This window comes from Ammodytes marinus, assembly GCF_949987685.1.
Source record: "Ammodytes marinus genome assembly, chromosome: 23".
NCBI classification, from domain to species: Eukaryota; Metazoa; Chordata; class Actinopteri; order Uranoscopiformes; family Ammodytidae; genus Ammodytes; species Ammodytes marinus.
Genome location: NC_137227.1, coordinates 4,124,015 through 4,196,103, shown reverse-complemented (window position 1 = coordinate 4,196,103; position 72,089 = coordinate 4,124,015). Strand labels below are relative to the sequence as shown.

General features: G+C 42.9%; 2 protein-coding genes across 4 annotated transcripts in view; both read left to right on the top strand.

Annotated features, from left to right (window-relative positions):
- The window catches only part of ccdc149a (coiled-coil domain containing 149a), a 14,942-nt gene extending 28 nt beyond the window's left edge, over positions 1-14,914 (top strand). Inside the window, exons 1-13 of one of the 2 annotated variants that reach the window (XM_080051657.1) lie at positions 1-104; positions 1,200-1,361; positions 1,867-1,905; positions 2,487-2,594; positions 3,035-3,151; positions 4,176-4,348; positions 5,107-5,179; positions 5,371-5,455; positions 6,614-6,758; positions 7,329-7,405; positions 12,222-12,314; positions 13,620-13,993; positions 14,624-14,914. The exon at positions 1-104 is cut by the window's left edge and continues 28 nt beyond it. In XM_080051657.1, coding sequence (XP_079907783.1) covers positions 54-104; positions 1,200-1,361; positions 1,867-1,905; positions 2,487-2,594; positions 3,035-3,151; positions 4,176-4,348; positions 5,107-5,179; positions 5,371-5,455; positions 6,614-6,758; positions 7,329-7,405; positions 12,222-12,314; positions 13,620-13,993; positions 14,624-14,725 — 1,599 coding nt within the window. In that variant the 5' untranslated portion in view covers positions 1-53 and the 3' untranslated portion in view covers positions 14,726-14,914. Of the gene's footprint in view, positions 105-1,199; positions 1,362-1,866; positions 1,906-2,486; positions 2,595-3,034; positions 3,152-4,175; positions 4,349-5,106; positions 5,180-5,370; positions 5,456-6,613; positions 6,759-7,328; positions 7,406-12,221; positions 12,315-13,619 lie in introns of both variants that reach the window. The other variant, XM_080051656.1, reaches the window with a different exon arrangement.
- Positions 14,915-20,536: 5,622 nt separating this feature from the next.
- On the top strand, positions 20,537-49,385 carry dhx15 (DEAH (Asp-Glu-Ala-His) box helicase 15). 2 transcript variants are annotated; one of them, XM_080051690.1, is made up of 14 exons: positions 20,537-20,667; positions 22,759-23,080; positions 24,719-24,918; positions 25,417-25,576; positions 27,012-27,230; positions 31,568-31,735; positions 37,247-37,333; positions 38,064-38,213; positions 38,588-38,696; positions 41,733-41,924; positions 44,753-44,875; positions 45,303-45,493; positions 46,647-46,816; positions 48,725-49,385. In XM_080051690.1, the coding sequence occupies exons 1-14, from the start codon at positions 20,663-20,665 to the stop codon at positions 48,840-48,842; spliced, it is 2,214 nt and encodes a 737-aa protein (XP_079907816.1). In that variant the 5' UTR covers positions 20,537-20,662; the 3' UTR covers positions 48,843-49,385. The 2 variants fall into 2 exon arrangements, with proteins under 2 accessions (XP_079907816.1, XP_079907815.1); XM_080051689.1 differs by lacking the exon at positions 20,537-20,667 and adding an exon at positions 20,689-20,831.
- Positions 49,386-72,089: the final 22,704 nt, after the last annotated feature.

The following is a 72,089-nucleotide window of genomic DNA, read 5'->3' as shown; positions in this document are numbered from 1 at the left end:
TGTAGAAAAAAATAATAATAAATTGAAAATTAATTCAGTTAAAAATTCGTATAATGCAGTCTTCTAAGAGAAGCGAGAGTGACTGGCAGGGGCTAGTCAGCGAGGTGAGTGAACGGCGGAGACCGGGAGCAGCTGTTGCAGAGGGAGATACGGACAGATTTTTTTTTTTTTTAGCAGAGGCTTCCTCGTCCATATGGCACGAGCTTCGGACTGCGTAGCTTTATAACACCACATACAAACACTCTACTTTTTTCTTCTTTAGCTAGATAGGCTAATGATAAGCTAGCAGGCTTTTCTCTCGGGCTGACAGCATCCGACACCGAACCTCTGGAGGCTTTTATCACTGTCACAATGGCAGGCGCTGGCTGAAACATGTATTCCGCTATCGACCACACAACACACCTGTGGGGCCAGAATTTAAATTGTTAACATTGCTAGCATGCTAGAGTGCATCTTAACATTCAGTGTAAGATTCTACCCCATGCGTTAATGTAGTCCAGTATCACTGTTGACGTTTATTCACTGAAATGTCACAAAAACAAATAGCCTATAGAAAGTGAACAGTGACACCCTCAAGTCAATGACTAGCTCTCCAATGCAGAGTGAGTGACCCAACACACCGGGTCAAAAATAGGGATAATTCAGCTGAAGGCATATTGAAATGTTCATTGGCTGTAGCAGCTTTTATAGTTAGGCTATAGGCCTAACCCAAGGTGGAACTTCTTACCTGTAGGTGGAGAACATGGCTGTTTGTTTTATGACAACCCTAGTGCAGGGCTATGAAGAATCCAATCTTCTCTTAGGTGAGACAATAATTGTCAGTCAGAGTGTATTATAAGTAGGCTATAGGTTGAGACATTAGCCTACTAGGCTACATATGGGAATAAAGCGTAGGGGTGCTACAAACCAACCTGTAAGTTGGCAGCTGCTATTTAATTTGGTTATGAGCCAGTCAGACAGCTATCAGGGTTTACTCTGCTCCTTCCACTGCCACTGTGTCTTATCTACACATTAAACATTTGGCTCCAGTGTGTGTGCTTTTCCACACCTCCACTTGGACTGTCGGGTGGCAACTATCGCCTTTACAGCTAAGTTGTAGTTTGACCATTTCAATAACAGGATTCATTAAAATTGCCTGTATCCACAACAATTTGTCTCATTACATGCTGCATTATATATATATATTTTTTTTTTTGTAGTTCCTGGTTTGTAAACGCAAGCTGGACAGCAAGAAAGAGGCCCTGCTCATTCTGTCCAAGGAGCTGGACACCATTCAACAGGAGAGGGACCAGTACAAACTGATGGCCAACCAGCTAAGAGAACACCACCAGGGACTCAAGAAGAAGTACAGGGAACTCATAGTGAGTGGTTCAGACCTTCAAGGTGATGATTATTTGTCCATGTGCGCAGTAGTTGTCTGTACAAGCTGTTTGTATTAAAGTAGTCTCTGTTGGTCAGTTAAAGGTGCAGTCAAAATCACTTTTTGTCCAAATCAGTGAATATCTCCTCATCTGTACTAATGTGTGTAAACTAAAAAAGGAAATTCCGGAATAAATACACAGCATAGGCTCTGTAAATGGGCATTTTACTAGCTACAGTGGGCACTTTTGTTTACATACCCATTGTTTACATGCCAGTTTACAGGGCCTAGGCTGTGTAAAAACACCAGATTTTATTTTCAGCTCACAGCAGAGGAGATATTTACAGATTTCGAAAAAAGTGTTTGGACAACAAGCGTTCTCCAGAATCAGTGACACCACCTGTAAATGGGAAGTTTTCACAGTATGCATAATGTAGTATCACAAACTGCTAATTGTAATGGATGACAACGACCGTTTGAATTATCTTCCTCTTTTCATATTTTAGGATGGTGATCCCTCGTTGCCACCGGAAAAACGCAATCAAGTAAGTTGTTGTTGATTTGGAGTGCCAAGGACGCTTCGACAACGATAGTTGAAGAGTTGCCTTCTAAATTGCTTTCATAAAAAGCAGCCTTTGCTTTTTAGTGGACAAAGACCAAGCAGACACCAGTGTACACTACGCTGCTTTTTATAAACAGTTACTAATGGAGTTCTCAAAAAATTGGCTGCAGAAAAAAGTAAATGACCAATTAAAATCGATGTTTAAAAACATATTCCAACTATGGTTTTGACCAGGAATAGACTGAAAGGATGTTTTTTGGTTAGTTTGTTAACTCGATGAAATTCCATTAGAATTATATGGTCAAAGAATCCTATCTATCTGCAAATATATATATTGTAAAATACACTATTTTCATATTTTCAGTGTTGTACATTGACTTTACTATTCGGCTATGATTTTGCTGATACCAATAGTGATACAGACTTATACAGACTGCTGCTACAAGTGTAATTTGGTGAGAAATCTGACTTTTTCTTTAATGGATTGAGTGGCCTATTGCCAGCTGTTGAGCATCGTTTGACAGTGTTTCTCTTTTCTCTCCTTCTCCTGCACTCGATTCCCAGGTGAACCTGGCTCAGTTGTTGAGAGACTCCAGGGACAAGGCCAAAAAGCTGAGTGAGGAGGTGAAGGAGCTGACCCAGAGACTTGCAGAGGCCCAGGGGGATAACAAGGTGAGGTCACCGGTAGCAGCATGCGCACGGATATATACACAGTGCAGGCTTGTCTCCCCACAGTATGGCTGGTGAGACAAGCCTGATCTAGCAAGCTTCACATTCACGTTCAGACCTAACATTTTGTCCTTTAGTGGAAGGCAGCTTCTGATTGGTTCGTGTAGTCATCAATCTGGCCTCAGCAGATTGAAAGTGGGGAGGGCACAGTATGACTGGAGCCTTGATTGACGGCTTACATGAACCAATCAGAAGCTGCCTTACACTGAGGGATGAGCGTTAGGTCAGGCTCATCCCCAGGGAGATTGGAGGAAGTCCAAACTGATTTATGGAAGAGAGACAAATGTAAAAGCTTGTGAGATCAGGCTGGTCTCGTCAGGCTACATGAGTAGATGTGTTTTAAAAAGAGGCGTGAATTTTATGTTTTTACATTTTTCCTACAGCTCCTGAGAATGACCATAACACGACAGAGGCTGGGGGACGAGGAGGTGGGGGCGCGCCATTTCCCTGCCCATGAACGCGAAGATCTTGTTCAGAAGCTAGAGACAGCCGGCCTACAGGTTGATATACATTTCCTTCTACTACTCACCATCGTAAACCCTTTTAAAATGGAGTCATATTCGCACATTCAAATCATTGAAAGTTCATTTTTGGTCTGGGCCCGTCATAGTTTTCAGTGAAAACTCAAACGACACTTTTAGTTCATGAGTTTTTCGTTCTTGCTGCTCCACAGTTTTTGAGGATCACAGTATCCACTCTTTCCCTTCTGCGGTGTTAGTGGTATATTGGATTTTGTTATTTTGATGAAACGGTACTTTGCACTCCTTTAAACCTGCTATTGAGTTCTTGAACAAGGCACTTAACTTGTATCTGCTCTAGTGGTGCCAGTCCGTCATGGCATGAAAACAGTAAACGAGTGCTTTAATGTGCAGGCCAAGACAACAGTGTACACTATGCACCCTCAGCAAACCCTGCGTTAGTAAACAAAGCTTTTATATAATATTTGTGTCAATTAAAGGTTGAGTCATTCTGGATTTTGCTTGTTGTTAAAATCACCTTTAGTCAAAATTGATGGGCCTTGGCCAGCAGCGGACCCGGGTTCGATTCCAGCCCGCGGTCGTTCTCTGGATGTCACTACCCTCTCTGCCCAATTTCAACTCTGTCTCTACACTATCAATAAAGCATAAAAATGCAAAAAAAATATCTTTGAAAAAATAAAAAAATAAAAACATCTCACAATCCGCTAGCTGTCAATACTGTGTGCGCTGATGAAATAATCCAGTGTTAATACACAGCATAGGCTCTGTAAACGGGCATGTTTCTAGCTACGGTGGGCCTCCTTTGTTCGCATACACTTTGTTTGCATACCAGTTAACAGGACCTAGGCTGTGTATTAACACTGGATTTATTTTTTCCAGCTGACACACAGTACACCGATTGTTGAGGAGATATTCACTGATTTTGACAACAGGCATTTTCTCAGAATAGCACCTTTTAGAACCTCATGGTGGCTTCTGTTACAAACTCTTGTTTTTTGGCCTGGTTGTCAATATAATAAATAATAATATATTTGTCCTCCTGTAGATGGAGGAGCTGGAGCACAGTGTGAAGGCTGTGTCAGATGAGCTGCAGGATGTGAAGGCAGAGCGCAGTGTGTTCAAGGAGAAGGCCTACAGACTCAACGTGGAGCTCAACCACGTCCTGGGCAACAGAGAGGCTCGCATCATCGACGTGGACGCTCTCTGCATGGAGAACAGGTGAGAGAGAGGGGGGGAAGACCCAGACATCTAGCCCACAGAAAGGACTACCTCCGAAGGTCGCATTGTTTCAAGTCTAGCCCACCACACCATTTATTTTAATCATGTTCTGATTCTAAAACATTGTGTAAATGTTACACATGCCTTAAACCTCCTACGAGTAGCTTTTACCCTCTTTTGTGAAGCAGTCTTATTTTTCCTTTGATGATCATTAATGACTTGTAACAGCAAACCACACCATCAAAATAATGCTATTTTAATATAGATATTAGTAATGCCTTTGCTCGGGTCCCATTTTTCCCAGGAACTTACACAACAATTTACAGCAGGCAGATGGGAAAGGCATGCGTTAATGAACGGTACTTAATCACATTTTACTTTGCTACACCATCGTGATCTTACCATTATTAATCTGATATAGTCACACATAAATTACCTCAAGGCCTATGCATCCTGCCGTCTCTGATTCACTCGCTCCCTAAACAGTATCACGCGCCACCAGCCCGCGTTAGCAAAGATCTTTAGGACAGCAGGCGCTTTCCTCTTTTGTCCAAATGGGGCCGCTACTATCAACAGAAACTCAATGTTTCTCGTAACCACTTTAACTTATTTCAAGTGTCGTATTCAGAATAATCATGTTTCTCCCATCAGTGCCTGCAATGTTTTTGCATGTAACCTGCTCCTTATCGATCTTGCTGTCTGTGCTTTGACTGTTCTGATAGTTTTATATTTTTCCACTATTGTCACTGACACTGTAGGTATTTGCATGAGCGTTTGAGCCAGCTGCAAGAAGAGGTGAACCTGCTGAAATCTAACATCATGAAATACAAGGTACAGATGGACTGCCTCTGTTAAAATGCAAATGTAAAGCTGATTTTGAGGGCTCCTGAATCCTGTTAAAAATCCATTTGAATACATTAAATTTGTATTCTCGTGCATATGCATTCAAAGCAATAGTGATTATATTTGAAATGTTAATCAAACATGGCAGAGTGAGCTCAATACTCTTGTTATCCCCACAGACGGCTCTGGAGAGGAGGAAAAACTCCAGCATGTATGGGAAATCCACCTTCACTCCCCTCACTGGAGTCCTCTCAGCCAAGCAAGGTGAAGACACAACACTCTTCAGCTCACTATGAATTATCCACATAAACGGCTACCACAGCAACTGACAATGGAAAGCTGTCCGTCACCTCTGTTTTATAGCATGGAGAGCAGCTTAATCAGATAAACTCTACAACAGACTCGTCCTTCGGTATAAAACGTTCTTTCTTTGTTTCTTTGGAAAAGCTGGGATTAATTCTAAACACGTTTTAAAATCTATAAATGGCCACGGACTGCTGTGCAGATCAGTGTCTAATCTTCCATGTATTTTATTTTAGTCAAAACTCATCCTCAAACTTTCTTCTTTCTTGTCCCAGCCAAAGCCGTTTACAGCCGATTGTGCAGGTGGCAATGATATTCTGAACACGTGGGTATGATGGTTTAGTGGGAAGCTTTAAGGCCAGAGCGGGGGTGTCGGCGTGAAGCAGACCACCTGCTGCCAGTGCTGTCCGCGTTCATGCACAAAGCCGGGCAAAAAAGTGTGTTTTTTTTTCTAGTATTTTAGTTAAGTCATTGAATTGAGATAGTTTACATTGAGTTATGACCTTCTATTACCTTGTACCTTTCAAAAGAGACCAACCCTATGCATGTACTCCAAATGGTTCAAGAACAGTTTGCTTTGGGTGTGCCTCGGATTGCCCTGTCAGGCAAATATCGCAGGACTTTTAAGGCGTTAATAAGTCCGTTTTAGTCCAATCCTCCCAAGCCGTCGCCGGGACACCAGCTGGGTTTCTAATTGTATTCTGAGTGGTAGAGAGCGCCACTGGCAGGGAAAAGAGCCTGCCACCATGACTGACAGTGCCTGGCAGAAGCAGCACAGTGGGCTCCAGAGTTAAAGTTAGGAGAGTGTCACCTAGTAGACAGCTGTTTCTAACTTTCCATCTCTGTCTTGCTCTTGTCATGCTGTTTTCCCCCTTGTCTCTTGTTATATCACCCCATTCCTCTTTTAATGTGGTTTCTTTTTCAGTTTTGTGAAAGTTTTATTGGTGTATGACTGGCAGGTTGTAGTTTAGTACCCAACATATCCTCAGTATATGAGGCCGTTTTTATTCTCTCCTTCCATTCCCTCCCTGCCTCCCCACCCGACCTCTCTTTCTTTTATCTGCTTTTATCACTCTATCTATTCCTCCCTCTCTCTCTTTCTCCCTCTCTCTTTTTTAGTCCAGGAGATGCTTCTGGAAGAGCAGGGCTGCAGTCTGCCAGCAACGCCTCAGTCCATCTGCGACCTCAAGTCCCTGGCCACGGCTCTGCTGGAGACCATTCACGAGAAGAACCTGGTCATCCAGCACCAGAGGCACACCAACAGGTGATGACCTCATCCACTGCTCACTGCTTAAAGGGATAGTTCTGTTTTTTTGAAGTGGGGTTGTATGAGGTACTTATGCATAGTTAGTCTGTTACCTTTATGGAGATGCCGATCAGTAAAGTCATTTTAATCCATTGATGCCTGCTTTTTTTTTCGCCATACTGTATGTATAAATGCTTACCTATAAAAAATATATATCTGTCAACACTTTAAAAAAGTGCAAAAATAAAAGCACCTCTGCCGGTGCAGTGCAGCACAACAGTCCGCAAATCAGCAGTGAAAAGAATCCTGAATTTAGCGGAGGTTAGGTAACAAACTAACTATGCATACGAACCTTACACAACCCCTCTTCAAAAAATACTCAACTATCCCTTTAAAGTCTCATAAGGGTCCTCGGAGCTTGCAATCCTCCCCGAAACACTAAGAATATTTGCCTACCTGTTCAGATGAATCCTCCTCCACCTCTTAGGCAAACAGTGAACTATGACACATGAATACACGTGTACACACACCAACACTAACACTGTTCGTCAGTCCCCAGTCATCTGACTCATGTTACTTTCCCTGCAGGATCCTGGGGAACAGGGTTGCAGATTTGGAGAGGAAGCTGAAGACCTTGGAGGTGTCAGGACTGTGGAGTCTTCCAGGTGAGACCAACGCCCAAGTGTTAACAAAAACACACAAACAAACAAAACAAAACATTTAAGGTGGTCAACATTATTGCAGTCTCATCACTTAAGTCGCCATTAATATAATCCGACATGAAAAGCTATCCAGTTGTTCAACAAGTAAAGAATAACAGTCTTTTGACTTTTCTTTTCTATTCCCTTCCGTATTTCAACGGCCCAGTGTTATTGTCAGATATCATTTCATTTGGTTTGTGTGTAAAATAATAATTTGATAAGTTTTAAGAAGAACTTTAATACGCTTTAGTACGATGTAAGGTAAAACACACACACACACACACACACACACACTCACACACACACATATAAATAAATACATATTCCTGCATATGCTTTGACCTGGTTGGTGTACTGTACATTAGAACACCTTTAACAAACATGACCGTGGGACTATGGGTGTGTGTGTGTTAACATGAAGGAATTGTGAAAAAAAGAAGAAGAAGGCTGTTACCCCATTCTGAACTGGTCCATTTATGTTACTTAACATTTTTTATTTTAGGATTTCAAGGAAAACATTTTTTTCCTAACATAATTATATCTTTAATAAGTAAAAAAACAAAAAACAACCCAGTAATCTTTTCTCCTGTGACTCGAGCTGACAACTCCTTTTAATTGGATTTCCCTTCTTCTCCCTTTTCTTTATTTAAATAATGGTTTTATGTTCATAACAGTGTGTCTTTCTCTCTCTCTCTCTGGCTGCGTCTCAGGCTTGACCTACCGCGTATCCGTGGGAATTGGGAGTATGTATTCCTTCTGCCCCACTTAGCCCATCCATGCCCTCCACTGTGTCATGCCAGGACAAATCTGGGCAGATGCCCAGAAAAGCATGTCACTTCACGCCCACCGTTTACAATGTGTCATCTCCATTGACCACCCGCTCATGTGTCTGTTCATGATATCATTGACTGAAGCAGGCTGTCTGAATGTCACGCACTGATCCTAAAGCTCTTGTGGATCTGTCTTAAGTTCTACTGGGTTCATTTGGAATGTCTGGGATTAGGGATGCTTTAAGGGCAGGGGAGACCTTTTTAAGGCAGCACACCACTGTTTTCGAGGTTCCTTTTTTGTTTAAACGGGTCAAGAAATTCAAATCATGTGAGAAAAATATATATGTAGAAAACTCTGTAGTCAGAGAAAAGATCGTTAGAACTGATTAGCTGGTGGTGACTTAATTAGAGAGTGAAAAGGACAATAGGAAATAGGAGAAGAAAAGGAATAGGCCCATTTATTTTTACATTTATTTTCATATTGAATATGATCGACCAATACAAAACATTTAAACTGTATCTAAGATAGTAGATGGTGAGAATTTCTAAATTCAACCAAGAGACACGTCTGTTGGCCTAGAAAAAAAGAAAGTAGTTCCCCGCCTTTCCCACTGGAGGGGGATGTTGTGCCGCGTATGAACCCAAACCTAGAGGTGGAGGGGGCTGCAGCTAAATGGAGGTGCCCTGTCATGAGACCGTCATTCTCACCGCTATAAAAGTGACAAGCATCCATTACTGAAAATGATTGCCCACATTACAAACACATTTAGGGGAATGTGCCGTTATTAGGGAATTTGTAGGCGAGGGCCCAGAGTTGCCTGACGAGCACGCTGTCCACCGCGGTTAGGGAGACAGGAATATATGGGGAGATGTGAGCGTCTGTGGCCTCGATGTGCTGTGAAGTTGGGCTGATGGATATTTAAGGCAAACAGGATCGGATGGAGGGGCCTTGGCTGCATAGCAGAGAACAGTAGAGGTGATCCCGGATGAGAGAAAGCCCAAAACAATCATAGTAACAGTTGTGGTTGCTAGATTCCTCACCGTACCCCTCTCCATGTTGAAATGAATGTAAGATCAAATGTAACACAGCAAGTGGAAGCCTGACAGTGTGCACCAGCTATTGAAGAGACAGAGGTGGAGACAGACATACAGCGCTGTTCTTGTCCAGTGACTTGACTTTTTACACTAAAGAGGAAGGCATTGCCATGTCAATCTGGAGCTAGACAGCACTGTATTCCAGTGTAGGGTTTAACTGTGTGACTGTTTGACAGACTATTTCTTTTTTTTGTTGACCTTAAATGTTGTAGTATCCTATAATGCAGAGGGACCTGCTATCAATGCAGGATTGCTGCTTTTGCATATACAGTATGTTTCATGTGTTCTAGTGAGGGAAGGCAAGATGAAGTGAGATGGCAAGAGGGAGCTTTCCAAACCCTTTAAAGGTCTATTCTCTCAAAACCGGAAGATGCAGTAGCAAAGGCTTAAAGCTACAGGCCGCCTTAGATCTAATCCTAACAATGAAGGTATTTGCTACTGAAGAACTGTTTACTCTACATGTGCTTCAGCAACATTACACATAATCTTTTTCACAAAATAACTCAGCTTTGAGCAAAGTTGGGTAGGGGGATTTATGATAAAACTATATATGTCAATCACTGACTTGTCAACAAGGTCACAATCATTTATTTATAAAGAGATTCTTCTTTTACAACTGATGTTATTGATGAATATCTGATGCTGAACTGTGTGGTTGTGGGCATTTTTGCAGGTCAATGAGCACGCCTGCTTTATGACAACACCTTCTCAGATGTTTAAAACTTGGATTAGCCAAAAACAACAATTCTACCTGTCAATTTATTTATAAATAGTTTCTACGTCAGTAATTTCACCACATTGTAGCTTCATCACCGCATATCAGCCACCCCTGGTTACAATATATCCTTGAACCTGCTATGGACTAATACGGATTTGAAATAAGTTACTATTTTCTAGGAGGTTATTGGAAATAAAATAATAAAGGATATGTTTCTGAGAAACAAGTGTGTACATTCATGCTATCAACTCCCCAGGTCTTTATGAAGGTACAGCAGCACTTTAAACTAATGTTAGTTTGAGCATGCTGACATGCTAATGTTTGGCGTTATGCTTACCAGATTCACCATCTTTTGATTAGAGCATGCTAGCATTTGTTCATTTTCAATAAACACAGAGCTGAGGCTTTGTTTTTAGTCATAAACCAAAGTCCTGGACACATTTTGACCACCAATGTTATTAGAATTCATCCATGCATTCGTACCAAATACCATTGCAGTCCATCCAGTAGATTGAGACATTTCACTCAAAGCCACAAATGTCAGCCTCATGTTGGTTCTAGAGGAAAGGTCAGGGAATCGCCAAAGTAAAGATTGTTGAGATATATTTTAGTCTGGACTAAAGTGGTGGACGGTCAGTGGCATTGCCATCCCTAGAGCAAAGATGCTTAAAACCATAACGAGGTTTGATACTCAAACTATCCAACATAATGTTATAAACCACCATCTCTGTAAAAGAAAAAGTACCAGAACATTTTAGAAAGTTTTTTTTTCTCTCGATGCGCCAAGTTTGGATGCAAAAGCCTCATGATTTAAACGGCCACCACCCTCTCACTCACTGCTCCCACTTCACTGTCCACACTGAGCATCCACAGAACAATATGGACTGCATTCATAACAATATGCTCTCCGTTCACCATTCATGATTCTCACGCATCGTGTCATCCAGTCATCCATTTTCCCATTCTTCTGTTGGTTTTGTGTGTCTTACACTTGAACGGTCAGAGAAAGAGGACTATTCACAGTGTTTCTGTGAAGAGCAGAATGTGAATTGCACACTCAAGAGGCTTGAGGGGTGTGTCTATGTGAATACAGTTATGTGTGTGTTTGTTGTGATGTCTGCTTTAAAATGCACAGACTTCTATGAGAAGCATATGGTGTCGGGCTAAAAGGCGTGCAGCCATCACTAATGAAGACAGATGACTGTGAGCTGAGGCTTGAGCAATGCATACGTGTGTGTAGGCATGGGCCGGTATGATATCCTGACGGTATGATACAACCTTAAGCTGAAATACCACAGTATTGCGATTTTTTTTTGGCTGAACACAATCTCTGCATTCCGAATCGCACATTTTCTACTATATAGTATGTAGAAAAAAGATATAGGATGTCCCAATTCTTGTGGCCAGATTTAGGATGGTTAGGATGGTTTAGGATGTCCTACTTCATCCGGCCAAGATTGTTAGTGTTGAAAAGAGCATCCTATTTGGGCGATTCTGTCCCACAATCCGGTGCTCACGTGAAGTGACGTCACATTGACGAAGCCTACATATGAAAACAAACAGGGATGCGACGGATATAAAGGCAAGATCAAGGAGCAATGTTATGATGAAATAGAAGAGTAAAAGTATGTCCCAATAATATGCCTACTGCATCCTAACTAGATTATTTTTATCGTCGGATGTAGTATGTAGAATAGAAAAAAGAAAGAGTATGCGATTCGGAACGCAGGGAATCTTTTTTTTTTCTTTAACAAAATTGAAATAAAAGCTGTCCTTTTTAAATGAGCAGCTGAAGAAGGTGTTTATAGACATGCTCACCTTCTACACATTTCTCTTTTATTAAAAGTTATGATGCAGGAATATTCTGAACATTAATAAACGTACTGTATGTATGTTACCATCTTGTGTGGGGGCGCTAATACCTTAGAACGGTATCACGGAAAATAATGGTTTTAAAACCTTGACCTTTTCAAACCTTGGTATACCTTGAAACCGAATACCAACCCATTCCTACGTGTCCGCTGTTTGTGTGCTGTGTGAAAGTACATGCGACAGAGCACCATACATAATGGATGGATGAGCTCCATCCCATCCTAACAACTAACCAAAAACCTGTGTAAATTCTGAAACATCCATTACTTTGTATTTCTCATTCGGATGGAAAAGTAACAGTTCCTTTTTGATGGTGGTCTTACAGGGACGCGGGACAATATGGCACATAATGAAAACTTACAACCGGAGCTTCATCCAACACGTGTCACACAGCAGCCAAACGTACAGCCACCCAAAGGTGAGTGTGTAATTGTGTGCAACCGGCTCCTCCAGCCATCGTGAAGAGCACCCACAGCTAACGGCGTAAACACTAGTAATTAGCAGCTGCATGCTAAATCCACCACGCCATCATCCATGTTTAACCCAGCTCCTTTCCCTTCCCGCCTCCTCTCCTCTCGGCTTCTCATTGGTGCAAGCTGCCCAAATGCCATGGCATTTTGGAAATGTGAAGCAAATTCTCGCCCGCTGACATTCAGAAAACTTCTGCCGTGTTCTCTTTGAATGGGGGTGGGGGGTGCGATGAATATGGATGCCAGCTCAAGTAATGTTTCTTTCTTCGTGTGTGTGTGTGTGTGTGTGTGTGTGTGTGTGTGTGTGTGTGTGTGTGTGTGTGTGTGTGGGTTTGGGAAAAGGTGGCCGGGCCTCGATGTGCAGTCTTTAACCTTTTTGCCTGCACATGCACAAATATGGGTCAGTAATCCCCAAAGTGAAGAGCATATTTTGGCGTAGATGCAGAACTAAGCTGTTGCTCTTGCCGAGATGCGCGGCGTCACACGAGTCGTCTTGCGTCCCCTTGTCTGGGGCACTGCTGCTATATTTAGCCTGTTGCCATGGAAGCGCTTCAGTCACATAAGTAATTGAAATAACTTCCTACATTGATGCAGAGTACTCCAACCCCAAAAGAGGAACGCTTTTACTAAGGTTTTCTTTTGAAAGTTTTCTTTTCCGCTGTTTTAATATCTTGCATACAAATTTAGGAAACACTAGTTCAATGTTTTCTCACATTGTATAGACCGTTATTAATAAAAAAAATATATCATACTGTTGTTTCATCTAAAATCTATCAATGTAATATAAATCTGTACTTTCATATATACTAGATTCATAACACATGAGTGAAATGAAGGTAGAATATACATTACATACAGTACTTTTCAGAAGGTTGACATTTCTGTATTATAAATCCTTTTTTGATTGGTTTTATGTAATATTCCAATACTTTGAGGGACTGGATTTTGTCTTCCATGAGCTTCTAAATTAAAACAAAAGAAGGCCCTGACATATTTTACTTTGTGTAATGAATCTGAAATAAATGAAAGTTTCCCTTGTTGAATGGATTTGGCTATAATATTCTAATTCATTTTAGATGCACCTGCATATGCCAGTGACACATTGTTGTCTCTGTCCAAAGTATTTTTTGGGTCTTCAACAGAAGAACAGAATAGATCAAAAGTGCTTGTTGTCTGATGCTGCAGCTTTGGCTTTTAAGATCAAGCCAGTCAATTTAAATAAATGACCAGTCGTCTCGTCTTCCCTTCCCCAGTTGTGTCAGACGACAGAAGCTCACATGAATCATTGTGGGAACGCCACAGCGCTGGCGGCGACCTTGGCACAGATGGCTTCGGTAGGAGAGACGCGCCTGCACTGGAGCCTGTAATCGGGGTGCAGACCAATGGAATGGACAGGCCAGGTGAAGGAGCGGTGAGCCTGTTGGATGAACCAGAGGAGGATGAACCAGAGGAGGGGCGCAGTCCAGTGGAAGAGGCGGGCCGTGAGGTAGAGCCAGTGGGAGACGGTGAGCTGGCTTCAACGGTGGAGGAGGGAGAAGACGCAGCTCTGGCTCTGGGTGCTGTCCCAACCACTCAATCAGACCCTCCATGGCTCCCAGTCAAACCTCCCTCTGTGGATCAGTCAGAGGTGGGTCGTCAGCATCAGCACCGCCAATCCCGCACAGATCGCTCCAATGTAACGGAACACGTAGAAACCTCAATATCACAGCCAGAGAACCAGGCCACAGAGGCACTGAGTACAGGGGAGTGGGACACCTGTCTTAGTGACAACATGGCATGAGCTGAGATCCACCAATGACTTAAAGGTGGAGTCAGCGATTGTGGAAGATGCTTCTGGTCAAAAACACTTTTGTCAAAATCTTCGAAAAGAAATCCAGTGCTGCTAATACACAGCTTAGGCTCTGTAAAAGTGCATGTTGCTAGATATGGTAGGCCTCTTTTGCCTACCTACCAGTTTACAGAGCCTAGGATGTGTATTAGCATTCGATTTCTTTATTCAGCACACACACACACACACACACACAGTACGGATAGGTTGCGGATGGGTTTCACTGATTTTGACAAAAAAGTGTTTTTCTCCATTACACTGTCTCCACCTTCAAAAAGCTGTATTTAAACTCTTGTCGTTTTTTATTGATAATTTCATTAATCATCCCTGGTTGCATTTTTCGCAACACAGCCACTGATCACTAGCTCCCGAGCAGCTCTGTTTGAGTCAATTAAACAGAAAATACTTTTTCTCTGCCTCCGCCGACAGAGCCAGAGGTGCACTTTGTATCTCGACAGGCTGCGTGGGAACAGACAATCTTTAAATCAATGGAGTTGCAAACTTGATGCCCCGAAGGAAACATTTAGCTAGGAAAATAACAAATATGGCCGCCTCCACTCCGGTGCCCCACATTCCCTTCTTCGTATCCCCCTGCGATGCCATAATCCCAATTGTTTGCCTTCCTCTTCTTCCTTGGGGGATGCCAACAAACTGACTGCTGCTTTTGAGTTGTTACTCTCATCGGGGGTCCAGTTCGGCTTACCAAGACTCATAATGAATGTGCTGTACATATGTGTAAAGTATTCATAGTAATATAAGAGAATCTATTAATTGTCTATTCATCTGTACGGGTGAATCTAATTTATCAGTCAGTTTTTATTTTTACCCATTTACAAGATGATATTCGAAATGATGTGCCTTATACTGTATGTGGAAGTATTTACTGATATTTATAAATATAAATGTGCAAACCTGCAATATGACCTGTCTCGAAGTTGGTCTTTTCTCTGGGAATCATTGGTTTTGGGAGATATTTGTAGAGCTAGTAAACGACACATATCAGGATCTGGTAAAAACTTCAACTCTGAAGCAGAGGCTTACTTTGTGAACTTCTTTGTTGGAGCTATTTCTTTTTTAATAGCAATGTTCTGAACCAGCAAACGAGCCCATACCGGCAGAAAATCACTCAGACTAATTGAAGTGTTCACAACATTGGTATCTTGTTCATTCTAGATGCAGCAGCCTCTGTCTTTTGATTGTTTTACAGATTACAGCAGCTTAGCTTGATTCTCTTCTTTCCCCAGCCTTGGGAGGGAATTGTTCCAGCATCACAAATCTACATTGAGTTGTCTAAAATCATACACATTCTACAATTCTATTTATTAAGTTGGATTTCCAATAGCAATTTCCTGAAAGTTTTGTTTTGGGGGCTTTTGTTTCATATTATTGTGCACTATTTTGGGTTTTGTTCATATCTAAAGATGAATTATGTTTGCATAGATATGCTTAAACGCGCACTGTAAACATTTCGGTGTGATTATATGACTTCAAAAACAAAGTTACGGCCGCCAAAAGTTTTCCCAGTGCTGTTAAGTGGACACACCCGTTTTGTCTGGCAGCCAAAGTCCAGAGCCCACTCACTGCACTGTGCATTGAGAATCAGTGGTGAGGCTGACGCTCTCCTGCATGCAGGTGACAGCTGGCCTCTCCAGGAAAACACAGCATCAAAGCCAGAATCCATGAAGTGCTTATTCTGCAGAAGGCCACTTGCTATTTTTAATCTCTGACACAAAACAGAGGCGAGCAGGGAGAAAGACTCCGAGCTATAGGGAGCCATGGTGTGTGTGTACACCCAGCCACGGGGCCCTGTGCCAGCCAGCTGATTTGGCACGCTGTAGCTTTTTTCCAAGGAGTTTGTTAAGTTTAGAAACCAGATGGAATCGGTGCTAATGAAATTGCAAGATGATACCAGCTTGGCATTGGGTTCCTCATCAAATAGTTGACCAGTTTTTGATGTTTGCATGCATATGAATGCGTTTAAGAGATTAGTAAACTTTATTTTCTTGGCTTTAATTTCTTTTTATTGGCAAATGGCCATAACAAAAGAAAAGAAAATGCTCAAAAGGTTTATTTTTAACCGCAAAAAATGCCCCACTCAACATGTTGTGGTCACTATTCTTAAAAAAAGTGATTCTTTCTCGTTATAAAATACGACTTCCAATAAGATTACTGGATTTCCTCCATTCTGTAAAATCCAGTGTCAGTCAGGCTTTGCCTAACTCGCCCCAAACTGTAGGTTAGGTTGGTGAATGTATTAATACATGAATATTAGCCTGCCGTCTTTGCACACATGGTGATTTTAAACTCCACCTGATGCCATGCCAGCTAGATTAGGCAGTAAAAGATCAGAAAGAGAGAAAGGCAAGCGCCAGGTGCCGGTTGTAAAGGGGGAAATGCTATGTGGTTTACTTTAACAGTAATTAATTTCATTAACCTCATAAAACCATAGAAACATCCAGCGTAAACACTCTTTATGAGACTTTTTCTTTTAGCTGCAAAAGCATAATACCACAATGAGCGTTACCTGTCGGGATGTCATTGGCCCAGACCAGTATTTGGTTATTGTCACACAGCTGAGAGATTCAGGCTGCTTCCCCCACACCCCAGATTTCTGAAAGCATATTGTTGCCAATCATCACCATAACAGATAACTTGTGGATGTGGTACCAGCAACAAGCCCATGCCTCAACTAATCTCAGTGACGGTGACATCCCTCAATATAGAGGGCAAGTGAAACATGTGCATTGTGTGCAAGTGCTGCTTGGATTTGGCCATGTGCTGTTTCACTCAGGTGTGTGTGTGTGTGTGCGTGTGCGCGCGTGTGCTTGAGAGAGGTGAAGTGTCATGTTGTGTGTGTGCATGCCTGTCGCTTACTTAGCCGCTATTCTTTCACCATTTTAGATGTCGAGATGGCTGGTACCGTATCGAATATACCGCTAATATTATCACAGTATCAACTATAACTTGCTTTGTTCTGGTCCCAAGACACACACACACACGCACACACACACACACACACACACACGTATCCTACCCTACCCTGGAGCTCTGGATGGTGGGTGAGAGCAGCCGGGTCACAGCAGTGCACACTGGCTCTAACAAGTGTGACCGGGGAGAGTTTGACACTCCATCATCTCCGGGTTCCTCCCAAAGGTTTGAGGGATGGGGGTGGACAGGGGCATGTGGAGCCAGCAGTTTTCCAGGCCAACTACTCAGCAGGGTTAATTACTCTACCAGCCAGATGCCCCCTACCAGTGATGGTCCGTGCCCTTACTGTCCACGCTTCATTCGCTCACCTTGCTTTCTGCTTCTGTTTTTTTTTAATATTTTTTACGCCTACCTGAGCTTCATCATGTGGTGCCTGTGAGACACTCGCAGAGCGCTGCAGGTTTAGCTCCCCGGCGGGTGCTTATTGTGAGGAGTGTAACTTTCTGCTCCATTGCTGACAAGGCATGTTATTATCAGAGATAATAGGGGCAAGGGTAAAAAAAAGAAAAAGAAAAAACGAGCAAAATATGTCAGTCAATCTTTTCTCTGCTTTTTCTATGTATCATACATACATGGGTGTAGGCTTAGTTATAACATGGGTAGGGAGGGGAGGGGGTAGCACTTTAAAGGTGGAGTCAGTGATTCTGAATGCTTGTTGTCAAAATCACTTTGTCAAAATCAGTGAATATCATCTCACGGTCCATTACCTGTCCGCAGCTACTGGGTGTGTGCTGAAAATAAACAAGGTGCACAGCCTAGGCTCTGTAAAACTACTATGTAAACAAAGGGTATGTAAACAAATAGGGCCCACCGTTGCCAGCAACATGCTGTATACAGAGCCTAGGCAGTGTAATAATACTGGATTCCTTTTCAGCAGACACAGTAGGGACAGGTGGCGGAACGTGACGAGATATTCCCTGACTTTTGACGACAACAACAAAAAATTGACAACAAGCATGCTACACTGCACCATGCCATCAGCTATCATATCAATGTAGACGTTACCTTGATCACAGAATACTGGCTGCCCTTCTGCTATACCTTTGGTTCAACGCCCCCTGTGACCGACCTCTGTAGTTTCCAGATTTCCCCTAAGGCTAAAAACTGAAACTGACTGCAACAACAACAACAACAACCACAACAACATTGCTCCCAGGGCCCTGCTGAGAAGCAAGGTGGTAAAGTCTCAGGATGTTTTGGAGGAGCGTGAGCTTGTGGATGGGCCCGATAAGCAGAAAGGCCAAGCCAGGGGTCAGCACGTAGCCGCGGTGTATAGGCAGATCTCTATTAAGATAGGAGATGGTGGGCTAGTGTGATAAGAGCCCACAGAAACCTAGTGATGTGATATCAGTGATGGAGCTCCAACCCACAGATGCTATACTGTCTGTCCCCCCAACCATCAGGGCAAATCAGGGCTGGGCGCAAACTTGTTATGAAAGTTTGAGGAAGCGCCTTCAATTATTAGCCTATCTTGATTCAATTTTTTTCCAATGTTTGGGTTACTTAATAAAACAATCGATATGGCATTTTTTTTTAGGTGGCATTTTTTTCAAGGTTATGTTGTAAACAAATATTCTTATATGTAAATTACATTGAGTTTCAAGATTTAAAGTTGATTTGAAATGATTAAGGTTGATGTTTTGGTACGTAAATGTAAATGTTTTTGCAAATACTGTGTTTATCATAGTTTCAAGAGGTTAGTTTTACATAATAGCAGAGTTCTTTCTCATCCAAACAGGGATTCCTTAATTCCTATTCTGGATGCATGTGAGTGATTGCATTTTTTCATCTATTTTGTGTCCAGTTCTTTAAAGCTGGGGGTTGTAGTTTGAGTTCATGTAGCAATTTTCTAAATGATGAGTCCCCGGTATTGTCCATGCATGCTCTCACCGCCAGCTCTGACTGCTGCAGCTATGTGTTGCCAGAGCTATTTCATACACAATTGGACTGCTACTTAATAGCCTGTGGAAGAGAGACGGACTCAAAAGGTGGAAAATCCCCACATTTTTTAAATGATCCTTTGAATTTTCGAGCATTGTGACTTTGTTGTATCGTTGACTTCTTCTTCTCCATCACCATTAATCCCCCCAGCTATAAGCAATGAGCCATTTGCCATTATGCAGCTTGTTAGCAATGTCCAGGCTGTGTAATTACCTGTGTCAACGGCAATGGCTGTCCCCACTGACAGATTATTCATCACTTTGTAATTGTAGAGGTTGAAAGAAGGATTTTTAGCTTTTAGGAAAGGGCCTGGAAGTACAAATGTTATTATTATTATTATTATTTTTTACAGATTTTAGGCTATAGCCTCCAGACTGGATCAAGTGCTTGTGCATGTCTGCAGAACAAATTAGAATACTTAACGCTATAGTACGCGTAACTTCTGGGGACAACATGATAAATCTTTAGTAGGCCTAATTACAACAACGCTGACGTTGCAACTAAATTAGTTGAGCCTTCGGTGATCACTATGGATTGTATACCTCCTGCTGTACATCCAGGTTTTTTCTTAGCAGTAAAATCAACAAAAAACTTGGCCGTTTCTCTGGATTTTTCTGAGCTCCTGAGCCAGTGTCTGGGGGATGACAAATGCTGCCATACTGAAAACTGCGGAGATAATTACTGTGGAGCTGAATCAACTTTGTGTCAACTCGTTTGGCGATGGCTGTAGTGTAACCGACTTTCATTTATATGAAACATGGTGCCATATTGTTTCGGTTCTTGATAGGAGTCCAACATTTGGCTTGGAGTCCGCCCATCTTGTCCATCCCAATAGCATTAGCCTAATTGTATAAAATAAATAATAGCCTCTTCCATCTTATTGTTTAAAGCTTAAACAGTATCTCTGTCCTATAGTGTTTGCCCAGTTTCCTTCCTATAGGCCCTACAGAGCTGAACATCCATCCAACACATAATGATAAAAGTGGCATGATTGTTTATTCTTCTATTCTACAGAATGTGCAAGAATATTTAATATCAAGTAGGCCTGTACACCTCTATCATGTATGTTGGCTGTGTTTTATTGTGTGCTTTTTCATTTTTGGAATTGTATTGAAGCAAAACTCACAACATGACATTACAAAAGATAGCCTACAGTTAATCAAATAGGCTTTATCCTAAATTGCCATTGCAGACGTTCAAATTACATTTAGAATATTGTAGTTTTTTTTTTTCAAGTGTTCTGGTTTAGTAGTAGCCTAGTAAGAGTGCACGTGGTTTGGCTGGGAACGTCATCATCATCATCAACCCGTCAAGGACCCACCGTGAGGCAGCAGCAGACCTCCAGCATCCTCTCCCTCCCACCCCGCATCCCCAAACCACTGCATTGTATCTGCAGGGCACGAAGATATAGGCTCTCACGGGACAACATAATGTGCAAGACTCGGTAACGACGGGACCTTTTCCATTCAACGTGCTCGCTTGGACTCACTGTAAACCGCGACTTCTTCTTTCGCATCAATTTTGTCAAGGATAACAATAATGAGGTAAGAGCTTCCGGTCGCCATTTTGCCCGGCGTTTAACGGGTCGGGGGGAAATAATCTGCATGAGATAATTAGCCGCATCTAATACCGGTGGCAAAATGTCTAAGCGACACCGTTCAGATTCGGGGGAAGGTTATTCGTCGAGTCAAAAGAGACACTCTGAAGGGTACGTAGCCATAGCGTAGAGGTTGTTGCGGTGTTTTTGCTCGCCGCAGCCTGTTCTGTTGTCATTTTTTGCTAACTAGCCGCGCTAACGTGAACTCTTTGGCCTTTCAGTTTAGCGCATGGGTTAGCACATGTATACAGCCTATGGTTAGCAATATGAAAGCGTTGTCCTTGTGGTACAATAACTAGCCAGCTGCATTAGGTTGCTGGTGGACGACAAGTTAACGCAATTCTCATCCAGTAAAGCGGCTAGTTTAGCGTTAGCTTACTTAGCAAACAGACAGCTAGCAGCATGGTTCTTGTGTGCACGCTGCTACATGTTAGCCAGTGCTGTGTCTGTGTCTAAATTAGAAAGGTCATACGTACATGTCATAACATGACACAAAGTCAACGTGTCATGACGAACTCTTGGTAGTCATGATATTTTGCTGTTATAAAATAAAGAAATATAGTAGCTTTGGGGGTGCACACACAGTCAAGCTAATGTTAGCCGCTAAGCGTGTATGAGATGCCCTGTCTATCAGTGCCAGTCATCGGCGTTTGACATGGAACTTACATGTAGAAGATTTAATATGGGTCTAGGCTAGATATCCCAGATAGGCCTGTAAACGTTGGATTAAGCGCTCGTGCTTGATAGTTGTCAAATAACAACCGCAGGGTCGTTACTGGATATTACATCGCGTTGACCTTACGTCAGAGACAAACGGTTAAAGGATGGGGGGATGCTTTTGATTATTCATGATCAATTCAGTCACATTGACACATCCAGACAGACTGTTTGGTGTTGATCGGGTTCTTGCATCCCACCTCTCTAGTGGGCCGACCCAACTGATCAATTACATAGTCAAGGAAGGCGGGTTTTTCAATTGGAAGTGCTACATTACTGGTAGTTACCCTGCAGTGCCGGTTTCAGGTAAATTGTAATCTTCTGTCATAAATTAGCCCTAGCTGTCCTTTTTGGGGATTACTGCAATGTGACACTAGCTTTGCCACACACACCACCTTCTACACACCCATACAGACAGACAGTCTCACTGCAGTGCGTGGCTGCTAAGAAGCATGCTCTAGGTCTAGGGTACCTTAAAGTCAACACTATGCTCAGCTTTCCTAAGCAAATGCGGGCATGTCAATGGTTCACACATTCTGGTCTGAAGGCGTAAAATACATGTTTGTGCTGAAGGAGAACACACTTGCTTGATTTGTGGATGTTGACCATGACTTTGCAGCCGCAAATGACAACGTGCAGTAACTTTCATGTGATTTCTAAGGAAAGGATTTTGACGTGACCTGACATTCGTGCACTCACTGTCCAGTCCTTGTTATGTTTCCTGCGTTTGGTTTAAGAGCAACTGTTTCTGGGGCAAAAAGTTGAATTTTTAGAGGTGGTGCAACGGATCACAAAATTCAAGTTTGGGATTGTTTCACGGGTTTAAGGTAATGGATTTTTGTGATTGGAAAAAAGAAAGAAGAGGGCTGAGTCAAGTACATTGCTTTCTGTTACTTGTGTGACTCATAAAAGAGATGTGTCTGCAGCACCGGCCTTTTCATCGCCCACTATGCTGTATTGAAGTGGGCCTCTTTCCCCATATATGTAAACCCTTTTCTTTTCATAAAGGAGTATGGCCTCATGTCTGCATCTTTTCACTGCAACGTTGCATTAAAGCAGTAAAGCTGTGTATCTCACAACGATGGTAAAACTTTGCATTTAATCCATGGTTCACATGATTGTGGAACCGTGTGTGTGTGTGTGTGTAGGGGGGTCTGTACAGGCCATGGATCAACTAAGGACTGTGTGTCACACCAGTATTTGTTGAATTTGGTCATTTCCAGTTGCGTTTCATTCAAGGCCATTTGGAGTTCAAGTTAAGGTGGTGAGTTTGTGTGGCAGTGTTCTTCATGAGGTCTTGTCCCATCTGTTTTCTTCCCAGGCGTGACCGCGACCGGGACAGAGACAGAGAGCGTGATGAGCGGCCCAGAGACAGAGAGCGTGAGCGGGACAGGGATGTGAAGCCGTTCGTGGTTCCCACCCCACCAGCTCCAAGCGGTTTGCCGGCCTTCCTGAAGCAAAGCCCCATACAGCAGCAGACCAACCCCTTCACCAACCTGCCACACACACCACGCTACTACGAGATCCTCAAGAAGAGGCTGCAGCTGCCCGTCTGGGAGTACAGAGAGCGCTTCACCGAGATCCTCATGTGTAACCAGTCCTTTGTGCTGGTGGGGGAGACTGGCTCTGGAAAGACCACACAGGTAAAAGACAGGACACACACACACACACACACACACACACACACACACACACACACACACACACACACATTGGTTTGTAATGTGAGCAAATAGAAGCACCAGCGTTGTAGTTTGACCCTAAAAAGTATGCAGTTTTCAGGGTTGGTGAATTTGTTTACATTTGCTGAGCCACATCTGAGTATTGAATAATTATTACATCATTAATCAAAACAAAATGATTTTGAGGAACCTTGAACCAAATAGACTAGAATATGTTTGTATAGACAAAACTGTGGGCTCTGCTGCTGTAAACGACAGCCTTGAAACAGTATATTTTACGGTAGCTTTCTAACTTGAAACAGTGCTCCACGGATCCAATTTTCCTGTGAGGAAAACTTTATTATTCAGTTGTGAGAATATCCCAGAATATGTTCACTTCTCTGACACACCCAAAGTTACATAGTGCACATTTTTAATTTGAAATTCAGTGATGTAATTGGTGTAATAATACCATAAAACTAGATGCAATGAACAGATGATGCATTTTAAACAATTTTCTCTGCGTAGCCGACTCCCGCTGTGTGGTAGTTAAGTTGATGTTACTTTATGTTCTTGAAAGGGCTGGCTTGTCTGTTTTTTAAGATTTGCAAGAGAGAAGATTAGAGTAAATCACTGTCTGAGCCTGGGCTCCCTCCTGAGGGGAATACAAACTATCTTCCAAACACGTCTTCAATTAAGTGGTGTGATCTTGTCAGTGCGATCTGCCTTGATGATGCTCCAAAACATTTGTGCTCATTTGTGAACATGCTCATCATGAATTTTTGAACACAGACTCTACACTGACTCTCAAAGAAAGTTTAGCATGGGGTCACTTCTACATAAACATACATGAGGGGGCAGGATTTATGGAAGGCAAGGAGTGTCTAATGCATTAAGGATTTAAGTTTCTTATTACACACTTGCATTAAAAAAAAAATTCATCGGAGGGAAGGGGACTCCAGAATAATTTGGCATTAGGGCTGCAGCATTGTGAATTAAATACGGTCACAATTTTCAATAAAGATTTTGAGTCTTTCCAATAAGTTTGAAAACACGGAAAAACCTCTGCAATCACCTTGTCTCAATGCAAACGGAAGTACAAATCACGCTGCACACAATTGAAATAAAAATGCAGATACCGTGAATCATGCAGCCCCTACTCAGCATTCCCCCAGACACATCCCGATGATTAAGGTCAGGTCCTGCAAGTACTAATAACAGATTTTAAAACCTGTCCGAGAGATTGTTTATCTCCTCCCAAACCTGTCATCTGCATTTTTTTTGTCTTCCTGATTGGTTGACATTTAAAAAAAATAAAAAGGTAAGATTTGAATCATCTCTAAAGGGCAGTCATCTGAACGTCAAGCTTAATAGAGTGGAAGTAAGACTCTCTTCGTTCGGGCCCCCTCTGAGTAAAATTCTCCTTGAACACAGTCGGGGTAAATGTAGACAGGTATGACATAGCAAACCTTACTCACGCGTTTTCCTAGCAGCACTATGTAATCACATCATCTCATATCTTCCGCCTTTTTCATTCCAAAAAGACTTCTCGTGATTCCCATTCCCCCACGTCTCTCTTTGCTGTCAAACCCAACCTCGCCTTGTCTGCTTGTCCTTCAGATCCCCCAGTGGTGTGTGGACATGGTGCGCTCCACGACGGGGGCCGGACCGAAGAGAGCCGTGGCGTGCACCCAGCCCAGGAGGGTGGCGGCCATGAGCGTGGCCCAGAGGGTGGCCGACGAGATGGACATCATGCTGGGCCAAGAGGTGGGCTACTCCATCAGGTTCGAGGACTGCAGCTCCGCCAAGACGTTACTCAAGTAAGAGAGCTCCTTCAAGACATTCTCTTCAGCGTCTTGTTTTATGTTTTAGAAAAGCCACTCCTGATAAACCTATAGCTGTGTTGGTAGTATGGTATTAGAATAGGAGCCCACTGGTTTAAATGTGGAGCTGGCGATTCTGTCAAAATCAGTGAATGCCTCCTCACCATCCGCTACCTGTGTGTGTGTGTGTGTGTGTGTGTGTGTGTGTGTGTGTGTGTGTGTGTGTGTGTGTGTGTGTGTGTGTGTGTGTGTGTGTGTGTGTGTGTGTGTGTGTGTGTGTGTGTGTGTGTGTGTGTGTGTGTGTGTGTGTGTGTGCGCGCGCAACAAGCGTTCTCCAGAATCGCTGACTCCACCTTTTTTTTAACAGGAGCCGTGTACAAGTGATAATTGGCCAGTCATTTCAATATACTTGTGGAATGTTGTGCTCATTCAAGTTTCATGCGGATAACGGCATTGTGTATGATGATAAAGCCCAGGTGTGTTTTATTGATCCAGGTACATGACGGATGGAATGTTGCTGCGGGAGGCCATGAATGATCCCCTGCTGGAGCGCTACGGTGTCATCATTCTGGACGAGGCTCACGAGCGCACGTTAGCTACAGACATCCTCATGGGCGTGCTCAAAGAGGTGGCCCGCCAGAGGCCTGACCTCAAGGTACAAACACTGCTCAGGAATATGTATTGGACGTATATTTCTGGTAACATATGTCTTTGTTTTACAGACTTAGTTTCAGGATAAGACTTTGCAATCCTTTGGTAGCAGGTCGTTTCCTTATTAAAGGTCACCTATTGTGCATTTTTCATGTTTTTTTTTGACTATGGACAAAAAACAGAAAAACAACCCTCTCTTTTTCTCCACCTCCACCTTTCTGAAAACCTGCCTTCAAAAACCCCAGTCATGTGTCTCACTTTTATGACGTCTTAAGGGGAGACACCACGCCCCCTCATTACCAACCTAACTAAGCACTGGCTCCACCTGTGATGAATACACCCTCAGATCTCCCTGAATCTAACCGCCAGTTAAATTCAAACCGGCAGTTAGTGTCGGGGCCATTCGGAGCAGCCTGGGCTCTGGCACTCTGCGAAATATATATAAAGGTTTTTTTGGACACCAAACCATGGAAACAATTTCTAGTAGAAACCCAAAATTACAATTTGAACCCGATAAAGAGCATAACATTTGACTTTTTAAAGTTGGTGTAAGTTCCCTAAATATCCTTAATGTGACTAAACAGTGGCTAGAGCAACAGTTTATTCTGACAAATCAGCAACATGCCGGTGTGGATGGGAGCATCCAGGCAGGCAGAAGCTTTATAGGCAGAGTGTGCCAGGCGTTAATTCTCATCCAGCAGATGGATAATGACTAGTTGTTTGTCAGTGTGGAATCAAAGGTTAGATTGTTGTTCGCAGACTGTTAAATGAGGTCTAGGTTATTGGGAATGATCACCCACCCACACCCCTCTATCTCCTTCATCACCAGCCCCCCCCCCCCCTCCCCCTACTAAATTTGAAAGTTTAATTTGCCTTGATTAAGAGCAATTATGATGCCTCACAGAGCGTAAAGCGAAAATGCCGAGAGACACTGGCCCCTGAAAATGTTTGAGATTGGAAAATGGGAGACGCGTTTCCCATCAGAATCCTAATGCGCTCCGTCTAATGGCTCTGGGGAGAACATTGTGTACCCAACATCAGGAACAAGGACTGCCATTGCTGCGTGTAGGTCAGCCACTTGCCACATGGTGCCAAGTTCTAGCACTACAGCCACCACCGTCTTGGGTTTGTGCCAGCGAACCTCATCCCAACTCTGGATTCAAAGCATCCATCCTGTATGGCTCTTTGCACTCCTCATCTGCTCTGTATTTAGCCGCACCCTTCACCACTTAGCATGTGTCCTTATCCCCAATTATCATCAAGCCATATAAAATGTTAACTCGTTGTACACTCGAGTGCTCCCTCCCGTAATCACTACAGCCCGTTTAGTGCTGTCTTTTTACTTTTAATCTTTTCTTTCACCTCCTCCCTATGAATGCATAGTCCCTCACATGCTTTCTCTCTCTCTCTCTCTCTCTCTCCTGTCTCTCTCTATCCAGGTCATTGTCATGAGCGCCACACTAGACGCAGGGAAGTTCCAGGTGTACTTTGACAGCTGTCCACTGCTCACCATCCCCGGACGCACGCACCCCGTGGAGATTTTCTACACGCCGGAGCCGGAGCGGGACTACCTGGAGGCCGCCATCCGCACAGTCATTCAGATCCACATGTGTGAGAGCGACGAAGGGGACATGCTGCTCTTCCTCACTGGACAAGAGGTACCAATCCATGGGGGTTGGGGGTTGAGGTTGCCCAAGCTTAAAGGTGGAGTCAGTGATTCCGGAGAACGCTTTTTGTCAAAATCTGTGACTATCTCATCACGATCCGCTACCTCTCCGTATGCGTTTGTGCTGAGAAAAAAAAAACTCTTAATACACAGGCTAAGCTCTATAAACGGATGTGTTGCGAACTATTGTGGCCCACTTTTTGTGTACCTGTTTACAGAGCATAGGCTGTGTGATTACCCATGAATACTTAAAATGTCTTAAAATTGTCCCACATCACAATTATTTGAGGCCTAAAATGAGATTTTTCAGATTGCATTTTTTTGTCAGACTAACAATCCAAAACACAACGGAGACAGTTTACTAGTACATAAACAGAGAAAATCCTCACTCAACATTTAACCATTCAAGATATGTAGCTATATCTAATAATTTGTCAGTCAACCAATCTGTCAACCTCTCACTACCTCTCAGCACTAGATATATCTATACTATTATTATTAGTGTCTGAATGAACAAAGCAACTAACCTTTTACATCCTCAAACTTCAGAGTTGTACATAAATCATCATATCACATTACATATAGAAGTTACTTGCATACAGAGTGTCACGAGCACACACATGCACACCATGCTCAGGAAGCCATTAATCTTCAGATTGATAGACGTTAATAAATGTGTGTGGGCCTGTTTGGCAACCACCGCAGCAAGTGGGAAAAAAAGAAATAGAAAAAATAGGAGTGACCCAGATTCTGCCCTGCCAATGAATCTCTGAAATTAAGTCATTTATTATTTTTTTCCCCCTCCTGCAAATGTTGTCCACTGATGTGTAATGGAGGGCAGGGTTCATGCCCAAAATGATGAATTTGGTCACAGCAGGGTGAACACACACACACAAACACACACACACACACACACACACACACAGGAAAGCACCAACAAATTGCTTCAGTTTCCTGATCATTGGTCAGAGCCAACAGTGCATGTGCTGGTACGGTTTCTCTCAGCACTCCATGAGAATGTTTATGGTGTAAACATAACAAAAAAGTTCCTCTGGAGATTTAGGCGCAGTCAGCAGTTGACAACAAGCATTCTCAAAAATGACTTTTAAAAGATATTTTGGACTTTTTTTTTTGTTGCACACTAGCGATTTTTAATCCGCAAACGGAATCTTTTCATCAAAACTCTCACGTTGTCGTGTCTTTCCGGCTTCCCCCAATCGCATCTTGTGACGGGGTTATTTATTAGCAGTAATTATTTGTCACTCAACACCGGCTTGACCGTGGCGGAACACCTTACGTCAGTCTTGATTTGCCCGGGCGGGATCAATATGCGGCTTGTTACAAAGGGGGATGAAGTCATGGAAGGCCGTGGTGTTTGAAGTGGTCTCCACCGGGGGGCTGGTAATTGATTTTAGATTTAGTATCCTCAGCTGCTCGGATGGGCAGAAACACGGATATTCCCTCCTATAAATGCATAGAAAAGTGTAAGGATCTTTTTGCAGGCGATGCGTTAATTTAATTTTTTTCTCAGTCAAGATTTAATTTGTTGATTTATATTCCACCACCCACCCCTCCTTGCACTGTCTGTGTCAAGCTAAGGCATTACTGAGAGCACTCCCACGGTGAGTTCATTATCACCCCCTCCTAATTGGGTTAAAGAAGTTAATGTGTGGTTGGTGTGGCAGAGATGGCTGTTCAAAGGGTGCTGCAGCGCATCCCCCCCAGCGCTTCTTAACCTCTCCAGTCTCTCTGCAACTTTGATGTAGACTAATGATTGGGAGGCAGATCCATAGCAAAGCCCATAGACTCTTCTTATCTGACTGGTTCATTTCTATCAGACCAAGCAAAATGCACAGGGCTCTCTTCCTCCCTCCTTAGTTTCTCTGAGATATTTTGCTTCCACAAACAAATAGAGCTGAAGCAACGACTCCAAACAAGAAAGTCAAAAAACTTATCGCAGCTGTTGAGCAAAGATAAGTCCTAATATTTAAGCTTCCCCCTCAGCCGCTAACATCAAAACATGGGGATTGGCAGGGGGGTTGCTAGCATGTGAAGAGGAGTGCCTAAATGTAGCGCTTATTAGCTTGGCTGTACATTGTTGCTGCTGGGGTCGCAGGGAGAGCGGGTGGACAGGTTCCCAACACTGTGTGTGTGTGTGTGTGTGTGTGTGTGTGTGTGACAGACACACACGCACGCACACATACATGCACGGCCACTCTGTCTTGATGTCCCTAAGGTACAGACAGCCAGCTTGCTTCCAGCGCTTTGGCAAAGAGGTCCATTTTTTTTCTCTCCATGGCAGCTGCTGCATCCAGAGGCTTGATAGGCTATTAATACCAGAGCTAATTTTACCAATCCATTCAGATTTAGCGTTTTCCACTTGTCAGTGTGTTGATTAAGAGGCACATGGCCATCAGCAGGGTTTGACTTAATGTGATGAACAAACGGACAAACACAGCTAATATAACACACTCGGCCATCCAGAGGGAAGACAGGAAACCTCACTGCGGTGCTTTCTCACGTCAAGGCAAGCTTCACGTCTCTTTCAGCTTTCTCCTGTGTGTATGTGTGTGCTTCACTGGCTTCACACACAGGGACAAATGAAGTCACTTTCAGTCATACTTCAACTAAATAAAGCACAGGGCATTCTTCAGAAAAGGAGAAAAAATAACTGTTGCAGAGGTTTTATGGGTTGTTTTGTTAGCCAATCAGTATGCACGAGGAGCTTTGACGCAGCCCATTGTTAGTCCATAAGGACCAGTAAAAACATCTTTGGGAATCAGACTTCCTGTTCATCGTTGCCTAACAGAAACATGGCTGCATTGCTCCCGTGGGCCTGCAGGTGGTGCAACAGTACAGGCTGTAATGTGACACACTTAGTAACTGCTGCTTCACGGGGATTAAATGATTGTTGACGGCAAAACAAAGAAAATGGTTCTTAACAGCGGGAGTCGCACGGAAATGAAAAGCCGTTATATGTTGTTTAAGGCCATACCCGAAACTACTTAAACCCCTTCAAGTATGATCATTAAAAATATGTGTGAGAATAGTTACAATAACACAAGCTTTATTCTATGTTAATGAGTCCTAAGCAGGGCTTGCCTGTAGAATAAATAGACACATATAGTACATTTAATCATGTATTCCAATAGGCCTTTAGAGAATAGGCCCTTGCCCTGTGCTTACGACCATGCTTTCTTATTCCCCGGCGCTACTCAGGTCCTCTGTCTGTCTGCCAGCCCACCGGCTCTAGAACGTTCAGCTTCACTAAACTGATCTGCCATGATTTGCCGCTGGTTATGCATCAGTGCTGCAGTCTCATCTCACATTCCCCTTCTACAATACTGCACCGTGGAATAATGAACCCTGTTTTCACTCTGTCTGGCTCGTCGGCAAAGCGCGCGTGCCGATCGCGTGTGCGCGCATATCCATGTTTTCCATGATTGCTGCATTTGACAACAGAGCCACGGGGACCTCGGCAAAGCATTCTGCAGGTCCAGGTTTAATTTCCTCCGTCAGATGGAGCGATAGTTGGAACAAATGTACTGTAGCAGGGAACCACGGTTTCCCCCGGCCACCTTCCCCCCTATCATGTAGATTCACTGCCATTGTTTATCCAGGTATTGTTCAGAAACCTGTTTGATTTTGCCCTCTGCATTCCCAAGCAGTGGTGGACAGTAACAAAGTAAATGTACTTGAGTACTGAACTTAAGTAACATTTTTTAGTATTTGTACTATACTTGAGTATCTGCTTTTATTATGACTTTCACTCCACTACCTTTCAAACAAAAGAACATTGACTTTTTACTCAACTACATTTCCAGAAGGCTTGTCATTGCTTGTTGCTTTCAGGCGAAAAATAGCTCTGAAGTCGGCTGTTCATTTTTTATTTTCTAAACTTCAATTGGCCACACACAACTTTCCAATGTTGTAACGGTTGCACGTTTATACAATGACAATGATTTAAAGGAGCCCCATGCAGTTTCAGGGGAGATACATTTGTTTACATTTGCAGAGCCTGCAGTATATCTCATTTTATATGTCATTTTTTTTACATATGAAATAATTCTATCATAAATCAAACCAAATTTATTGTTGAGGCACTTGAAACCAAACGTAAGACCAAAATACATTTGTAAACCAAACTGTGGGCTCTGCTGCTGTAAACAACAACAGTGAAACAGTGACATTTCAGGAAGCTTTCTAACTTCTCTGACATGCCCAAAGTTACATAGTGCCCCTTTTTAATGTACTGGGGTTGAGTCATTTTGCCTTCCCATTGTTCCCAATCGACGGTTCGGATTAATTGTTGCACTTAACGTATTTCAGGAAATCGACGAGGCCTGCAAGCGGATCAAGAGGGAGGTGGACGACCTGGGGCCTGACGTCGGTGATATCAAGATCATCCCTCTGTACTCCACACTGCCTCCACAGCAGCAGCAGAGGATCTTTGAGCCGCCCCCACCCAACAAACCAAACGGTGCCATCGGAAGAAAGGTACGGCTGCCTTGTTCCTTGTAAAAATACACTCCAGGAGGGAGGGGGGAGGTTGAGTGTGCTTGGTGTAGAAAAAGGCCAGATGGGGAATAAGGTTGGCTAAAGGAAGAGAGCTGGAAGGTAGGGACTGAAAAAAAAAAATTCCCCCCTTTCTCAGCTATAGCGCAGAACTGACTCACCCAACATATGCTTGCTTTAGTCAGCATGCGATTCTCTGCTCTAAATTATAACTGGGGTATTACTCACGCCCTCTGAGCCCGAGGAAAGCACTGCGTCCTCAGTCATCTTTATCTCTCCACTACATTTGCACAGGCCCTGCTGTGGCTCAGAGCGAGAGGAGGCCCCAGACCTCTGCTGTCTGAATCCCTATGAAAAGTGAAAAGTGCGCCATTAGAAGAGCTGATCAAAAACCAGACTTCCATGGCGTAGTTTTCTTATTTTGCAATCACTTAAAGGTGGAGTCAGCCATTACGGCGGTTGCTTGTTGACAACATAACTTTTTTTGTCAAAATCGGTGAATATCTCAACATGAGCTGCTACCTGTCCTTACTGTGTGTGCGCTGAATAAAATCTGGCGTTAATAAACAGCCTATGCTCTGTCAATGGGGCATATTGCTATCTATGGTGGGCCCCCCTTTGTTTACACACCAGTTTACAGATGCCTAGGCTGTGTAGTGTGTATTGACACCAGATTTTTTTTCAGCACAGCATCGTGTGCGGAGATATTCACTGATTGTACAAAAAAAAAAGTGATTTTTGGCAACAATCGTTCCCACGAATTCCTGACTCTGCCTAGAATTTCGGGGGAGTGGCCGATCCTCTTATTGACATAGACAAGAGACAGACCTGTCTTTGGCGCAGCAGTTTCTGTTCAGACGAGCTCATCACCAGAGTAGCAGAGGCACCTGCGCTGCCACACAGTTGGCCGGCGATCTGACAGAATATCATCACTGCAAGTGAATGAGCAAACATTCACCCCCAGCATCTGATAGGGAACCATGTTGATGAATGACTCATTGCTACAACGTCTCTAATTGATGCAGAGCAGGCCGAACAGCGGAAGTATTTATGGGCTGTCAAAGTAGAACGCATTACAATACTTTCAAGAACGCTCGATTTTAGGGAATATAGGATTCCTCGCAATGTGAATTGATACGCAATTAATCAGCGCTCTAATCATTATTTGAAATGCCATATAAAGTTGCTCAAGTGTCTTATCAAGTTTACATTTACAGCACGGAACAGGCTTGGATCAAACATTGACACTATAGAACCGTCTTCCTCTACTTAAGTTTCACAGTTTCATCTCTTCCAGCCTTCTCGTGTGTGTGTGTGTGTGTGTGTGTGTGTGTGTGTGTGTGTGTGTGTGTGTGTGTGTGTGTGTGTGTGTGTGTGTGTGTGTGTGTGTGTGTGTGTGTGTGTGTGTGTGTGTGTGTGTGTGTGTGTGTGTGTGTGTGTGTGTGTGTGTGTGTGTGTGTGTGTGTGTGTGTGTGTGTGTGTGTGTGTGTGTGTGTGTGTGTGTGTGTGTGTGTGTGTGTGTGTGTGTGTGTGCTGCCGCCGAGGCCAATCCTTCTTAGTCTGATCACCCAGATTTGGATGAGATCTTTTTCAAAAGTTCAAATATCATTCCTAGTGTTCAAAAAGAAGTTAAAAGCAACAAGGCCATGGTGAAATAAAAAATATATTATTAACATCTTGTCGCAACTTCTCCCGGATTCCCATGACTTGGGTTTGTACCGGAAATGAATTGAATGTTGTGAAAGTGTGACCTACGAACTATCAACCCAGAAACCATTTTTAACTTGGAACACTTGATGCCCCCCACATTTCTTCAAGATCAATTTGTCAGCTGCTTGTTGAGTTGGAGGTGGAATCAAGTCGCCGTGCCTGAAGTAAATGTGCTTCTCCTCCATTACTGACTTAGCAACTCATCAAGTGAAAAATGCCGAGATGTCATCCATGCCAGCCCAAGAGAAAGTACTGAAAAAGAATTAAGGTCCGCCACGTCTGCCGCTACGCATGCTAACGACTGCATTAGGCCCCCCTCAATTAACATAAAGCACTAGCTCGTCATTGCTCCATTTTCTCCTGGAAAGCCACAGATCTTTTATATTTTTGAACGGTTAAATCATTTAGAGCCAAGGTGGTTAATTGACAAATTACAAACAAAGATGGTCTCTTAACAAATGTGCTGCGATGAGTGTTAGGCCTGCTTTGAGCATTGTCACATTTGGAGAAAAAAAATCTCTCAAATTTCACCCGTGATTCTCCCACCTATCCATTTTAATGAGCTTTAAATCTGGGCGCGCCAATGCTTGCTCCAGGCACGTTCCTCTTCACCCTAGTCGGGCTGGAAGGCTTTATTTGTCAACAAGGCTGTGTTTCCCAGCAGGGAACGTGAACGATGGGCCGCGTAAGCCATAGCACTCGCTCTCCTGCAGGTAATAACCCAGAAATAACATGCAGCGATGATGCTCTAATGATATTACTGATGAAGAAGCCAGGATTATTATGTAGTGCAGCAACAGACTGGAAGGAGCCCAGCCTATGTTCAGTGTAATGGCCCTATCCTGGATAATCCTTCAGAATCAATGCAGTCAATGAGGCCACCCATATGATCATGAAATGTGAGAGGGTGTCATGTGGGGCATCTGCTGGAGCACTGACTGTGTCCCAACACGCGGGACAGTGGCAACCTCACCTGGACCATTGATCAACTTTTGACTTTGAAGCATTCAAGGCGTCTCATTCCGTGCTGCGACGTTGGCTGCTGGCATATAGTGTCTGCCACAAGACACTGTCTGATAGCCTGGGCTCTTTTTTTCTTTGGCTACTTTTAATTTAAGACTTCCAGAGTGTGGCTAATTGGTTTTGTAAAGACGTGATTCCTCCGTACCTTTGGGCCACTGATGGCCCTGTTCCACTGCAGGAACTGAACATCCTGTTACCTCAGGCTTCCCATGAAACAAACTCGCTCTTTGGTTCTAGATGTTCCATTACTTTTAGCAGTTTTTTTTTACAACCTGGGATGTTGCGGTAATGGTTGTCCTGTTTGATTCACATTCAGTAGTAAAATTATCATTGTAGTCAAAATTTGCTATGATGTGATATGACCACACTTCTGCTTATCCAATCATAGTCAACACTGACTTCTTGGCAATGGAACTTGGATTTAGAGTTAATATACATCTAGTGACAGAGTCCCATACCCAAAGCACAAGAAGAGCAGTAGAAACAAAGTGACTGTTATTTAGGCAAATCGTATTGTTTTTTAGTTTTATATCTAAATTAAGCGTCTCAAAATTGCCATAGTGCTCATGTCAACAGGACTAGCGAGCCATTCATCTGAGAACAAGAATACATACGAGTAACAACCTAACCCTTTTCCAGTCACTGCTGTCTCATCAGTTTCATATGGGCGTTTATTGCCATCCCTTCAATTCTCTGCTTTAATACCAAGGGGAATGTGTCTTTCAACAGGTGAATTACGTGAGGTCGAGGGTGGGGGAGGAGTGGGGGTACGTGCGTGCATGTGCCCTTCCTGGCATTAATAACTAAACAGTCAGCCATGAGAGAAATCCCTGCTTAAAAGGTTGGATTTGAAAGTCTGTAAGGCTCCCTGCTTGAAGACAGCCGAAGAGGCACAGCTACAAAGGAAGTGTGTCAAGTGAGCAAAATTGCTTCTGCAGACCTGTATCAGCAAAGACTACAGAGAACTGTTTGGTTGTTGCGCTTGGCTTTTTATCACAAGGACTTCCTAAGAAAGGCTACCAAAATGACTGCCGAGGCCAGCCTACAAGCACGTTCCCGTCTCTGTAAATGTGGAGCGTGTTAGCAAGGAAAGGATTTTGAAGTGTGGAGAGAGGCATTTTTCCAAACTCCCACTTGTATATTAAGCTGTGACACTGGAGTGGCAGAGTGGGCTATGACCCGGCCAGCACAGTCTCAAGTGCTACTATGATGAATCCAAAGGGTTTCTCTATCCAGTTGGTTTCAGCTCTTATATAAGGAGAACTCATTCCACTGCAGTCAAGGTTTGCTTGATAGCGGCTGCAAATCTGCTTTCCTCTCCTCCCCCAGTTTGTGTATATGCTGACAGCAATGGACCCATAGGGTCATGTGACTCATTTTTATTTTAATTTAATTTTTTGTTGTTGCTCTGAATCAGTCATTCTCATAGGCAGCCTTGCTATAGGGGATACTTGTAATCAAAAAGCATCTGAGGGTGGGACATGTTCTAGGTTCACTGTTTACCCACTTGTATGGATCATCTGCTCTAAATTTGCGTAGGTCGAAAAATGAGCACAACGCGGTTAAAAACAAACAGCGCTTTGTGCTGTAATCAGCGTTTATTGCAAATAAAAGTATGGAAAATACGCTAACAATTCTCCATTGGTCAAAGTCAATGATATTTAAAATTGTTAAAACTGAACTTAATGCAAATATGCTTCTGGTATGAAGCCAGCATTGTATAGCACTCCGGCAGAGCCAATCGGCGACAATGAGCTGTTCACAGTTGGCATATCCACACACGGCAGTGTTCCATATTTCACATAATATATCTGCAGCAGACCTCGTTTGGGTGGAAGAAAAGCTGCGTGAAGGAAAGCATGTGTTTAGAAAGCAGGCCATCCAAGAGGAGCCATGACATCAACTATTTACTGTGATTTTACAAACACAATGGAGAGTGCTTTCCAAGAGAGGGAAGCTGACATCTCAACAAAACAAGTGGCATACTGAGGACAGTTGGTCAGAACCAACGACCGCACAAACACAAAAAGACCAGAGGCAATGCGATACGGAGCACCAAGCCAGCTTTCCCCACAAAGACGTTGATAGCACATAACTTGATTGCAGAAACTGTTGTGGTACTATCCTGTCGGGTTGCATTAGACAGCCTGTGTACAGCGCACTAAAGTGACATCTCTACAAGCTTCTCCAGGCAGCCGGCTCACATCAGGGAATATATTTCAAGTTAAAGCACTTGTTTGTGTCTTCCTGCTTCGCTCTTAAGAATTACTATGATTTTTGAAACGCTCCACTGTGGTAAAGCACTAGATCTTGTTTAAAAAAAAAAACACTACTTGTGATTTTTTGTGTTCGTGTTCAATGTGTATGTTGATCGAGAAACTAAATGAAAGGTTAGCATATTTTTGAAAATTGCTTTGGTTTATCACTCAAGATACACCTAATATGTCCGGGTGCTATGTGTCTATTCATTCTGAAATCCACAGCCTCACTGGAGTACCGGGAAGCACTAGACTCTGTGGGTGTACACAGCGCTTTTGAGTATTTGTATGCCAATCCAAATGTAGTTCGGCACTTTGATTTGTCTTAACTTTTCAACAGAAGAAACCTCAATCGCCAATATGTCCCAAGTTGTCTGTATCTGAATACGCTGTGCATGTTGGAATGGATTTGCTACATCTTGTCAAACCCCCCTCCCCCCCCACCCCCCCCCCACACCTCCAGGAGGATTATTTCTCAACCCATCTGTTCTCATTTCCACAGGTTGTCGTGTCAACAAACATCGCCGAGACGTCCCTGACCATCGACGGCGTGGTGTTTGTAATTGATCCCGGATTTGCCAAGCAAAAGGTTAGCTTTCTCCCCCCCCCCCCCCCCCCCCCCCATCTCCTCCCCCGACCACTATTTATCTGAGGCCATCATCTGGGTCTGCTGCCTGAGAATCCCCAGATAAACACAGCACTGCACACCTGACAGTCGGCAGAGATGGAAAAGCCAGTTATTTATTCCTCTGACATTTCCCCCAGCCCGGAGCCAAGTCATACACACGGCGCAAAGAGAGATTATAAATGCACTATGGTGGATTGTGTGTAGTATGTGTTATTGTACATCTTTTTGTTAAAGGTGGAGTCAGCGATTCTGGGGAAACCGCTCGTTGTCAAAATCGGTGAATATCTCCACACAATCTGCTACCTGTCCGTACTGTGTGTGTGTGTGCTGAAAAAAAATCCAGTGTTAATACGCAGCATAGGCTCTGTAAATGGGCATGTTGCCACATACAATGGTCTGCCGTTGTTTACTTACCCTTTGTTTACAAACCATTTACAGAGCCTAGGCTGTGTATTAACACTGACGTTTTCTTCCCAGTGCAAACTCAGCACGGACAGGTTGCAGATAGTGAGAAAATATTCACTGATTTTGACAATGAATGTTCTCCAAAATCACTGACCCCACCTTTTTAAATGCTTGTAGATTTTGGGGTATGTTAGTACAGTATGTGTTCAACTACTTCTACCCGTCAGTGTACTTTGAGCTTTTTCTCCATTGACCTTAAATCCGTCCTTCCGTCTTTTCACATCAGGTGTACAACCCTCGAATCAGAGTGGAATCCCTCTTGGTCACAGCCATCAGCAAGGCCTCGGCGCAGCAGAGGGCAGGGCGTGCTGGGAGGACGAGCCCGGGAAAGTGTTTCCGCCTCTACACAGAGAAAGCTTATAAGACCGAAATGCAGGTAAGAAAACAAGACGGCTGTGGTAAAAACAGTAAGAAGATCTGATGAGGTTCTTCAGTGCCACACGTTCTATGTATTCCCCCAAAGCAGCCCCTCTGGCTGGTAAAGCTCTCTAGTATATGCCATATGTGCTCTTTGAACTCTGTGAATCCCAATTCAGCTGAATTATAATAGCAAGAGCTTGCCTTTCCCTCATAACCCAAGCTAACAAATCAGCCACCGTGTGACAAATGAAACCGTTAAATAACCCTTCAAATGCCCCAGACTCCCGTTCTCTGTTTGAGTTGACATGTGTGTGATGAATGAGGAGATAATAAGGACCTGGACTAATCATTGTGAATTGTTCCTTTGTGTTTTCTCTTTAACGGGCGTAGGACAACACGTATCCGGAGATTCTGAGGTCTAACCTGAGCTCCGTGGTGCTGCAGCTCAAGAAACTGGGTATTGACGACCTGGTGCACTTTGACTTCATGGACCCACCAGGTTAGTTTGGACTGCAGTCAATCCCATAAAGAAAAAAATAATTCTGACTTAAAAAAAATAAATAAAAAAATATCACCCCCGATTATTGACATCCAATGTATTTCCACAACTCCTCCGTGGGCTAGTTTTCGTTGTTGGTGAGATGGTCCGCCATTTCCCTACAGGATTCACATTTCCTTCACATGCACACAACACAGATTTTATTTTGGAAGACTGCTAGTGTGCTGTGCAGTGTGAAAACAGATTGTGTTTGCAATTGTTATTGACTGACTTCTCATTAAAACCAAGTAGGTTTGTTTGGCTGCACTGCAAACGGATACACCAGTTCCATCCTAATGTAAAGCTGACCACCACATGATGAGTGTTTTCAGCACTCAATTAATGCAAATGCTTTTACAAACAGCAAAAAGTTATGTTTGTATATACAATCTGGGTTGCTTGTGTCTCTTGGGAGCATGGGGGAAAACAACAGAGCAAAGAAAGTGATCCAGGCAGAAATCAAATAACGCATGCTGAATGTTTGGAGACAGACACTGGCTTAAGTTTTGATTGTTGTTGCTCAAGAGATATGTAGTGTTTATATTTGTTTTGTTGTACATCAGAATCATGCATAGAAAAGCAAAAAACTAGTCTCATTGAGTCACCCTGTTACGAGTGTGTGTTCCTACACCTTTCAGAGGAGACCACCCCACTGTTCCCTATCCTTACCCCCCCCCCCCACCACCACACAAACCTTTCTCACCATAATATAGTTTTCATCTCACCTCTGAGATTAAACCCATCTCTCCCCGTCCACTGTGGCAAACGCCATTTTGAGACCGAAATTGGTTACATCAATAGCGGCGCTATCACCTCGGCTATTGCCTTCCCTTTATATTCCTCCAGTGAAACGTGACCGACCTCCACCGCCACCCCCACATTTCTCACAAAACACAAGGGTAAGCGTCAACATATGGGATTGGCCTTGTCCGCTGAGTCTAACTGGGAACTGTGGGGTGAAGGGAAAGTGGAGGATTAGCTTTTTATATTTATGTGATCCACTCATGGCTAAAGGTTTCTCCTAACTAGCTCCTGAGCACGCTGGAGGCTGGGACTAACGGTGCATGAAACGCTGTCTGTGAGGTGCTGGACAGTAACTTTATAACAACTCGTTACATTGGATCAATGTTGATGCCTGTGTCAAAGGCCTACCCCAGAGTAAATGGACAGGTCATGCTAGTGTCTCTGGAGATTTAAAAAAAGATGGAGCATGGGACAATGTCATGTTTCGAATCCTAAATGGGTGGGTTTTCGGACACTCCCTGTTTGATGCTACTTTTTACAGTGGTAATGCACGGCAAGCACACATTTTGTGTTGTTTAAATTTCAAGACGGGTGTGTTTTTTTGAGTTTCGGCATTGATGATACACAATATCAGTCCCAAATGCCTGTGGCTTTTCCCATTTGTGCTTGTTCATACCTCAATGGGACGGAACCTTTATATGCCTTTTAACTGTGAACTGTTCAAATATCTAGTTTATTTCTCTCTTGGCCCACCCCGCTCCCCGCTCACTACACACAGGAGCGACAGTCTGAGCCAGCCAAACCAAATGGAAAATCTAAAATAAATCAGCAGCGCTTTACTGCAGGACCTGGCTGGGTGGGATTCATTTGCTTCGTGACATTTCCATAGAAGAACCTTTCTGCGCCAATGTGGTTTAATGTACCTTTAGCCTTTCGTCTCATTGATTTGGCCCTTGGTTAATATATCAGATTCTTGTGTGTGTTGAGGCAGTCAATACTTACTTTCTGAGGAGCTGCGTTGTGTATAGATTGAATTTCCACACTGGTTCATCATGCTAGCAGTACTTGGAAATCTGATTTTCAACCTTTTTGTTTAGCACTGCACAAGCCATTGGTTTGGAAAGCAACGTGGCCAGCACTCACTTAGTGTAAAAAAAAAAAAACTGGCTTTGATACCCCAAATCAATATTTGTTAATCATAAAAAAAAATACCTCCCTGCTGTTTGAAATTGAATTTTTTTTGGGGTAGCGCTTGAGAGAAATGAAAGTGAAGGAGCGGCGCAGCCAGTGCTTGAAGCTAATTTTCAGTTAACATGCAACTGGTCATTAGGCTTCAGCTCTCGGGAGGCAAAGGTCAATAATTGCATCTGGGGGAAAAATCTTTTAACCAAACGGTGGAAGCCTTTTGTGTTGAAGCATTAAGTAGAAAGATCCCCCTGTAATTGCATCCGCTGTTAAAGGATTGCCTGAACGGAGGATGAAAAATGAGCTTTGTCATGATTAGCAAGCTATGCTAAGTTGCTGTCAAGCGTAACTCTGGCCATCACATACCATGAAAGACCGCTAATTTTGATTGACCCCCGTTCCTTACCATCAAACCACCCAAACGGTGTCTGCAGTTCTTTTGCATTTGTCTCCCTTTTAAAAGTTTCAAAGTATCTTTTAAGAGTTGACGGATGAGCTGGTGCCCTCAATATTGTATAAGCTTTTTTTCTTGAGCTTCCTTTTTTTTCCCCAAATACAGTTCAAGTACAAGCAAGTTTATATATTGGTCAATAACTGCCATGTGTGGCATTGGCATATAATCAAATGTCCCCCTGGCCTATATTCACTTCAATAAAGTGAAAGAAATTCCAGTAATTGCATTTTATGTTTTTCAACCATTAGGCAAATGTGTTATATCTTTTTAATATTTGGTTTGTTGAAAGTGAAACTTGCATATTGTATATTCTCTCTTTATGGGGAATTCATATCTGAATGTTTATTTTTATTTTTTAATCAAAATTCCTCAAGTCTTGAATCCATTTTAATTAGAGTGTGAAGAAACAAACAGGAAAGTAGGCTTAATTTAACATGCCATTTGACAAATTGGTCTCCTAAGTTTTTGCTGTGAAGAGGAAAAATAAAAATAAATGCACACATTTTTGAAAATTGTGCTATCTCTGTCATGTGTGTGTGTAGCCCACAGCCCTGGAACATTGCTAATGAACTCTCTGTCTCTCTCTGTCTCTCTTGCGTTGTGTCTTGTTCCAGCCCCTGAGACCCTGATGCGGGCCCTGGAGTTGCTGAATTGCCTGGCTGCGCTCAATGACGACGGTGACCTGACAGAGCTGGGCTCCATGATGGCAGAGTTCCCCCTGGACCCCCAGCTGGCCAAGATGGTCATCGCCAGCTGTGAATTCAACTGCTCCAATGAGGTCCTCTCCATCACTGCCATGTTGTCAGGTAATGCTCAGGGCCGGCCCCATTTCCTGTGATCACGGAATGGCTCCGGAAATGACCAATGAGCTTAAAGGAGAGAATATTCTTTATCTTGTGAGCCCTTTAAATGTGTTTTCTTTATTTAAAGGTGCAGTGTGTAATAAAGTGTATTATGGTAAAAAGCTATTTCTAGTGGTAAAAGTTCAAGATTGCAACACTCCCTTGTTAACCCCTCCCCGTTCGGAGACTTATGCCTCGTTTCCACCGAGTAGAGCGGGTCGGATCGGAGCGGTTCGGTCCGGGTAGTTTGGCTTTTCATTTGCCAAAAGTTGGGTAGGGTACGGTTTAAGCGCACCTAACCGCTCTGAGCCGCTCCCGATCTCAGTACTCCTCCGTAGGGGTACTGGCCGCCTGAAAGGGTGCCGAAAATGCATGAGAAGGCGGAGCTACACACTGCCGTCATTTGATTGGCCGAAAGAATCATTTCCGCCATGTGTAATCATCTCAGCAAGAGTGAAGAGGGTATTGTGTTTTGGCGAAAATGTGAGCAGAGCACTGTTTATTGTGTGGTGTTTTTCCTCGTTAATAAATTAATCAGTTGGTTACACTGTGTCCCACTGCTAGTCACGTAGCTGCCGCAGCCAGCACTGTTTGCTCAGCCGTCTCTGTGTGTTTACGCCATAGCCTAGATAGTAGTAAATACACGCTCACAACAACACGGGGGGAATAAATAAAAAAGCGGCTGGTTTGACCGAGCAAAAACGAGAGACCGCTGGCTTGACCACAGTTGGTCGAAAGAATCATTTCCGCCTTGTGTAGTCACCTCGGCTAGAGTGAAGAGAGTCAGTGTGTTTTGGCGAAAATGTGAGCGCAGCACTGTTTATTGTGTGGTGTTTTTCCTCGTCATTAAAAGAATCAGTTGGCTACACTGTGTCCCACTGCTACGATGTCACGTAGCTGCCGCAGCCAGCGCTGTTCTCTCACTGTCTCTATCAGTTGCAACTTGCACCGAGCCGTCTCTGCACGGGGGGAATAAATAAAGAAACGGCTGGTTTGACCAAGCAAAAACGAGAGACCGCTGGCTTGACCACAGTTGTTCCACAGCCCGATAGTTTAACCCACATTCTGGCGGCGGCTATCGCAGTCCAGCCTAAACTCCGCCCCACCAGTAAGGGTAGGATCCGCGGTGGAAACAACACCGAGATTCTTAAAAGTGAGCTGTCCCGCTCTGAGCCGCTCCGATCCGACCCGCTCTACTCGGTGGAAACGAGGCATTATTCAGAAGCTACGGTGGCCTTCAAGGACAAGAAGCCTGTTACTAAAGATGGCATCACCCACCACTGCTTCAAGTCTTTCCACAGTATCACATGATGAGATGAAGATGTATTTTAGTTATTTATTTTATAGTACTTTGTCTTCCAACAGGGGCAATTTCCCCATGACACTCACTATATATAAAAACGCCTAAGGCCAATTCACTTTACACACTGCACCTTTAAGATTTGTAGACATGAGGGTTAATTGGTTGAGTTTAAGAGTTTAGGTCTTGTTTAACATATTATATGCCTGTATTTACTAAAGCTGTTTGAACGCTGGATGGTGCCAAGAAGGGAGAATCTACTTAGAATAAGTGTAATGTATACTTACTGAACTTAACTACAAGGCCACCAGAGGGTAAAGTCAGTGGTGTCAGCAATTATTTGTGTGGAAGGGGGAAAAAAATCCACGTCTGTACAAAATGTATAGGTGTAGCTTGGAGCAGCACCAGCGTGCTCCAGCAGTAATTGCACTTACGGCTTGCCAAAGCAGAATGTGCTCATTGAGATGAATCTTGGCGCCTTTTGAAGGGAGCGCGAGGGTCTTTGAGAGTGGGGGAAATGGATTTAACTAGCTGTTTGGACGTGGGGTGCACTTAAAGCAGGTGTTTCGAGATGGCAGGTTTTTTTGCTGAGTTCATTGGAGTCGGCAGCGAAAAGTACACCTGAGAACGATGACTACCAACCACCAGGCTCCGTAAACACAGCTCACACCCCAATAAAGCCACAGTCAAGCAGGGTTGGTGTTAAGCAGTCGAAGCCAGTTCAGAGGGGAGATGGCCACTGCTTCACTTCTTCAGTATCAGGCCTATGACATGGCAGTGTTTCCCCCTACAGTCAGCCCCATGCACATTATGTACCAATGAAAAGGAGAAATATTGACGCCTCTTTATACTTACACGAATGAACCCACCTTATACACAAAGGGAGAGCAGCAATGTTTTGACTGCAGAACATAGGGTAGGACAGGGAGCTTATTATAAATAGTAGGTGTGACTGGAGGAGAGTCCTTTTAAAAGTGAGTAGTCAATTATGTGAATTTACTGTACATGCTTGTAATTCGTTAAGGCTATATTAAAAACCTCTTTATTTTTCCTAAATCTGGATCAAGCTCAACATATAAACTAGACAAATGTATTCCCCTGCTCACAGCTGTGCCACATGTAGTTTGTACTTAGGCCTCAAGAGCCACGTGCAGATAGACACACGTGAAACATCTCGGCAGTGCACAATTGTGAATTTCAAAAAATCTTTGCGCCCCCGAGAGCCCTCACTGATACGTCTCAATCCTAGCGGAAAAAAGCTGGACAGGATGCCTGTTTGGAATGGGTGTCACATGTCTGCTATATCTTTTAGATAAAGCCATACTGTAGTGCGTAAGGGCAGAGAAACCTTTCCTTCTCCCCTCCTCTCCGACCCTCCTCCTTTCCTATTCCAGCGTAAAACACTTCCCAATGACGCCTTGTTCTCTCTGTGGGATCGGCTTAACTTATCCCTATGGGCGGCTGTGTTGGGGCCTATACCAACCTTGTTTAGTCCCACAGTGCTTCGTCCGGCCCACGGAGGCTAGGAAGGTGGCCGACGAGTCCAAGATGCGCTTTGCCCACATCGACGGAGACCACATGACGCTGCTCAACGTCTACCACGCCTTCAAACAGAGTGAGTGCTCCGGCTTGCATTAAAGGTGCAGTGAGTGATTCTGTAGAATGCTGAAACTATGTCTTGCTCTGCAAATGTACCCAAAAACAGAACATCTCCTCACCATCTGCTACCTCTCTGCACTACACAGTAATATGCAGCCTAGGCTCTGTAAATGGGCATGTTGCTAGATTCGGTGGACCCCTTTGTTACATACCCAGATTAGAACCTTGGCTTTGTATTGCCATCAGATTTTTTTTTTTTTTTAATCAGCGCACACACAGTACAGACAGGTGGTGGATCTTTTAGCAGATATTCACTGATTTTGACAAAAAAGTTAATTCATCGACAGACATTCTCCAGAATTGCTCACTCCACCTTTTTTTTTTAAACAGCCTCCCGCCATCTTGACTTGTCCTTAACCCTGAACGTCCCTTGTCTCACACAGACCACCAGTCCACACAGTGGTGCTACGACAACTTTGTCAACTACCGCTCGCTGATGTCGGCCGACAACGTGCGCTCGCAGCTGTCCAGGATCATGGAGCGCTTCAGCCTCCAGCGGCGCAGCACCGAGTTCAACAGCAGAGATTACTACACCAACATCCGCCGAGCACTGGTCACCGGCTTCTTCATGCAGGTCAGTCACATAGGGCTTTGATCAATGCTCACTGAAGCATTCATTCTTATAAGTACAAGTTATTTTTTTAGTATCCCAATACTTTATTTTACATTTACCCATTTCCTTGTCTGACATTTGTACGAATGTCTTCTCAATATCAGGCTCCACTGCTATTCTTATGCTCCTTGGACGTTGCCCCTGTTAGGTTTGATCATTTGAAAATTAAGCATTTTTGTGCGCAGTATATTACAGACATGTTTATCGCTATGGACTTTCTAAAGTATACACACACACACACACACACACACACACACACACTCTCACTGCTGCTTTGTTTTTAACGCACAAAAAGAAAATCGAGTCAATTTGCTTCTCGTTCAAGGGAAGAAATGGCATTTATTTTGCAGGAAGTCATTTCCAGGGGCCACCTGAAACAAGCAAGCTGACAAGTTGAATTACGGCGTTAATATTTAAATATTTGTCAACATTAACCTTTATCTCGGAGACAAATTTGCGGCTATGTTGGAGCTTTTCACAGCATTGGAGATCATGTCTTTGTTTGGAAAAGGCCATTTATACAGCCACTGCAGCTTTACCCAGTACCTACACAGTCCCGGGTAAAATCACTCACTGCCAAGTTTGTCTGCAAAGCCAGGCTGCTTTTGCAACAAAACAATAGTAAGGTATATTTTATGATTTTGATGTGCCTGTAAAGTTACATTTAAAAAAAATAAAAATGAAAGGTGCACTGTTACTTTTGGTGTGTCAGAGAAGTGAACGTTTTCTAAGGTAAATCCTCATAATTGGATAAACAAACTTTCCACACAGGAACATTGGATCCCTGGAAAACTGTTTGAAGTTAGAAAGCTTCCTGAAAAGTTACCGCTTCACTGTTGTTGTTTACAGCAGCAGGGCCCACTGTTTTGATTACAAACACATTCTAGTCTAATATTTTGGTTCCAGGTGTCTCAAAATAAATAGATCTTGATTTATGACGATAGAATTATTCAATACCAAGAATTACACGTAAAGAATATATGTCTTGTAAACTAACTGCGGGCTTCTGCAAGTGAACACATATCTCCCTCCTCTGAAACTGCATAGTGCACCTTTTTAAATTAAGCACCAGTGTTTTTTTTTTCTACCCCCGTGTCTCTTGTGCTGTGAACAGATTGCACACCTGGAGCGCACCGGCCATTACCTGACAGTGAAGGACAACCAGGTGGTCCAGCTGCACCCCTCCACTGTCCTGGACCACAAGCCGGAGTGGGTGCTCTACAACGAGTTTGTGCTCACCACCAAGAACTACATCCGCACGTGCACCGACATCAAACCAGAGTGGTGAGTTTCAGTTGCACTTCCATTTTTTTTTTTTTTAAACAGGAATGACTTGTCTTAAAAATATTTATCAGATAGAAACGTTACATTTACCTCAGGAGGTACCGTGTAGAAGCAAAGCATTTGTCGTGCACACAAAAGGCACTCAGTAAAACAAGCATAACATTTGTGTTGGTCTGGGATGGTCAAGTGTGAAATACTGGATTTCTGCACACTGTCACTTTAATTGTTTTTCAAAATATCTTCAGAAAACTTTATTTTTTCATTTTTTTTATTACGTTTCCAATAGAATAATGCAACAACAATAATTGTGTGTTCGCACAATCGTTAGGTTTAAAATATATAAGCATGTGTATCCCAAATCCTTCACTGTTCACTCAGAATTAATATAAATACCCTAATAGGCAACACAAACCAGCAGCATAAGACACGCGTCAACACCCACACCTGTTGTTTTCGGTGTACATCCCAACACTGGCGGCATCTTGTCAAGGATAGCCCACTGTCCTGTTTCTTACATTGCTTTCACACAGGTGGCGTAGCGTGGGTGGCATTAGCAGAGCTTCAGTGCTCCATCTGTATACATAGGATATGTTCTTTTTGTCAAAATCAGTGAATATCTCCTCACAATTTACTTCCTTGTCCGTACTGTGTGTGCAGAAAATAAATCTGGTGTTATTTTATAGCCTAGGCTCTGTAATCTGTAAACAAACAAAGGGGGCCCAATTGTTTTTGTTAATGCACACAGTACGTACAGGTAGTGGATCGTGAGGAGATATTCACAGTTTTTGACGAAGTGATTTTGTCAACAAGTGTTCTCCAGAATCGCTGACTGCACCTTTTTTAATGCTTAAGAAGTGGAAGTGTATCTGTGTTGGGATTCATGCGGTAAAGATGGATTGATTTAATATGGAAAGCCTATCTGTTCTGGCAGACGTGTGTGAGACGGATGAGCGAAAAAGGCAGCTGAAATACCGCCTGTGTAGACACGCCCTTAGTGTCAACATGCATCAGTGCCTCGGGGAAACAGCTGTTTTATTACATTTTCCCTCCGGATCAGCACAAATTGGCTACTGTATTCTGACTACTTATTTAGATTTATTTTAGATTTTTTATTTTTTTTTTGCAATTGGCCTTTCCTTGACAGTAGCAATACATACAGACAGGAACATTGAAGAGAGAGAGAGAAAGCGGTATTGCTCCCAAAGAAGTCAGTCATGGGATTTGTGCCTGAACTATTCGGCTACTTTGGCACCCCCTACCATAATTACTTGTCTATGCGGCCCGTCCAATCTGTTCTACATCAGTTACGTGGTGCCGTGTGTGTGTGCTGCACACAAAAGCTAATCGCTAGCATTTCGTTCTTGTGTTACCAATGCCATGTGCCACTAGCCTGGTGCTACCAGACCATCGTACTTCATTTCATTTGTACAGAAGGTCTGGCAGTGCTGTAATTGGCAAACGTTCACTCATGGAGGCGGGTGTCTGTTAAAGTTTAAAACTATTGGATCTGCCCAGTGCCACTCTGGATTAGCCAACCAATCGCATAACCTTTGGTCGTCACGTGTGTCATGAGCCGGCTTCTGGCAACTGAAACTGGAGCGCGACTTCGACGTCATCGTTCTCAGCCACTCGCTCTGTTCGCTGATTGGACCGGCTGTCGAATCTCCGGCAAAACTGGGAAATGGGCTGTACACCCAGACTGACTACTGAAGGGAAAATAAAATTTGGCCGGAAGTAGGCGGTCGGGCGGAGCCAGGCTAATGTGCCGCAGGACAGAGGCAAAAAGAATAGACTTATGTCACATGTCCGTTTGAACTTTTTTCAGGTCTAATAAGAACAGCATTCTCCCACAAGTAAACACCGTCGACAACATGTGTGATTAATCTTGACTCTTGCTCTTTGTCCTAGGCTGGTGAAAATCGCCCCGCAGTACTACGAGATGAGTAACTTCCCGCAGTGTGAAGCAAAGAGACAGTTGGAGCGCATCATCGCAAAAGTGGAATCCAAAGAATACTCTCAGTTCTAAGGCGCTTTGCATGGGCCGCAATGGCATCCTCCACCTCGCGATCTGTACAGGAAGGAAATTCTGAACTCATTTGGGGCAGTCCATATGTTTTTTTTTCTCTCTTTTATTTCCACCAACAATCTCATCATTCTGTTCTATTTTTATTTTTGCCTGACTGTGTGTTCTCTATTTTCACGATTGATGAATTGTGTCCCTTACTTTTGAAGGGCCTTATTATTTTATTTTATTTTATTTGAAACCGAGAGGGGGAAGCACTATCAGAAACTTATTGTAAATGGCCTGTTATCAGGAGTTGAGTCATTAACTATTATTTTTTTAAAGCATGGGGTATTTCATGTACATTTTTCAACATTCCTCTAAAAGACTTACGTGCTTAAGTCAAAGTGGGGGATTCCTGGCTGTTTTTGCTTGTACTGCTGAAACGGCACTCGTCAATGAGAAAAAGGTTTTGATCAAATGTAATTTATACTGTATTTTGATGCATAATGTATTATTCTCTTGTCATCGAGATACTAAAAAGTGACACTATGGTCACATCTTCTGTCCCCATTCGATTTAATAAAAATGACTTTGTAATGAAACATTTTTCCAGTGTCAGCATTAAAATAACAGGGTAATCTTTGCATAAACTTCTCACTTAAAACACACACACACACACACACACACGAGTTGAGGAATCACGTTTTTTGACCTGCCAAATCCAGCTCATTTCCTGGCTCTTTGGGGAAGTTAAATCTTCTTACTGGGATATTGATAGCTTCAGAAACAGTTGGAGTGAGAGGGATTGTTAATTACAAATGTTTCGGAACAAGATCAGTGTGAAATCCCCGCTGTGCCGGAGCCTGTTCTGGCTGCACGGCTTTGTGTCAGCGCCTGACTGTCTGTTGTGGAAGGTAAAGCTTTGCGGTGAGGAGAAGCACAAATTGTAAGCACCGCCGGGCTCCGAAAAAATAACCTGGATAATGGTCAGGGACAACTTGAATGTACATTTGATTACACTGGAGTCAAAGCGTGCCTGTTTTTTTTCAAGTTTGACTTAAGTTAAAACGTGACTAACAAACACCAACCTTGTAAGGATTCTTTAGCAATAAAAAGTCACAAAGCAGGTCAAGTACACAAGGCGTTTGACTAACAAGACTTGTGAAAAATGGGAATGAGTTATGGCATCTGCTGCGTCAATGTTTGAACATCCATTATATTAACCTTTCTTTAACAGGACCCTTTAACTTTAGAGAAGTACATTTTCAAGGCAGTTGTGCCTCATGTTCTGGTTCTAAAATGTCTAATGTGTAACACATTCATCTTTTTGATCAAACTCTGCACTTACATACTTTTTTCAAATGGTTTAGCTTTGTTTCATTCAACAGAGTTTTCTACATCTTCAAGATGTGACTTGCTTGTTAATAGTGCCGCAAATGATTATTATTTTTTATTATGATTTAACGTGTGCATATTTTTGGGGGATAAATCGACAAAAAGGGAGTTCTCTTTTTTTTGTGTATAGAAGTGCGATGCTAAACCCTAGGAGGACTCTTTTAATGATGTGGTTAGAAAATAGTGAAAAATGCCAATTTCCAATGGCAAGCATTAATACAGTATTGATTGTTTTTGTTTTATTACTTTTCTTACTGACAAACAGTCCAAACCCCTCACATACTCAGTTTACTATCATGTAAGATATTTGATACACTGCTACCAGCAAGTATTTGATGATGATAGATTAAAAGATAACTAAAACAATCCACCGTTATCAAAACAGTTCAATTCTGTTGATCGACTAACTGAATTACATCGTTCAGTGACATCATTGCAAATGAGGGTCACCCTTCAATTGATCTCTCGAGTAGGCCTATGAATAAAAGTTACATGAAAATAAAATGAAAAATCTCCCGGTGGATAGACTGTACTCTGCATAGGACATTTTGGAAGTATCCAGGGAGCTATATATCGTGCCTGGGTACAATGACAAATGCTAATCAAACACCCCATTTTGTTTTCAGCTGCTTACATAACCTTTAGAAAAAGCAATTTATTGAACTCCTAATCCCAATGTGTTTATTGTTCAGGTACACATCAGCCGTGATAATAGCATACCCTTGATTTTTCCTCTGTTCTGCATCTCAACTTAACATCAATTGTAAGGGACTATACATAACATTGACCTGAGGATAGAGGCGGAAATGCGGTGGTAAGCATTTCTTTTTCACAATCTCTATAGTGTCTGGAAGTAGGCAGAGAGAGAGATAGATACTAGACCTGCTAAGGGAGTTTTAAATTAAGCCTGCAGATTGTGTAATGTGCGATGTCAGGAAATTAGCATGTGCGCTTTAATATTTTTTTGGGACTGTTGGGAGACACGTTTTTTTTTTAAGTGGACAGCCTTTTGCTCGGGCGCGTACACGCAACCACAAAAATGGTGCCAGAGAGATTAGCCTCTCGAAAGTGAAGCCGATAGAAAACCCATTAGTTTGAGCTGATCTGGAAATTATATGGAATTGATCCTGAGGTAAGGACAGTTTCTCATGCTCAATACTTCCCATTGATTCACACCGCCATAATTACAAATGAAAATCATTATGTCTCCAAGTTATATTTTGTTAGTGTCTGAGAGGTGGGGGGGGGGGGGGTACAAGACAATTGCACGCAGTCCTAGCCTACTTCTTGTGGTAGCAGAAGTCAGCATTGCAATGCTGCAAAGAGGGCCAGCCCTCTAACAACCCCACTTCAAAAATACCGAACTATCCCTTTAATCAAACACTGTCTCCACATTGGCTTTGTGTGTGTGCTTCAATAGGGATCCTTGGATATGACTATAAAGTTGAATTCTGACAGAGTTGGAATGACAGTTTTAGTTTTTCGCCTTTTTGGTTTCGCTTGTTCAGGCTAAAACAAAGTTACTTGAGGTCAAGGAATACACTCTACATTTCCTCGCACAGCTGTTCACAGCATAGCACACCCATCCTTGCACCCCCATGCAGGCTCATGATAGGGGGCCATTTTTACGTGCAGCTCTTTTGACAGTAACTCACCAAAAGTAGCAAAACACACAAACAAACAAAGCAGACAGGTATTGTTTAGCCTGTTTCCAAACAGCGTGAATCACCGGGCGCGCTATGGCTCAATCTCCCACCACCCACAGAGTCCTGGATGGTGCATCATCATCATTTGAGACTGTGTGGGTTGGGGAAGTTTATTGCAGTACACCTCAGCATTTCAGGAAATCCACACATACACATACACACACACACACACACACACACACACACACACACACACACACACACACACACACACACACACACACACACACACACACTTTTTTTCCTCCCATCCCATCCCATGCCGGCACTCTTTTTTCTTTCTCCCCCCAACCAAACGCCGCCACCAATCGGAGCCAAGACAGGTGTCTTATCTCCATCACACAGCACAAGCACAGCCAATCTTCCAGGAAGATGGCGACTGGAATGTGACAAATCCATCTGTCCTGGTTTGAATTTGTATGCTAATTTGAAGTAATAGCCCCTCTGGTGACAGTGCAAGGGAACAATTCAATCATGCCATCTATGACAGTTGCTTTCCAGCCCTTCTTCTCTGTGATATGGGAGTATATGCACGTATACTGCCCGGGTTAGGCTTGATAAATTGGTTATGTAGGGGAGATGTGGCATGTAGACTGCATGTTTAAAATGGGGCTGCCAAGTTTGGAATGAATCTACTATACTACTGAAGGCACCTTTGCAGGGAATGTGCAGACCCACTACCTTAGGTGGTATAGGAGAAGAGGGAAGAGTGGGGAAACAATATTTGATTTGACCTCATTTACGTTGCCAGATTGGTAGCCGTGCGGAACTTTCACCCAATTTCACTGCGGCGGCCTTCAAGAGATATGTGTGAAAGATATAGAAAATATAGCAGCATAACATGACACTAACACAATTGTTACATTGTCACAGTGAATTATCTCAGTCTGTTGATTTGATTCTGTGAAAAGCTTGTATAGGTATGTCACTTTGAAGAGGAAGACAGAAGAAACAGATCAGAGGATACACGCACAAGCAAAGGAGCGAGCTGTGCACCGTAGTACATTTAGAAAGAGAGGGCGGCTGTACCATTTGTGATTTCTCCTGTGCCTTGGCACTCCCCTGCACTGTGCAAATGTATGGCACTCCATAATCTTTAAATTAATCTACAGCGCAGGACCGATTATGGTCGATGGTGACAGATAAGGCTAAAGAACAAACCACTCTTGGTTTTGCTTGCATCATTCTTTTTCTTTACCTCAAGATCAGGGCCTCCTCTCTTCCAAGGCACTGAGTGGTCAACCATTTTTCTCCCTAATAATCTCTTGCAAAAAATCCTTTATTTTGTTGCTATTCAAAAGGATTGGCAATGTTATGTATTTCTATTCCACAATTTCAGTATTGACACGGCTAACAAGCCTCCTGAGAATTAATTAGATGAAATATGTAGGCAGTTTTTCGGCCAATCACCGTGGGGGGACATTTGCTCTCATTCTCTATACTCTCACAACTGCAGTGGATTCTTTGTGATGTTACCTTGAGGAAAGGAAAATGCACAGCACTGTGCCAATTGACCACACTTCAAACAGGCGCAGATAAAGCGTGGCATACGCATCTGATCAAACAAGGAAGCCAGCAAAGAAAAGCTGATGAACAAAAGGGTCTGTCTAACCGGGTCTCACATCACAATAAATTGTGTGCTAAAAGACAGCTCTCCAAATGAGCCCTGCCTTAGCAGCCCTCCTTGTGCAGTTTGCACTGAATTGACAGATTTTCTGTGCTCAGCATGGCTGCACACATGGATCACATATTCTGTTATACGCTATTTTACAGATGTTGTTCTGAAGGAAGGAGGTTTTCCTTAGTAGTTTTATATTTATTCAATTTGTTGACACAATCTACTTAGATATGTTTTGTCTTAAACTATACAAGTATAATTCAATCCATCATAATGGGCTTGAACCTGACACTCCATAGTCCATCATAGTCTAACGATAGACAATCAAACACTACATTCAAGGCACATTTTGAAAGGGAACATGATGTTGAAATGTTTTTCTCATTTTTAAAAACTATTGATTTGTTTATGTTTGACATTCTTATGATGCTATTGACCTATGCTCATCTGAGTCATACACATTATTACAAATGACATGTCGATATTATGAGCATTATGTCATGCTTTAGCGGCTTCGTGCACAGGGACATTATGGTCAGACAGAATGCATCTAGTGAATGATCACTGACATGCTTGATCTGAAGGAGTTTGCAACCAAACCTTTTGAATAGTTGATTTTCATCTTTAAAAAGAAAAAGGTTTGTTTACATGAAAATAGCCGAATTTTTTTTTTTATCAGGAAAATAAGCCATTGGGGAAGCACTTGACATAGTATATAGTATACAGTCCATACATAGAGAACCTCTTTGGCCAAGTGAAAGTTTTCCTCTGTGCTATTCAGATGTGAATGGACAGCCTCCTCTGTTACGACAGCAGTGGTTGTCCTGGCTCCAAAGGGCTGCTGTTATTCTTCCCCAGCAGCTAGTTAACGACATTCACCTGGCTACAATAAAAAACCAGCAGGGCCTGTTTCTATTAAAGCCTTATATCATGGAAGCATCACTCCAAGCAACTGTAGCACACTGAACATTATGGCTGATGCACACCTTTAGTTTAAGCCTAGGATAGTCAGGTACATATTCACCAAAGGGTGAATTGGGCTCCAAGCACCTGCTTATGAGCAGTTGGATTAAACCACGAGGATGGGAGAGTAATTAAGCAAACTAAGGTTATTGTTGTGATTATTGGAATGTATTAGTTGAGGGGTTGGGAAAAACAAGTATGTTTGTACTGTTTTATTGTCAATATTCTGTTGCTTGTGATTTATAATATTCTATGTGGGGGTGTCACTGTCCACCTATCTACCTGCAGCAGGGAGGGTAGGCCTATAAAACGCAGCTTGTCCATGGTTCTGTAAGGCCATATTGGTGTCATATGAAGAGACAATATACGAGTGGTGATGAAACTTTAGCCTACCTCTGTGTCATGCCTCAGCCTCACTATCAAAACTTAAAGTTGCTACCTGGCCATGTCATGTGACAGCCTTTGTATGCTTTGAGTAGTCCTTTTTTATAGTAAAAGATGCCCCCCAATTCAGTTTCTGTTAGGTTAGGGTTACTCTTGACTCTGACGCTGACACCTAGCCCACTGACAGTCCGCGAAACCCACTTTGCACCCCCCTGTGTTTTTTGGGAGAAGCCGCCCCACGTGACAGGTGAGAAGCAGACAGCAGTAGCAAACAGACACACAGCCAGCCTGAGCCAGCACACCAACGCTGCTCTGTTTAGAAAGCTTCTTCCACGGGAGCCGGGGCGGAGAGGAGCAAGCGGGAAGGAAGACAGACACTCGTCGTCGAGGGAAAGACGAATTCAAGACAGAATTCAGCGCGAGAAACTCCTACCGAGCGACCTACAGCGAGACGGTGGGCGCGCGGACCATGGACGGTTATACCCGGACCGAAGAAGAGCTGTTCTCCTCGTGCCTCGTCAACCTCACCTGGGAGAATTGCTACGAGCAGGTAGGGAACCACTCACTCACCCCCTCTTTCTTTCTCTCTCTCTCTCTCCCTCCCTCTCTCTCACAATCATAATGGTGACAAAAAAAATCCCAATTAATTAGCCTATGCTGGTGCAAACAGGTGAGTAAGCTAAGTTAAGGTGATTGACAACCCGAGTCAGCGCGTGAGCTGACAGCGGGGAGCAACTAACTTCACACAACTTTTTAATTTCCATTAGTGATGATGAACAGGGAGGTCCCACTCGGCCACTCCCACAATGCCTCTCTTCCACTTTCTTTTTAGCTCGTGTCCTAAACTTTTGTGAGAAAACATTAGGCTACTATTTACAAGCGTGTTTGTCCACAAAAAAGTTATTTGGGTTTCTTCCTTAACTTCCACCTCCTCTCTGTGTGTGTGGGCTCAACATTTGGTCCACTAGGTCAATTTATTATTGATTTGAAGGGCAGGATGCATGTTTTTTTTTTGGAGACTCCAGACGTCAGCCCCCTTGAAATCAATAATGAATTGACCTAGTGGGCCAGATAACTCTTATTCCAGGAAATCCCTTTTGAAGAAAAACCGGTAGCCTACACCTCATAGTCAGTGTTATGTGAACTGCTTTTGATTTTCATGCACAGATCAAGACATATGGGTTGCCAGATAGGTGTTTAAAAAAATCAAAATTTGGGACTGAGGCCGCGTTCCAATCCCCATACTTCCCTGCTATTGAGGTAGCAAAATAATGTCCCAATACGTGTGGTCACAGATGAAGGATAGATGCCCTAATACATCCGGTGCTAACTTTTTGTGTGGAAATCCTCATGCTTTTTTGGCGATTCTCCTGGCACAATCCACTGCGCAGCTGAATTTCTATCACATCGATGGAAATTCAACCAGAAATGCGATGAATATTGCAAGTTCAAGGCGCAATGTTATGACCAAAGAGTTTAGTATGACCTAAATTATCATTATCTCGGGTGAGTTTTACCGAACAGCAAGACACGATCCCCAGTGTGGCCCGTTTATGCTGTTTTTGTTGATTTTGAAGTTATTACTTGATGTTGATAATGATGCTGTTGACGACACACTGCCCTTTAAATGCTGCTTTCGTTGATGATGCTGCTTATGGCACATAGCACTTTATGCAGGCACTGTATACCTTCACACTTTACTTTTAAACACTCTATGACTCCCCAGGTTTGTGTACTGTTGTGTTTTGTGTCCATTGTTGTCTTGTACTCTCATGTGTTTTTAGCCACTACCTCCTTCACTGTGAACTAATTTGCCCTCTTGGGACATTAATAAAAAACCTTGAATCTTGATACAAACTATACTTTTTCTAGTCAGCTGTAGTAAATAGTGTTGGGGGCCATAGAGCGTATATATGGTTGAGGCCTTGTTTCTCCCACAGCGGAGGAGCTGTGGCTTTTGCGTCTGCTTGGAGATAATTACCTTCTTCCTCCCTCCTCCCCTCCAGCTTAATCAGTTCTGCCTTTAAAATACACTTATCGTTCTGTATGAAATCCCTCTTAATTCTCTCATTCTAATTTGTGCGAGGCTGAAGTCGTCTTGCCACAAGAATGCCAATGAAATCGCTCTCCGTTTATGCGAAGAGGGCTCCCGGCTATTTAGCAATTTGTGCTCAATGATTGATGCCACAATATTTATACAGTGATTTTGTATGGCTATTTACTTCAATGCCCCCATGAGGATATATATATATTTATATAGATATGTGTGTGTGTGTGTGTGTGTGTGTGTGTGTGTGTGTGAGAGAGACAATATTTGATTTCTATGTCATCAGTATCCAGGTTGCAAAACAGTGTTGGAGAACATTTAAACAATACATTTCCAAGGGTTTAGTGAGCTACCGTTTATGAATTACAACTAATCACAAATTAAAGAGGATTAAGCTTTGCCTGAGCCTGTGATTGGCTGTACTAAGAGTCATATTATTGCAACAGTTATTTAGGCGCAGCAACCACACGCCAAACCCAAACATGATTCAGGATTGCAAAGTCATTGTGACCGGCATTTTTAAATGTGCCACAATTAATCCTCGGCTGCAAAAAATTGATTTTCACACATCTGTTGTGTGCCGCATGCTTACTAACTTAAGGCACTTAAATCCACAATGAAAAAATTCACTACGCAGATTTTGGCTGGATTCATGGCTGTCTCTAGTGTTAAAAAATTTCCCATTAAATTAAAACAGTACAGCATTTCGGGGGGCGCTCGTTGTGTAGTGGTTAGAGCGCCCGCCCATAGAGGCTCAATCCTCAGAAGAAGCAGAGCACAGGTTCAAAATACTAAAAATTAAAACCAGCCTTCAAGAAACTTACAGCCAGCAAACTTCCCCTTTTTAAAAGTCCTGGTAAAAAAAAACTAAAAGCTGGTGAAAGCAGGTCATCTGCTTGGGCCAGCATGTTGTAAGCCGTGCACATATCCTCCCTCGCCCTCCCCAAGTCCTACGGCGGGCGGCTAAATAAATAAATAAGAGAGTAAAGGGAAATGTTGACACAGCCTGTCCTTGTGGCCAGATTATCCACTCATGCTTGAGCGCCGGGTAAAGGCCCTGCATTATTCAGCCTTAGACACAGAGATGGGGGCGAAAAAAGTCCTGGGTCTTGCCGCATGACTGTGTGTGTGTGTGCGTGTGTATGTGTGTGTGTACTTTTACAACAATTTTTTAAGGGAACCAATTTGAGTTTTTTCGACCTTAAAAGTCAGGACATTTTTGCCAGTTCTCACTTTGGGACAGGCCTTTTTTAAGGACTGTTTGAGTAGTAAGAAAAGGTTTTAAAGTTCAGGTTAGAATTAGGCTATGGTTTGTGTAAGGGATGGGGTTAGGTATTTTAGTTTTAATGGTTAGGGTAAGGGGCTAGTAGGGACTTATGTCAATGAATGTCCTCACAAGTATAGCCTTACAAACGTGTGTGTGTGTGTTTTGGGGGTAAGCTCCTCCACTTTAGAAAGAGCAGACATGGTGGATAGCTCAAACAAATACGTGTATTTAGCCTTATTATCAAATGAACTCATAGCCCTTACACTTTACTCCATCTCTCTTTCCATTTCCACTCTGCATCCCACACACACACACACACACACTCACTCTCTTGCTCTGGCTGCTGTCCATGGTGCTGAAAGTTTCATCACACACTTTGTGCATGTCTTTTTTAGAACTGCAGGCTCCAATCTCTGCCTGGGCCCTTGTCACACAAAAAAAGCAATGTATTCAGTTTGTCTTGACTGAAAGTGTGTCCAGCACTGTGGCAGTCCAGCTCAGAAAGGGGGTGAAGCCTATCTTTCAAGATGTTTGTAAAAAAGCCGGCTCTCAGAAGCAGTAAGGACTAATGCATTTAGTTTTTTGCCTTTTCTGCCTTTGCCTTCAGCATCTTTCTTCACAGCAAGTCTCAAGTTCCCTTACTACTCACTCAGAGGTTAAATGAAAGCTCCTTTGTGTACGCTCTTACTTACAGTATTTGATCCATGCGAGGCACTACTTTTTCTATGTACTGAATCGGCAGCCTGCATGGTTATAATGGAGTCATGCTTTATAGCAAGAAAGGGACAACACATTTACATGATGTCGTGCAAGTGTTACTCTTATCACGGACTCAGCATTCTAGATTCTGTTTAAAGATACAGTGCGTAGATTTGTCATATACATGAATGTGTGTTACATTCAAGCCATAGCCAAACAAGTTGACACAAAGTTGAATTGGCCTATGGGCTCCACAAAACTCTCTTTGTATTTCTCAGTATGGACTCGTTTACAAACTGGTGTCACCCCCCCCCCCCCCCACCCTCCCTGACACTGGCGCAGGAGCTCAGAAAAATCCCAAGCAGCCGCCAAGATATGTTTCAGTTGTTGATTCTACTGCTAAGAAAAAACCTGGGCGCATACAGCAGAAGGTATAAAATCCATGTGCGATCACCGAAGGCTTACCCCATGTATATGCCGCGACAGGGTTGTTGTAATTACTCAGATTTCTCATGGGGGGCAACAGAAGTTACACACTATAGCTTTAAGTCCAGAAAGTCTTCATTGGATGTTTTGTACTTTATTCTATCCTTTCCCTCCTATTTAAGTAACTAGAATTACTCCAACTACTACGCCCAAAGCAGTATATCTAATATCCATGTTGGCAAATCTTTTTTTAATCTACAAGTGTGTGTGTGTGTGTGTGTCTGCTGAACAACACCTTGTTTTTTGATAGCGACCCATAGGAGCGGGTCCTGTTGGCACTTTAATGAGAAGCCTGTTGTTCCCCTTTGCAACATATTGCCTAGATATGGATGGCTAATTATCTAATCAAGACTTTTTTTGTGAAAGTGCCGCCACTTACTCACCACTGATCTGCTAACCGTCTGCCAGACTTTTTCGTTTGCAGGATGTTTACATATCCTCTCAACTGATTCTATCGCTTCACGTTGGCACTTTACTGGGATGTTGTTTGAAAGTTTACACAGGTAATGATTCAGAGGCTCATTACTTGTACAATATGTACGCTCACTTGATGAAAGAAGAAAGAAAAATGTAAATCGAAGATGAAGCATAAGCATTCAAATGTCCCTAATGCTTTTAGATAGCTTACCGTTGCTTACACTGGAGATGCATAATGGAGTTCTATCCATTATTTAGCAGTTTTTGAATAACTTGAATAACAGCAATGTCATAGATACATGGCACTAGCTGTGATGCTAGCCTCATTAGCATGTTAAAGATTTAGCAGAGCAGTCTGAGCACATAGCTGAGGAGATGCACAGTATGTCTTAGCAGACACTTAAGCAGGTTTAGTCACCACATCGTAAACCTAAATATTCCCAAAACGCACTTTATTTTAAACCCAAAGGGAGAAGTGGACCACAAGAGGGAGCAACACGCTATGATTTCCCATGGAACGATATAATGAGTCATGTCATTAGTAAAATCCCCAATGTTAGGATTTACAGCATACCACGCCATATTACACACAAGATAAGAAATTGTCTTGTGGTTTGATGGAATGTCGTTGGGCTTAATTTCAAGTGTCCCTGCGAGCTGCTTGCTTCACAGATAAATGAATGTAATGGCAATATAAGTTTCGTACTCGCGCTGTCTGAGTCAACATAATTGCAGAGGAGAACGTGTGTAGGCACTTCAGTCTACATTCTTTGATTATTATGTGTGGGGGTGAAAAAAAAAATGTCTTCCTCCCCGTTGACAATCTGTTGATACCTTTGCAAAAATGGGAGATGAAAGGGAAACGCAGCTTAGACTGTGTGAAAAAAAAAAAAAAAAAAGTCCTCGTCTTCTCACCGGGAGGTAAAAGTACCCCCCTCACAAAACATTGAATTGTACTTCTGAAGTGTTATCAATTCCACCTGAAACGGAGAGGGGGCCCCAGCGGTGGCATAGCTGAAACCCCTGTGCTTTTGATCACACAAGCACTGCCTGTAAACAAGTATCCCCCCCTCTCGTTCTCCCCCCTCCCTCTCTCTCTCTCTCTCTCCATTTCTCTCTCTCTTCCTCCCCCACCAAATAGTCTAGAGGGGGAGATTCCTTTGATTATCTCCACTGTGGATTAATTGCTTTTCTTAACCTCTGCACAGACGTGCTCCTACACCGCCCCGGAGCCCGCCGCACGCGCCCACATGGCCCCCCGCCAGGAGCACACACACCACACCATGCTTCCATCTTCCACACCTTCTCTCAATTACTGACCTTCATCCTTTCATTTTTTCTCTCTCCCTCGGACGTTATCATCAGGCATTATCAGTGTGTTATTTACTTTGTTTGTTTAGCTAGTTTTCTTGGCGCACTGCAGCATTCTTGGCAATATTTTAGAGCATGTGTGAGAGGTGTATTCATTTCTTGGAAGAGTTAGAGCAGTGGATGAGAGGAGTGTGTTGTCAGGTGAATGTATTTTGTGTGTGTTTGTGTATAATGCCGCCGTTTGTTATTAATGCATGATTAAGTAGATTCTGGCCTTCAGTTGTGCTTGCCAAGCAATTTCAGTCTCTTAGTCTGTCTTTGAGACATAATTTCTCTGAAAACAGTCCCAGCCCCTGCCCAAAGCTGTCGTAAAGTATTGTCCTGGGTTCTTCACCTTGGCCATGTGTTTTTTTTCATTAGGACATCCTGAAAGCCGTCTAGGGGGCTTCATCCTGATGATTTATGCACTACATCTTACATGCGGACCACCTTCAAAGCTCTGGACAAACACGGTGCTACAAATGTGCTCCAGACCATTCACAGTTTCATTTGCCACAGCAGGATTAAAGAAAAAGTTTTTAAATCGGTCGGTGTTGACCCTAGCGTTCAAAATTTCCACATTAAAACTTTCTTTCCTAGCCTACAGTTGTTGGCTGAAAAGTGTCGGAATACAACCTTGCTGTTATATCCATATCCATAACTTTTTGGTCTCGGGCCCTCTCCATCTCCGGTCTCTTTTTTTTTCTTGCTAAGAATTGAGAAAATGTCCTATAACTCAAATTTTGCATGACTGTATGAATGCGTATACTGTATATAAATATATATTTTCTTTTCTCTTTTTTTCTACTGCGAGTAAAGTCTAATTGGTTCAGGTGTTTTGGTACAGAGAACACTATGGGGCAGACAGCACACACACACACACAAAAATACACACAAATACACACAAATACTAAATCTGCGCGTGAGACATGCACAGAGGCATAATGTGCAGACTGAGTCACTCATTCACTCAGGCCCGGGCTAGACTCCCTGGACTGCATGGTACAGTGTGCTGTTGCTGATTCTCCCCATCAGCAGAAAGCCGGGGAAGAGCTGAGCTAATTGAGCTGGGAGGCCCGGCGGGGGAACAGGCCTCCTTCACGCACCAACTCCTCACTTCCTTTCTTTATCCATCCTCCACTGTGTGCTCACTCACTCCCCTCTCTCCAAACCACTCTGTGCTACTCCAAAAGAAACAGTATTATCATTCATGATTCAATGTTTCAATAATGCCACTTCAATATTGATATGATCTGAAATAAGGTTCCCTGCCGCTTATGAGTAAACAAGATGCAGTGCTCTGAGTTGCCTTGTGAAGCATTTATGGGGACCAGTTTGAATTAGTTTTGTATTAAAGGTGCAGTGAGCAAAATGATTCCTTTTAGCTAACTTCCTGTCAGTGACTGCAGTTAGCAGTCCCCTCCCTCGTCCCTACGTCACCACATTAATGCACCGCAGTCTTCAAGCAGCAAGTTATCTAGCGTCATCTCAGATCATGATAAAAACCATCAAAACAGACATTGGGAAGGATTTTTACCTGCTACGCCATTGTAGGTGCAAAAACATTCAACCATCTGTCGCTCTGCGCGTGCACCAGCAGTGAGATGTGCCGGTTTGTAGCGTTCTCTCTTCTGATTGGATACCAGTTTTGGGAAAAAGTTTATTAGCCGATTACATGCAAAGCGGATCAATGTATGAATATAAATATATATATATATATATTATATATATATATATATATATATATATATACACTCAACAAAAATATAAACGCAACACTTTTGTTTTTGCTCCCATTTTTCATGAGATGGACTTAAAGATCTAGAATTCATTCCAGATACACAATTGTACCATTTCTCTCAAACATTGTTCACAAATATGTCTAAATGTGTGATAGTGAGCACTTCTGCTTTGCTGAGATAATCCATCCCACCTCACAGGTGTGCCACATCAAGATGCTGATCTGACATCATGATTAGTGCACAGGTGTGCCTTAGACTGTCCACAATAAAAGGCCACCCTGAAATGTGCAGTTTTGTCTCACAGCAAAATGCCACAGATGCCACAAGCATTGAGGGAGCGTGCAATTGGCATGCTGACAGCAGGAATGTCAACCAGATCTGTTGCTCGTGCATTGAATGTTCATTTCTCCACCATAAAGGCTGTTACATACTCCGCGAGAAGAAAGAACAAAGTTCTCGGTGACAGAGCTGCGAGAAGTTCTTTCTGGTCTGACATTACATACTTCACGAGAACTCAACTGCCGAACTCCTCACCGCGGCGCATTGTTACCATGGTAATTGACTCAGTAGCGCCAGTTGATTTCACTTCGCTTTCCTCATTGACTTCAGACTGACCAATCACACAATAGTTCTCGGACAAGCTGCGAGAAGAAAGTTCGGCCCGGGTGATGTGTCGAGAACAAGCTGCGAGAACAGCTAAACAAGAGCTGAGAGAAGAAAATTACGTCATTTTCTCTGTCAGCTCTGTCACCGAGAACTTTGTTCTTTCTTCTCGCGGAGTATGTAACAGGCTTTAGCCGTCTCCAGCAACTTCGCACAGCCATTGAAGAGGAGTGGACCAACATTCCACAGGCCACAATTGACAATCTGATAAACTCTATGCGAAGAAGATGTGTTGCACTGCATGAGGCAAATGGTGGTCACACCAGATACTGACTGGTTCTGAGTCCCCAGACCCCCAATAAAGCAAAAAAATGCACATTTCAGAGTGGCCTTTTATTGTGGACAGTCTAAGGCACACCTGTGCACTAATCATGATGTCAGATCAGCATCTTGATGTGGCACACCTGTGAGGTGGGATGGATTATCTCAGCAAAGCAGAAGTGCTCACTATCACACATTTAGACAGATTTGTGAACAATGTTTGAGAGAAATTATACAATTGTGTATCTGGAATGAATTTTAGATCTTTAAGTCCATCTCATGAAAAATGGGAGCAAAAACAAAAGCGTTTATATTTTTGTTGAGTGTGTGTATATATATATATATATATATATATATATATATATATATATATATATATATATATATTTAACACGTATATTAACGTAAATATATTGCTCACTTCACCTTTAAATGTGGAACCAGTGATTACGGAGAAGGCTTGTTGACAAAATCACTATTTGTGAAAATCAGTGAATATCTCCCCACGATCCGCTACCTCTCCGTACTGTGTGCCCTGAAAAAAATAAAATGGTGTTAACACACAGACTAGGCTCTGTTAACTGGTATGTAAACAAAGGGCTAGCAACATGCATGTTCACAGAGCCTAGGCTGTGTATTAACACTATATGTTTTGCACACACAGTACGGACAGGTAATCGTGAGGGGGTAGTATATTCATTGATTTTGACAAAATGATTATAACATTGAGCTTTCTCCAGAATCACTGACTCCACCTTTTTTAAATAACCCTCAATACAATAAAAAATAAATCATAAGCTTTCACATACATGCCAGAGCTGTTGTTTTTGAGTTCTGTGCTACACCTAAACAGGATTTAAAGCCAAAATGGACAAATTGTGTGTGTGTTTATGTATGGCAGTGTGTGTCAGGAGACTAGCTGACAACAAAAGCAGATTACCTGTGCTATTTGAGGGATATTAAGACGTTACATGCCATTGGATGGTCCCTGGGAGGCCCGTCGTAAAAGCCCCAGCAAGCTGTTGAGACGGGGACTCTGAGTTGTTTCCATCTTTTAGCTGCACTGGGGGAATGATTATGGTCAAGTAAACGGCCTTTACCTGGAAAGTGACTTTCACTTTCTCGTCCACCATTTGTTAGTCCGGCTAATGTCTCATTAAGTCTCTCATAGGGGAAATGATGTGCTCTTTGGGTGAAGGTTAGGCTCTTAGCTTATCATGAGACAAAAGAGAGAGTGATTATCCCAGCACCGGCACGCCTTAGCCTGTGTCTTTCACAACAATTTCCTATTTGTGTTACTGCTGGAGCTGCTTCATTACCCATAATCTATTAGCCCTCCCTCCACCTCCCACAAATAAAAGTTAAAACATTTGGGCTAAATGATAAATGCTTGATCACTTTTGCGTGGTGTTCTATGGAAAGGAGTGGATGGAGCGGAGGTGGGGGGCACATTTTACATTATCAAGGAGATAATTACAAAGCAATCATAAGCGGTTTCCGGTAAAGTGGTAAACAAGCCAAGGGCTTATGCTCTTTTCCCAAGAATAATTAAAAGTCGCTTTGCATGCTATGCATCAGTGTCCTTTCCCCCACTCAGTGGCACTGGCCACCTCTTGGCACAATAGAGCTGGCTGTGTTTTACCACAGGGGAGGGGTCCTTCACTCAGGAGTCATTTGACATTCTCTGAACCTTTTTCTGTCTTCTTTCTCCTCATCAGATCTATAAAAAAACGAATCGTTCTCTTTTTCATTTGAATGTTCCTGGTGCCAACTGACAATGGTGAACAGCTGTGCATTGTCACTAGCTTTCCAGATAGAGACTACTCCTCGTCCTCGGCTTTGCCTTTAATGCCAGATTTATTGATCGGTCTAGTCTTGAGAGAATGGCAACTTGCCGGCAGAGGTGTGGGCATCTTATACGAGAAGCCTCTCTACAGAAGGCTTGTGGCTGAATTCTCAACCGTAAAAATTCAATCAACTTTCATTTTGAGTGACAATAAAACAGGATGTTAATAAGCAGCATTTAGTTTACGCAGGACTCAATACTTAACACTGACATTACACATTTTGTGGATTTCGGCAGTTGATTCAAATTCCCAGGTTTCCTGTGACTTACTCTAGCTTACTAAGCACATTTTGCCTACTTAACTTATACAGTATGTGTATAGAAATATTATCTCTTGCGCACAAAATAAGTGTGCACACAGATTTGATCATGTCTATGTTAAAGAATCTGAATCATTCTAGATTGATGCGCATGCACACTATTTGCAATCTGCATACCCCCCTATTTCTTTATATGGACGAATTATGGACAACACTTTAAAGTTATTTTAAGAGAGAGACATGGCCTCTTAAAGCTCCCATATTATACACTTTTCGGTACTATTATACACCATATTATATGGTCTTAGTGGTCCCTAATACGTTTTTCTTTAATTGTTTGCTGAAAAAAACTTTCAGATAATTTATTGTACTATGCTGATGTTCAGCTAATCTCACAATGGCCTATTTTTTAAAAAGAGCTGCAGCTCCCCTCGTAAATATACAATCTTTGAGCTGCCCCCGCCCCCTGTCCGGAAGCGAAGCCAGATACGCCTCGCCCTCTGTCTGTCAGGCCCCTGGACCAATAAGAAATAGGGGTGTGGGCTGCACAGTGGAAGCTTCTGGCTTTCCAGTTTGTGAGGTCAGAAAAGGGGACAATTCTGACTGGAGTATATTTTGGGGGGGAGGGGTGGGGGTTTCAGAAAGGGGGAGAGTGAGAACAGGAGAGATTGTTATTTTTTTAAATATTTTGGCAGTCTCTAGGCACACCGTGGACCCATGGATATGTTAGAACACATTTAAAAAGTGCATTTAGCATAATATGTGACCTTTTAAGCAAAATAAAAATGTAAACAATATTTTCTGAGCTGGTGCCACAATGTGTCCATGACATGTCTATTTAGGTCAAATATATATGAATCTTGGATGTGTGTGAAACATTCATTCATGCAGTGTTTGTGAATGAGGCATTATGTCAGGAACTCATGCCACAATTTGCAAGCTTGACCCTTTCAAAACCGGTTTAGCTGACTCCTGAAGTGCCTACCTTTTGAGTAACGGCAAGTTCCATATATGATCTCAACCTCCTTTCTCAGCCTCCAAGCCGTGTGTACCTTAAGGTGCCGGTGGGCTGGGTCACATCAGAGCGCTGACATGTAGTCGTTACTTACTCTGCTTCTAACAACACCAGAATCTGTCAATTATCCACGGAGTCGATCAACATAACCTCACTGCCACTCATTTAAATGGGCCAATCAATCTGCATGGGCCTTTTCTCTGTTTTTCTCGCCGTGGAACAAGCGTGTGTGTGTGTGTCCATGCATATGTTAGGCTCCGCATGTTTGTCCGTGATGGATCTCCTTGCATGACGGCTCCTCTTCTGATTTATGGTTGTTTATGACCGGAGTAAGAGTGGAGTTGACCCCCTCATACAGGCTGCCACTATTTCCTACATTATGCTTGTAAAGCTGCACATTTAATTGCATGATTGCTTTTAGTGTACAAGGTGTTGACTGGAGAATTGGTTTGTGTGAGTATTTATTTATTCCTGAACTTTAAAGGTTTTTTCTTAGAGGCTCTCAAAGTTCAGTTCAAAGGTATCATTTCTTTACATTTGCAGATCATGCAGTTAGTTTACAAACCATATTTTCTCTACATGAACATGAATCAACTCTTAGTATTTAATAATTCTATCATCAACAAGAAATTTAGTTTATTCAGTTGAGAATATGCCTTTAGAAAATGTCCACTTCCCTGACACCCCCAAAGTAACACAGTGCACCTTTAAGTCTCAGACTCACTTAACTCCTGTATTGAAATGGGCTTTCTGCACCTGACAACTTATTGCTGACTCCATTACTAAATGAAGCGGCCCATAACTCCACATTGTATCTTGATAAATGCTGTATTTGCAGTCTGTGATGCAGAGAAGGTTGGGGTGGGGAGAGAGGGGGGACACCGCGTCCTCCCTACCTGATGACATGCAAGGTTTATCGGGTTGAGCAGAGACATGGTCACCTTACCCCGGGCCTCATTGTGACTGCCGGCGAGTCACTCCAGAGATCCATTGGAAATCAATAAGCCCCTGCTCTTTAATTGTTAGAAAAAGCTTCCCTGTTTACAGCATGTCCAGTGAGGACAACCTGACTTTCATTTCTTTTTTTGCCTTTTCCTCCTCTGTGAGATGTGCTAGCTATAGCTGATTGTTGGCTTGATTGCATAACAGGAGCTGGCTGCACTTTATTTTGGCGGACCTGTTTGATATGTATACAGAAAGCTGTTCTGATTAACTTCAGGGTGCGTGGGTGCGTGTGTGTGTGTGTGTGTGTGTGTGTGTGTGTGTGTGTGTGTGTGTGTGTGTGTGTGTGTGTGTGTGTGTGTGTGTGTGTGTGTGTGTGTGTGTGTGTGTGTGTGTGTGTGTGTGTGTGTGTGTGTGTGTGTGTGTGTGTGTGTGTGTGTGTGTGTGTGTGTGTGTGTGTGTGTGTGTGTGTGTGTGTGTGTGTGTGTGTGTGTGTGTGTGTGTGCGCGCTCAGTGCATGTTTGACTCATCTGAGCTGCTCCACTGTTCTCTCGTGCTGACAGAGTACATGTGCTCGCTTCTGTCCTCTGTTGACTTCAACATGCAACTGCTCCTCTGTGTGTGCTGCTGTGTGCTGAGGAGAGGCATCATACTGCTGTGTCTCTATAACAAAGCAGTCCTTAAAGGGATAGTATAGTATTTTTGAAGTAGGGTTGTATGAGGTACTTCTGCATAATGAGTCTGTTACCTTAGGTAGATAGCATTATAAGAAATGGAGGGGGGGGGGGGTGGCGTCGCTGTAGCAGAAGTCAGCATTGTACTGTTGCAGAGGGGCCTGCCTGAAAAACGTTTTATTCGCCACATATATAAATGCTTACCTAAATATCTGTTCAATTGTACGCTCAATTTAGGATTTTTTCACTACTGATTTGCACACTGCACTGCTAAAACATTTTGAGCAGGTAAATTAATGAGTGATTGACTGTATATTTGTGTCATCTTCAAATTGGATCAGCTTCCTACTTTATTTTTTGGTTGAAGAAGCTATTTAATTTAGCCACTAGGATCCTCAACCTATGTATGAGAAAAAGCTCTGAAAAGTCAAGAGGTATGTTTCATGACCCCCCACTGCCTCATTTAAAACAACTTAACTTTATCATACTGCTTAAAAACATGACCAATTTGGCCCAATTCACAAGTAATCTTTTCTAGTACACAGGTCAAAGCAGGTTATGCGGGATACTCTTGCCTCTCTCTTAACAGAAGGGCCCAGAGCCAATCGTTAGCCCGTTTTCCACACTCTTTCCTCCATCTGTGTCTCCACAAGCTTCTCCTATTAGTGCGTTACCTGGGGAGGAACCACAGCTCCAAAACTCTGATTAGGCCCTCTCTGGCTAATTAACAGCCCGGGCCACAGTTGGCCATTTGCAGCGTTTTTTTTTAATGGAGGGATGATGCCGCAGCTGTCCTTTTGCCCGTCATTCGTCTGATTTGTGCCCTTTTTATGCCACAATTTGTGCCATAAAATCTTTATAAATAGCCACAGCTAGCATAGCATTTATCGCTCTCATTAAAGTGACAGAGAATACGGCGCGCACTATGTCTTCGTGTAGGCAGCAAGCGACGGCTGTGTTTTTTTAATTATGAGAAAAAGAGAGGGAGACTATTAGAAAGGCTTTTGCCCAAGTAGAAGACATTCCTAGTGATTCCTAGAGAGAGGAGCTAATTATGAAAAATGTTGTTACTTTTTTAAAATGCCTGCAAGCAGACCCGATCCTTGTTAACTTTTCCTCTGTCCTCTCCTCTTTTCTTTTGCTCTTGGGCTATTTTAGGGCAACAGGCTGCTCAATTATTTACAGCTATCTGTTACTGTATGAAAATCAGGAGGACACTGCTTTCCCTCTGCATACAACTTGAACATACATACACCAAGACCACAGTGTAAACACCCACTCACTTAACCACCCACATGATCACACATACCCCAGACACTACAGTATCATCCAGTTGTAGTGTGTGTTCATTAGACAGGAGTGTTTGCCCACTCTCCCCTCTGTGTGCGCAAAGCTGTTAAAAAAAAGTTGTTTTCCCTCTAGCGCTGCAGGATTACTCTGGAGTTTTGTGTGAATTCTTCTTAGGACCATCTCTTACATACCACATGCAATGTAATATAGACAGCATTCTGCTTTTGGACAAGTTCAGTATCCAATTGTAATAGTAGTTGGTTTCGACCCCTTTTTGCCATGTCTGGATGTCTATTTCCAACATTGTTCTCTTGTGTCTGTGTGAGCAGCCTGCACTTATTTTCTCCCCCAGTCTTCCCGAGGGAGAGTGGGATAGCACATGTGAACAGATCACTTCTGATTACTGGGGAGGCTTTAAAGAGATGCCCCTAGTGTTTCTTTCTCCAGAAAACAAACAGTGGTGGTGTGGCCTCCTGAGGGTAGCCTGCCATTTCTTTAGCACGGTACACGCCTGGGAGAAGTTGTTTTATCTCCAAAGCGCTGTTAACTTTGTGCTTTTTAAACTGTGTGCTTGCTTGCCCATGCAACACAATATGATATTGTGCAGGATGGCGACAGAGCTGTTTTTTTAAAAAACATCCAGAATCATCTAAAATTAGGTTGAAGCCCTCACAACATAAACTCAGTGTCATTCAATTTTCTTTCAGATTTCCATATAAAGTGTCAGATAAGCACATTTGTATATATTTTCGGCGAATGTCAAAAAACAAACAAACGTTGGAATAAATTTGATATTGTTTTTGAATAAACTCCAATCCTACAGCATTGTGTGTTAGGGAGAGGCAGATAGGGGTAGGTGTAGGTAAATAGCATGGGAGGGTATGGGAGCAGGAGCAAGACGACTGATTTGCCTCCGTTCTGTCGGAGGAGGATTTACGGTGCAAGTGTGTTGAGCCATCAATCAATTGTGGCGCACTCCAAGGACAACTTTGTCTCTTTATGCAATTTGTAAGGCTGTCCAGTCAAATTGATTCCTTAACCAGGAGCCGTCCAACTCCCGGAGAAGAGTAAACCCCCCCCCCCCCCCCCCCCCCCTTGAAAAGAACACCAACCTCTGTGTTTGCTGTAAAGCAGACAATAAATGATTGGACTGTTGACTATATCGATGGGCCAAAATCCAACTAAAAAACAAAGTGGGTGACAAAAAAACAAGATTAAAAGTGATGGTAGAAGTGATTGATTAAATGTTTTTAAATTGAACAGCTTGAGGATTGATGCTTTGGAGTCCCTGTGAGAAATGATTCTGCTGTTATGATTGTTTTACCTTCAGTCCTTCATGGATTATATCTCCAGAACAAAAGCTTATTATATATTCACTCAAAGTCCTGTAATGCAAAACACTCAGCCATACTCTGTTTGTCAGTTAAATGCATTTTAGCCATGCTAGCCACACAGCAAATTGGAAGACGCTGTAGGTTGGCAGGGTGGTCAACCACTTGTGTCCGCACTGAACTATGTCAACTATACGATAGTTTGCCATAGCATTTGTTACAGATAGCTCTGGGGCCCACACGATTATTCCTTGACTTTGGTGATTCCCTTGCTATCGACAGCTCAAAGTTTTCATTCATTACATGAAATGTCTTGAAGCTATTGGATATTTTTACAATTGGATTCTAATGGGATTGATACATGAGTTGTAGAGACTCTGGTGCTCCTGTGACGTTTCATTAGGTGCCATCATCAGGTCAACTTTTTCATTTGTTTTATTTAGTTTAGGAACAAATAACTGCAAAACTAATATCACCCCCATTAGCCTCATATGCAATTGATTTTGTGCTAATAAGAACATATTGTCAATTAACACACTATACTTAGATAGTGAACATGGCAAAAGTGTACCTGCTAAAGATCAGCATGACATTATTGTCATTTGTTAGCATGCTAGTAGCTGCTATAACCACTAGCATGGCTGTATATGTCTTTAGACTTGTTTGATAGCAGATTTGTGGTATGTTACGAGCAATGTTCAGTCTAATTGTCGATATACTAAATATATTATTATATTGCATTTTTAATTTGATTTGTATCAAATAAGCAGTGTGATGCAAATCATAACACCTTTTTCATTTTTTAAATTTTTTGCAAAAGTGGTGCCGGATGTAACACCATCCCATAAATTCCTGCTGAGCACTTACTTAGTCTTCTTCCATGTCGTCTCTGTGGTGATTTGGGACGTTTAG

Coding starts and splice junctions, on each gene's coding strand:
- dhx15 (XM_080051689.1), top strand. CDS start 20,764: ATGTCTAAGCGACACCGTTCAGATTCGGGGGAAGGTTATTCGTCGAGT. Junction 20,832..22,758: donor CAAAAGAGACACTCTGAAGG/GTACGTAGCCAT, acceptor TTTTCTTCCCAG/GCGTGACCGCGACCGGGACA. Junction 37,334..38,063: donor CCGGATTTGCCAAGCAAAAG/GTTAGCTTTCTC, acceptor TTTTCACATCAG/GTGTACAACCCTCGAATCAG.